A 70,162-nucleotide genomic window follows, 5' to 3' on the forward strand; every position below is an offset into this window, starting at 1 on the left:
GATGATGGCATCCTTAATAAAACTACTAAATCTCCACTTGATCTTGTAATACTTAACCATTCCTTTTCTCACTTTTGTAACTGGTCCAAATCTTGACAAATGATTATTAACTTCTCCAAGAGTGTCTTTACGTCATTTTTCAGACGTTCATACCCGTTGACATTTCACTACAGTTCCAATAATGTCATTTAGTGCAGGGTATCCGAATTCAAGTACCTTGGTATCTTTATAACACATAATTTATCGTGGTTCAAACATTTATTTCACATGCAATAAAGACTTTAAGAGTTTAGGTTATTTACAACGTCCGCTCCAGCTTGATCCTCAGGAAACCAATCTGCTTACCTAAAAAGCACCCATTTGACCCATTCCCGAATATGGTAGTGTGGTTTGGAAACCCCATATAAATTGTGACATCAGGAAACTAGAAGCCCTTCAAAAAAAAAGATGTGCGCTTTGTATGCAAGAAAAATGACAGGCATTTTTTTCCAACAAATTTCGTTCCCCAGCTAGGTCTCACTCGGCTTGCAAAACGTCATGTTGAATGCCGAAAATTTCTGCACATTTTTAGCAATTATTTTTGCTTCAGCACCCTATATTCATATCCGAAATTTTCCAAATATTCGTATACGACAAGTGACTATGCCCTTCACATTGAAACTTTTTTCACCCACACTGACATGCTCAAATACAGTTTTTTCCCCTTCAACTATAGTAGTCTGGGATTCACTGCCCGGCAGTGTTCATTCTCTACCCCTTTCAGAATTTCTGAAAGCCGGTGGATGAATGTTAAAATGCTTTTGTATGTTTTTTCACCCACTCCTGCAATAGCCTCACTGAGGCTGCAGTAATACAAATAAAAATAAATAAATAAATAAAATAAAAAATAAAACCTCGTCTTCATCATCTTCCTCTTGTGCTTTGCTTCTCGATGGTGTGTGTCAACTTGTCCGATGAGCGATTCAGTATTATGATGGGCGAGAGAACAAGGGCAAACAGAAAATAATAATTTGTCGGTTAATGTAATTTTTTCACGAGGTAACTTTCGAAACTAATAATTGGTTGGTGAAAGTAATTTTTTGACTAGGTGATTTTCGAAATCTCGTTTTTAAGATTGGAAGGCGATCATGCTGACCACTCGGCTATGAAGGCCCACTGAAGGCAGAGCGTAGCTTCGTGTAGTGCAGTACAGCAAGGAGGGACAAAGGGTAAGTAAGAGTGAAAAGGTGTGCTATTACAAATGTGTGCCAAAAACAGCCACATAAGCCCTTGTAGTGGCCCATTATACAATACTTGGCCATTTTGTGCCGTGCTAGAGTTTAGTACATTGGATTTGGCTCCCCTGAATATCTGTATCTGAGTTGTCGTCACGTCACCGCATATGGAATGGTGCGTGGGTGAAACAGTGGTATCGTTCGGTGTTGCCGTAAATCACCCGTGACAGTGACCACCACTATCGCTAGTAAATTAGTAAATGAGTGACAAAATGGTGTAGAGTAATGTACAATATTTATTCATTACACGTAGTATGTCATGTAGACTGGTGAATTTCGTTTTTTCTTCATCATTATTTATTCGTGGTCAGGATCTACCATGAATTAGGCGAAGACAAGGTGTCGGCACTTTCCCCTGGCGCTTCTAGGTTGTTTTCCGTCATACGAAATGCATTGTAGAGCACAGCGAGATGCCATCTACTGCACAAGCCAGTTGTTGTCCGTGATAATCACCGCCATCGCCATGGCGTATAGTGGGTACCTTGCAAGTGCAGCGGCATAATAGTAGAATGGTAATGAGTGTTCTGGAAAACTTTGGTCCTTCATCGCCGTTAGTGTCATTGTCATTGTCAGCAACAGCTGACAAGTTGGCCCGTATTCACAAAACCGACAGCGTATACGCAAGTTTGGGATGAAATGGGAGTGGAAGAGGTTACGAGGAGAAAGCTCACGGAGACCGAATGGTCTCACCGGATTTGGCCACCTGGGTGAGCAACACCACACAACCTCTCAAGTACATTACGCTATGATGGCCGGTGTAAAAGGCTCACCACGGGTGCAAAAACGCTCTTCCGAATCTACAGATGCTCGTGTCAACGTAAAACTGAATTGTGCACCGCAGGTGGTACATGAACGTGAGAGTAAGTTACAACTGTCCCTCTGGTGCGCAGAAGTAGTAAAACCAGGTATTAAGCAATTTGCGGTACGACCTCACTGAACTTGTGTACTGGGTTCACGAGCACCTAGTACGCCAGTTTCATTTCATCGTTTTCATTTCTTTTGTCTGCCTCTATTCGTAGGAGTGTTATATTACCGAGTAAATGCGTCCTTCACGCAAGCCATGTGACTCAATTTGGCGAGTAACCGGATTGCAATGCCGTATTCATGTAGATTGGTGAGGCTTCTCGTCACATAAGCTACCGACTGGTAATGATACTGCGGCAGAAAATGAAGGAGTGGAAAAAGCGTCTAAACTTACTTTAGCGCTCTAATAGTTGGGTATAAGTACCTTGCCCACTGAAGCAAGAGAAGAATGAACACGTGACGACCATAGGACCACGTGCTCACCTACGTCATCAAGGAACATCTTCAAAAGCAATGAATATCGAGCGCAATACCACAAAGGTTCAGCGGCAGTGGCACTGAATGGCCTTTCGGCGATATCCCTTACGTGACCGTCTTCCAACCTGCAGGTTGGTGCCCGGCCATATTCTTTTACACTGTTTCAAACGTTAACTTAGTTGCCGCTTTTGCTGAGTGAAATGGCAAAAAAACTGCGTTGCTTATCACAAGTCCGTCCCATCTGACAGTGTGTATTTATCACGTTCGGGGTGCAAATATGAGTATCGTCTTGGTCCATGCTCAGGTGTTGCAGAAAGCGCATACAAAAAAATCGTCTACGGCCAGAACTTCTTATAAATGTCCGACTTGCGGAACCTCAAATGCTTGAGGTGGCCCGAGCATTGCAAAAGAAACAGTTGATCAAGAAATAGACCTTGCTAATGAAATTCCTGAAATACGTGGTAAACTCAACATACTGCTCACAAATAAAGAGAAAAAAGACTCGCATGAAGGCATCATTGCCGCCGTTGGTACCATTGAAAAATCTGTACAAGCAATGTCCGACAAGTGCGATGAAGTAATTGCACAAATGAAAAAAATCAAGGTGCAGATTTGAACTGCCTAAAGAGACGAGTGAAAAAGTTTGAAGAACGTATGGAAAAGCAGTAAATTGACACACACAAGAAAGAAATGAATGATCTGGACCAACGCGGCTGACGACTGTACCTTGAAAGTCACGGGCTTCCGCAACAAATGAACGAAATTGTTCTTGAAAAATTGAACATACTGGCAAACGACTCCAAGTTGCCTATGCTGTCAGGAGCTGCCTAGGCCTCTGTGTTAAGGACGCTTGCAAATCACTTTCTTTTACGCACTGAAGCTGTGATTGAACATATTCCAAGGACGGCGTGCTATAGGTTAGCATTGGGAGCGCTACTTGTTAGTGAAGATGAAAGCGAGATATAGCTTACAACTCCCTCCCCCCGTTTATTCTCGCTGTCGTTTAACCGATGCTGGCATAGCTGCACTGGAAACGATTGCGGCTAGTCTTCCAGGGCGTAGGCGAATTAACGAGGACCTTGCTAAGCAATTCCGCACAATAACGCTGCCAGCCAAATCTCAGGTGTGACACACTACACACTACAAACACGCTCTCGAATCGGTAGAAACATGTACTGCAAGCCCACCCCCGAGGCACTGCTTAGATAGTGCAATGAAACTGCAGCCCCTAACCCACATTGTTGAGGCTAGTCGTCTCTCTCTCTGACTCAAGTGAGGATATCTGAAGAGGGCCTAGTGTCAGCTTTTAGAGTAGGCCATCTCTATATGCAAGACATACAGTTTCTACTTGACTTTTATCGAAAAAAGCACTCTCCTTCCAAACAGCACCCTGCTAGACCAACCACCAACCTGCCTTATCTCGAAAGGCTTGACTCAAAGCACTTTGAGCACCAGCGTCTTTACAGCCTTGGCCCAGTGGCCCTCAGCGACTTTTTTTCGGGGGGGGGGGGGGGTCACCTGCAGGGTGTTTGCTTGAAGACCTTCACGAGATGTACGATCCCGTTTTTGGGTAACCTTCCACTGCTGGGCAAGAGGGTTTCAATGGTTCGGCCAGAGCTGAAGTATTTTAATGTCTGTTTATTGAAAGTGATGTAGCAAGGGCGTTGTACTCCTTCCCGGCCAAATTCACTGCTGGGCCTGACAATCTTACCCTTCCGACCTTAGGAAAATACCCGCGTGAGTACTGCTCCACATTTTTCATAATTGATCAGCCTTTCGGTCTATTCCAATCAAGAAGAAGCTAGCGAGAGCTGTTTTTATACCCAAGTGTGCATATCCCTCTGTACCGGGCGACTTGCTTCATATCACAGTCTTTCCCACTCAGAGTCGCGTTTACGCGAAAATGCTTTTAAACCATCTCACTATACACAACGTCTTTCACAAATATCAGGCAGGTTTCCAAGATGACAAGTCCACATCATCTAACGTCCTGGTTTTGCAGGCACTCATGAGACCCTAAAGAAGAGACGTAGACCATTCTATGCCCTAAGATTTGATGTTTAGAAGGCGTTTGATTAGGTCTCGCGTTACACACTTATTATGGCTTTAACTGAACGGTGGATTCGAGATTGAATTTGGCACATTTTAAAAGACATGAACCGCCACTGCATCCCAACGTTTTGGTGCAGTGGGCACACCGATGACCAGAGAGTGCCCGTAACCTGCTCTTTCCATGCCTGCTCAAATATGTATCGAACCCGTTGCTTGGGAGAATTGTTGCGGAACAGACACCTCCGTTCCAATTCTATTCCGGGGAATGGCAACTTGCCGTAATTCCATTCTGTTCAATTTTTCGGAATGAAAAAAAAACTAGGCGCATTCCCACTCAGCGAATGACCAGGCAGGTTCATTCTATTCCTACACTTTCTCAACGTGGGAAATGCATATCTTCATAGCTTTATGAGCTATGAATGGCTGTAACAACAGAAATCTGATATTATCAGATGCATACAAGCTTCATAACTACGATGAACACGTTACCACGGTCGAGTTATAGCAGCTTGGTCACTTATGTCGTGCAGCACAACCACACTATAGTAGTTCCCAGAGGGGAATTTCTGTCGCTACCTTTGATATTTACATATTCAGCACAATCTTCGAAAAATTTAGTAGACAGTTGACTATACATGTATTTACTTGTTTTAAGGGTATTTTATTACCTTTGCGGCATCTATTTATTATATCCAGCAGCCAGTAAAGCTTGGAACGTTCTGCCGTTACTATCCAGGAATGTGTTCTTGGTCTTTTCAACTAGGTAACTACTAAGCCACATACGTTGCCAAATCTCTCATAGACATTATCGTATATCTTGCAGTAATCGTGACAAACTTAAAAAAAAAAACTATACACCAATATTAATTTTGTCGTTTACCTTGGAATAAATATTTTGTGCTAAGTGACGACTCACATATATAGAATAGCAGACGACTATATGTACAAAACGTCCATTATTTTTCTAAAATATGAGGGTGCTAACCAGTACACGATGTGCAATTTGAAAGTAGGAGCATAAGTAGCCTTCAAACCGCTGCTACAGTTTGCGATACCGGCTAAGTCTTGATATTCTATGTGTGAAATTGCACGTATGTCCTCGTCTGTGATTCCTTCATGCCTCCATGTAAGTTGCTGTGATGCGTACTTGGCATGGTAATAACATGAAGTAACTAGTAGTGATGGTGGGTAATCAAGTCAATACTGTTGACTTCGCTGTGACCTGGGACACCAATAAAGACATCGTGATACAGATGTGTACCTATAACAGGGCTAAGTACGCCAGCTTGAAGCACCTGTACCCTGGCAAGAACGTCTTCATCTTTGATGTGGCGTTTGTAGCCAGGTCTATGCTCTGCCGGGAGGCCATCAAGGCTGGGGAATGCCTTGGCCTAACCAAGCAAAACGTGGGGTGACTCTCCGTTCGGACACTGCTGGGGAGTATTATTCTATTAGAATTGTTTGGGCGGCTGCCTAACTAACCCCCCCCCCCTTTTTTTTTATTCATTTGTGATCTTTAACATTTCATGTGTTCCTTCCCACTACAAGACTAGCACTGTCGACTTGGTGTTACTCCAATGTTCATCATTTTTTTCATATTCTCTTTCAGATGCTTGTGCAGCTCATAGCCAACAAACTGTGACCCGTCAACGGGCTGAAGTGTTTCTTGATTTTGGCCGCAGGCATACGCTAGTCACCCTGATGTACACTTTTATACAGTAGTCGTAGACGTGTCTGTAATTCTGAAGGGAGCCGCATTAAACTGTGCGTCCCGAAGCACTACAGATCGAGCAAACAACAGCGTTACTGCACGCTGCGGTGCCACTCGTACACATATCCAGAAACGATTAAGAACAGCACTCTTAGTTTGGAAAATTGCTGCCACGCCACTAAACTTGAACGCAACTCTGTTCTTGTGGTCACTAAAGACATTTGTACTCACTCTTCTATACGAATCATTATTGTTAACTCAGCCATTTTCCTTTATCACAACCTGCGACTCTTAATAGACTATGCGCAAAGGGTTAAACATCAACTCAGACGGAAGCCACAGACGGCAAGTTCCTGCAACGCAAAGTGTGCCTATTGAAAAGGTTTCACAGGTGGATGGAGGGAACAGGTGTCTCTAAGCACCCTTTATATATGTTTGAGCACGTGTGTATATATGCGGAATGCTAAACATGAGTGTGGGTGTAGTTTTAAACTGAAAACCTCACCCCCTCCCCCCCGTCTTTCTACGGCTACGTCAGTTCTCGATAGTCTACAACAGTCGTCTAGGCGTAGAATGAGTCGAGACAGCAGAAACATCTCGTCATAGTCAACGACGGCAATTTCACAATGCTGTGCATCAACACTTTAAAAAAAACAGTGTGGTCGCACTCGCGGAGAGGTTTTGCATAGGACAAGTCGATGAGCCCGTGCATCAGCTGAAATGTGAAACTTTTCAAACATCGGTTTTGTTTTGTTAGGACACTACAAAAAGGTCTAGCTATAATTATGGCACATGCAGCGTGGTACATACGCAGTCAGACTTCCATTCTGTTTTAGAAAATTCAACAGATGCTAAAGCCCTCTGTTATGTAACATATTTTCACGTTCGTACATTGAAGGCACAATTTTGAGGTCTGTGCATGTAGATGAAGTCGAGATTGTGGTCGTGCAACCGCACCATATCTATGAAAGTAAATTATTCAAGATCTACTGCGAATAATTGAATGGAAACGGCTTTAGCATTACGAATAAGTGACTTAGCCAAGGGGTAACACACAGGGCCCATGACCCCCCCCCCCCCCCAAGAAATTATTTTTTTTCCTTGGCATGCGATGCGCAAAACGACCGATTGTCTGCCCATCCGCCACTTGAGATCAAGATGGCGTCCACAACACCGAATAAAATTTGGTTACGCACTCGACTCCAGTAGAAAGCTGCTCCATTGCTTCCTTAAAAATGAAACGCTCGGTCTCCTTTTCTTAAAATACACTAGAAAAAATAACGCTTAAAATTGAACAAACAGGTTAAGTAGGGCATCACATCTTCTGGTAATGCATGCACACGAATAAAGTGGACATTTCACTATTTCTGCTTACAAATAAAGGCAGTATGAATTTATTACTTATGATGTAAGTCAAAGGCGTAAGGATGGGCTATATACGAACGTCATTCAACTTAGTTCATTTTTCACAACGAACAATCGAAAAAATAGACAATACAAAATTTCACATACATGTAAACAGTTTGAAAGTAGTTATCTTAGCATACCAGTCGATACCAGCGATATCTACTTGATGTTCGTCCAAAGCAACGACGGACGATTTGAGGTGCTTATGAAGTGCCCATCGAAAGACTGGTGGGGAAGTCGACTTTATCTGCTTATAAACGTTATTTGCGGACAAGCACAGACTACATACCATGCTCGTACAGTGTGACCAACGGCGCTGCGAGCTCTAACCGATCTTTCACCAGAACTTTGGCAGCGTTGACGCTGTCTTCGTGAACGACTCAGACGACAGTCTGAGTCGTCCAACACGTGCACCACGATAGGCGAACTGTTAATACATGTGGTGCCCCATGGCTGGCTCACCTACAATGATGTCAACATGGTTCAGCGTGGACTCAGTTTCAATCGATGGACCTGTGCTACCGACGCCGAAACCTCAACACCATGTTCTTCAAAAAAAAAATGACTGACGAAACTCTTGCCCGTCTATGAAGTCATCACAGACCCTCGGTAGTCTTCGTATAACGCGTTCGATGCTCTAACCACTCAGCTATCCCAGCGGCCTATATGAAGTCATCACAGAATCTTCGGTAAACCGTATATCGCTTGAGCGATATACTGTTTCCGTATATCTTTCCGTATATCTTTTGTGAATCTTCAGTTAACCGCATATCGCTTAAGCGATGTACGGTTTACCGAGGATTCACAAGAGCGGAACGCCTCTAAGACCCATTGTAGATTTCAATAGGTCACCCATGTACAGCCTCTCAAAGTATCTTCACGGCATCCTGGCTCCCCTTGCAGGCAAGACTGAAACTAACCTCCGGAACACCAATGACTTCATAAGCAAAATGAAGAGTATCACTGTGGATGTCGACGAAATACTGGTTTCATTTAATGTCTGCTCCCTCTTCACAAGTGTTCCCGTCGACCTTGCTGTAGACACTTCCAGACAATCGCTTCACAAGGACACGACATTGGCCGATCGCACACCGTTCGACGTCACCGAGCTGTGCACCTTGTTACGGTTTTGCCTATCCAACACTTGCTTCTCGTACAAGGGTGAATTCTACAGGCAAGTTTTCGGTACCGCAATGGGAGCGTCGATTTCGGTCACAACTGCGAATATCACAATGGAAGCAATTGAGCAGAAAGCATTGGGAACATTTCAGCCGAGACCCAAGGTTTTTCGAAGATACGTCGACGACTGCTTCTGCGTGATAAAGAAGAAAGACGTACAAGCTTTCCTTGACTGCCTAAATGGCGTCGAGAGTTCCATCAAGTTTACTGTGGAAGAAGAAAAAGACGGTTGCCTCCCTTTCTTAGATACAGTTGTAAAACGTACTCCCACAGGCCTCGCCTTCGCTGTGTACCGAAAGCCAACACACTCCGGTATATACCTCGACTATGAGTCAGTCCACCCGGTAGCCCACAAACGTTCAGTGATTCGGTCTTTAGTTGAACGAGCGATTCGCACTTGTTCCGATGAAGGAAGCCTGCAGGAGGAGCTCCGGACCATTGAAGATTACCTGATCAGGAATGGATACCCCAAGATTTTTATTTGGAAAACAACTAAATCGGTCATGCATAAACTGCAGTCAACTAGTCAAGCCATGCATAACACATCGTCTACGCAAAAGCGTGCATCGATTCCCTATATTCGAAATGTAAGCGAAGCCCTAGCCCGTCTATTCAGAAAACGTGGTGTACAGATCGCGCATGTTCCAGCAAGCAAGCTTAAAGCTGAGTTGCTAAATCTGAAGAATCCTCTCCCTCGGCAACACTTTCCTGGTGTGATCTACAAGATACCATGCGCCGATTGCAAATCAGTGTACATTGGCACGAGTGGAAATTACTGCAGACGTCTGATGCAACACAAGAATGACGTCGCCAAGGGCCACACAGTGACAAATGCACTCGCAGAGCATGCCGAGAAGACGGGCCACAAGATAAGCTGGGACAACGCACGCATCTTGGCCACGGAGAAGAATTTTACAACCAGACTGAACCTCGAATTACTAATCATTCAGACGACAAATAACACAATCAATAGATCATCTGGCACACTAAACCACGTGTACTTCCGGACTCTGCGTCATGCGCTCAACGTTACATAAGAACCTGTTGCTCAGCCGTCATTCCATTGTGAACAAGGAACCCGTACGGGTCCCAAAACGTCATTTTATTGTTTGACATTGGTCAGTGACCTATTTTATTCAACAGTTAAACCATTGTAGCCACACTGTAATTGCTTCTCTAGCAAACCAAAAAAAATCTACCGTGTATGCGCCACAGGAGTTGGGAAGCCTTACTAATGCGTAAAAAAGCATTCAAGTCTCTTCGCACGAGGAAACTAGGCTGGTCGTGTAAAAAAAGCCATCATCAACGTGGGCTCAGTAACTTGGCCGGCACGCTTTCCGTCTTATGTTGGCCTCTTATAGAGTGTGCCAATTTGTCCGGCTTGGCATGCGATAAATCGTTCAGGCCAGATAACTAGAAGAAAGATGAAGAAAGGAGACAACCAATGCTTTCGGAGCGTGGGTCACTCATCCCGACTTTCATCCAGGCTGAATGGGGTGTCACAACCTAACCTTCAAGATTAAATGCCGGCCATCCAGTGCATCCGCGATGGGGCCTACCGGCTAGAGCCGCCGCTCTTTCCATGGGAGTAAATGAATGGCGAGAGGCAACCACAGCGTTTGCAATGGACTCCAATAAAGTTGTACTCTCTTTCACGTGGCATGTTCCAGCACAAAAGAACTACAGATCTGCGGAAATCTTACTTAGCAACCGTAACGATTATTGTGTATTTTTTTCATCATGGCGTTACTGCTAAGATCGAGTCGAGTTGAAAGACAACTTCAACAAAGTTACAGCCAAGTTAAACCTCGCTACAAAAAAAAATCTAGCTAAATGCAACCATGTTGCAGAAGTTCTGTCTAAATACAGTAATAAATAAGTATGAGGACGATCCACGTCCTTGTGTATCAAGTTTGTCACGTATTCACGCAAGCTTTGAGTCTTTTAGGCACTGTCAATTCAGACTGGGTCTCTTTGCCGTGAAAAGACTGAGAATTCCAACGGGCGCCGCTTCTTATGAGGTCCCCCCAAGCACTGTGGCTTGAGTGCAGAGTAAGTAAGAAATGTGGTCTACACAACTGTGTCCTAGGGTGCCTCAGTACTGGGCGCACGAAGGACCAGCATTATTTCAGGAAACCCCCATTTGTTACTGAAACTAAGGTCTCTAACTACCAGGTAAATCGACATCTCGTTTTCGACACTGGCATCGAAGACCGCTTTTGTTTACCAAAAACACAAACTTACTTTCGTTTCGACACAGTTGTGTGGTTTTTGAACAATTCTGGTCTTCTTACTTTCATACAAACAATGATAATAATGTAATATAAACCTAACTTGTAGGGCTGTCCAATTATAATGAGGTACTAAGGACAAGCAGTTTTTGTAAGGAACTATCAGGGAATGTTTCCACTGCTACACAGACATCATGAAAATATTAATAAGGCATATATTAGAGGCACTAGCAATGCTCACTAACGCGCCGCCTCAACGACCACATCAAGTTAATCTCAGAGGTCGCACCTGAAAATACGCACAATATGTATGGTCACAATGCGAAAAAATAGCACACTTGATTTGTGACCCGAGTGCCGAAATAGTGGCACTGATAGTGATCAAATCAGTTCTGCGATTCATCTCCTATGAGAATTAGCTTATATAAAAGTCACTTGCATAACGTGAAACGCATTCACGGCGTGGACAACGTGTCTTGAAACTGATAGGGCAACTTCCATAGAAGCTCATGTATTCAGCAGTTGGCGGCTCGCGGCCACTGTCGCCATCTGCCTATGTAGGGAACAGCAACAGCTAGCAAAAAATATATATACGACATCATAACCAGCAGCAGTGGTGACGTTACGAATTTGCCCTAGTTGATTGGAAGTCTGAGGTTTTTTTTAATTTACGTGCCGTTATAAATGTGCCATTTTAGGTGACTTGTGGCTCAATAACTGCGGGCGCTAGAGAGAAAAAAATCAACAAGTAAGATTTCAAAAGCAAAGTTGTGTTAATAAGCAAATGGTATTCCTCTAGTATAGACCGAAAACAATGCAGATGAAAATGTAATAACTGTTCACAAGCTTGTTAGTATAATAATTTAAAAACCCACGTTGCCCAATCATAGAAAATCACTGCAGCAATTCAGTAGCCATCAGAGCATCGCTTTGGAAACAATAGAGTACAGCGTCTCGTAGATCAGCATGTCGCATTTATTCACCATCACCAAAGGCGAAGGCATACCGGCCGTGTGCCAGCAAAGGCAGTCTGCAATCACAGGAAGTGGCTATCTACACGCTCTGGGAGCTAAATCAGCTCTACAATATCATCCCAGTGAACAGCACATAGGCAAATAAATGAACTATGGAAGGTCCGCCCGAAACCACCATGCAAAAGTGAGCTATGCTTCGATGACCTGGCAATGCGCCGGACTAAATGCAAGCCCCGATAGCATATTGCCTGCATACGCCCGTACCCCCTTCCCCATTTATGGTATTTAACCAAAACTGAGGCAATTAACCATTTAGCCAGGTGTCAGGTAACCCGTATAATAAATTCATAGTTTTGACATATATAAAATTGCGACTAATTAATAAGAAGTTTTATCGAGTTGTTTAGTTTTGGTTATTTTCACTCCTCACCTAGTCTCAATTTAATCGTCGGCGGGCGTTGACGCCTTTGGCAATAAGTTTCCGATCCTTTTCGTTCAAGTTTCACGACCCATGCAACTTGACCATGGCGCGGAGCCTTGGACATCGATTTTGTGTCAACCTCCGTCCAGACACCGAGAAAATGTTCCGGATAAACGACCTTGGCTGTAGTCTTAAGTATCTTAAGTAGTCTTAAGTATTCGCCTAAAACTGTAGGCAAAATGGCTTTAACCTGTCACCGCAGTCAAGAAAGTTTTTGCATAACGTTGTTCATCGACAGTGAAAAGGCAGAACGGCCAACGCTGTGTAGAGGCACTTTCACGTAACCACATCGATGAACCCCTCCATCAGTTGTGTCATTTATTCTTTGAACTGTCACTTTTCCATCCACTTATCGTCAAACTGTATGAACGAGCGAAAACACGTCTGGTATTTATGTCACATGCTGGAGCACGCGAATACTGTGACTCCGTCCACGTGTTGTACAACGCCGGAAATATGCTAACCACCACTTACCTTCGACCCCTTCTCGTCTTCTACCACAGTGCGGAGAAAGTACGGCAACGTGGGTCATGGTCCCTCCTCGGACACGCCAAGTCTTTCAGCATGGTCTCGAGCGGAACAAGTTCGGGGCCCACCTCTTCAAGGAGAGAGCACACAGCTTCAACTATACCTCTATTTTAGGTGTTCCAACGTGTCCTAACGGCAAATGCAAGGGCGTCGGCCACCGCTGCCGCACCGTGTGGTTCTAGCTATCGCGAATGTTCGGGTTGCATCCTTCTCACCCTCAAACTACATGATGTTGATAAGGCTCAGCGCTGGACTCGAACGCTGACCATGACGGCCACATTTTGGGTGGAGACGAAAGCGCTCTGGGCTCGTGTGCTCATATTTAGGAACACGTAAAGAACCACAGGTGGTCGAAATTTTCGTTGTCTTGCACTACGACGTATGTCCGAATCACATACTGGTTTTAAGACGTTAATTTCCCATTAATATTATTTTTCAAGGTCCAGCACAGCTTTCGATGCGTTTGACAACCGCGAAGCTATGATCATAGGCACTCGTCAGCGGTGCCTTTTCGTCTTTCATGTAAATAATCAATGTTCATAGTTTGCGCGTCGGGCTCGTTATGCAGACTTGTTTGTGTTGCTAGGCATGAAGTGTTGTTTGAATTTGTAGTAATGTGTAAGCCTTATTAAGGACATTCAAGCAGTATCGGATTATGTGGGATAAAACCCCCATCCCAACACCCGCTATGACAAACCGATTGCTATGACAAACCGGCTTGACACCGCTATGACAAACCAGCTTGCACAGACAAATGAGCCGACATGGAAATCTCTACCTGGTGAAGCTTCCATAGCACATAACCTAAATGATGTCCAGCGCAAGTTTCAGAATCGCATCCACTGGAAGGCTAGCAACCCGCTTACTAAGATAGAAAATGATCAAGATTCAACACCAGAGAAGAATCTTCATTGGGAGATATCAAATCACTTTCTGACCAAAACACGAGTATTGTTGTTGCACTCATGACCAAATCAGACGAATCACGTGGCCGAACACGCCAGTCAAACCTTGCACTCTTATTTGGAAGAACGTGTGCGTCGACCAGGTACCGAATCTAGAATATATGTACTTCAGTTGCGCAGCGAATAGTTTGCAATGAAACTTAACCAACTTATTTCAAAGCCGCTGATCGGTTAGACAAATACAAAGGAAAACTAAATCCAGCCAATTATTCCACGCTGAGGTTATTTTAGAAAAAGCTATCAGCTTTATAGAAATATTGCAACAGAATCAGAAACTATGGGGACAGCATGACTGAACACTCCGGTCAAACTTCACACTCTAACCCCTTCAGTCCCAAATTAAGATGGACAGTCAGAAACGCGTGAAATTCACGTTGCGTGATTTTGAGGGACTTATTATAGCAATCCAAGAAATAAAACTGCAGAAATGTGTGGTTTTGTAAGTTTCAGTAACGATGTTCATTAATGTGTAACTAATTGCCTAGTTATTCTGCCATGAGTCCGCTTCAGTACTTGCATAAAAGAGATCAACTATCAGGCCGAAAATGCGTGATTTCATGCAAGGACCGCGTGCCGGCACTTGACTCATCACGTCTGCGCGAAGCTCTTCGAGCCGATGTACGCAACGAATACGTCATAAGTTGTCTATGAAGGTCGCGTTCTTGTGAGTGCACCCCGAAAGGCGTCTTCAGCTAAGGACGCCATGCCGAAGAAGTTAAAAGTCTGCCTTGCTCCCCAAGCAAAAAAGGAAAGTGCCTGCGGATGGTTCGCGCCCACCAACCATCAAACGCGCTGTGTCCAACCGGAAAACACAACCATTTTTCAGAAACTCATGCTAACGGAGGCCTAGCAGGCATGCCACGTGGTCTGCGAGATGCAATGCCAATCATCGGTATCACCCACAAGTTTCATCGAGGCAGTTTTTGAGAACGAAAGTGGGGTAGTCTTTCCCAACAACAGCCTGACCTTAACACAAGGTTGGCGTTGTTAAGTTGACAACGATCATGTTTTCTGAAGTTTTCATTACTAGTAAGGCAGTTGACCCAGCCAGATGATTTCGCAACTATTTAGAGTTCATTCTGCTACGCTACAACTGAACGAAATTTTAGCTCGGTAAAACAAACGTATACAACTGTTAAATACATCCAACTCCCTTGCAAATTCAATAGCAGCAAAGATATTTTGAAATGCTCGATCGTCAGGCAAAAGAGCGCAATTCGTTTGTGTGCAGGTGGGCCGTATCTACAACGCTACAATAAAATGAATATTTGTGTCCCTGTAACAAAATGTGTCATTTTGTGTTTTTCTTTAGTTCATCTTTGCTGTGAGTTGGTGATCTTTTTATAATCATACTTGTATGTGCGTGCAACTTCCTTCCCAGAAAGAAATACGCTTGTTAATGATAATGTATGGAGTTTTATGAGCAGGATTCACGATATGATGAGTTGGGTAGGAAGGCTCCAGTGATTACGCGAATGTGGTGTTCCTTAACGTCTGCAGTGCATGCGCCTCCAGCATGCAGCCTCAACCAAAATGCGACCGCTGCAACAGAAATCTACCGTACGTTTTGCTGCTGGGTCATTCCACGCGAAACGTCCCAGCCATCTTGGCGATAATCTCTAATGTGTTCACAAAAGAATTTGTTCTGATTTACTGCATTAAAAACAGTGAACTGCTAGAATATTTCGGAGAGAAAAAATATCGGCCACGTGGCTGCCTTCTGAACTTACTGTAGTAACTTTCCCGCTTTGGTGCGACACTGTTATGCCACCTTTGGTTGGGTGTTGCATTCACAAAGGTGTACTCTTTTCGCATCGGTATGGCAGACACCTCCACATGCGACTCTTGTGGAGCTGAAGAGACCATCGAACACGTCCTGTGCAGCTGCGCTTGCTACGACAGGCAGCGATGCCAGCTCCGGATGGTTTTCAGCCAACTGGACTCCAGACCATTCTCTGTGCAGAAGATTCTGGGACCTTGGGCGTGTGGTGCTATTTCACAGAAAGCGACTAAAGCTCTACAACATTACCTGAAGACAACAAACCTGAGCGACCGCCTGTAGACTGCGTGAGCTCCCTCAAGTGTGCTCGTGATTGTGTGCCCCTTTCTTTCCTCTCTCCTATCTTTTTCCCCCCTTCATCCCTTCCTCAGTGCAGGGTAGCAAACCGGACATGCGTCTGGTTAACTTCTCTACCTTTCCTTGCATCTTTATCTCTCTCCTGAAATGTCGTTTGTTTGTGCAAAAATTTATTTTGAAAGTGCCGCTCCTCCTATCTACACCAAATTTAGTCAATGTGTTAAATAAAAAAGTTCGTGTAACGTGTTTGAAGCCCAGTAATATTAGAACAATTTTACTGGCGCATACACCTCCAAGTATTTAGCCAAAATGTGTTAAGTTTGTATTTTTACTATTGAAATACTGCACTTTGTATGAATATCTGAGTAATGAATGCTTATTTTAAAAAAGTATATTTTGAGGGGAAAATAGTTATAAGCCTTGCACACTGCTGAAATTACCGAGGAAAATTCACAAATCTCGCAAAATCGTCATTTTTGTCCATATTGAGACGCAATTTGCACTTTGTAGTGGTACTATTAAAAACCGCCTTCATACGTAAATCGAAAGCAGTTAAGCAGTTCTTTTTATTAGGGAACTTTCATCATTATATTTTTTGTTGCAAGCAAGAAAAGAATTTTTTTAAGTTTTCAATTGGTGGCTATCTTCCCATTTGTTCATACGACAGCTGCTCCCTAGAAATTCTCCTTTGCTGTCAATGATGAAAATATTTTCTTCCTTAAAGCTTCCTTAAAACACTTCCTTAAAAACTTCCTTAAAAATTTTCTTTCTTAAAATAATTTATGATAAGATTTGCCATGTGGGAGGAACTGTTTATTTGCTTTCGATTTAAGTATAAAAGTGATTTTTAATTTGGATGAGCATATGGTGCGAATTCCTTTTCAATATGGACACAACTGACAATTTTGTTAAATTTGTGAATTTTATTGTAAATTTCAGCAGTGTGAAAGGCTTATAATAACTTTTCCGCAAAGTATACCTTTTTTAAATAAGTATATCATTACTCAGATTTTCATAAAAAGTGCAGTAATGCAATGGTAAAAATACAAACTTTACATATTTGGGCTAAATTCTTGGAGACGTATGTGCCAGAAAATTACGCTAATATTACTGAGCTTCAAACAGCTTACACAAGATTCTTTACTTAACATGTAGACCAAATTTGATATCGAAAGAAGGAGCGGCACTTTTAAAATAATTTCTTCCACAAACAACACCTGAACGACAATTCGGGAAGTTCAGAAGTCAGCCACGTGAGCAAAAATTTTTTTTTCTGTCATAAGTATCTACCGTTTCACTGTTTTCAATCCGGTAAATTATCACAATTTTGTTTTTCAAACACATTTGTGATCGTCGCCAAAGTGTTTGGGACGTTTGGCATGAAATGACCCTGCTGTAATACTACGGCCAATAGGTTATTTTTGTTTCTGCAAAGAATACTTCAAGAAACAACACTATATTTTCTTAAAATCGAACGTGACTTGAGGGATGTATATATAAATGCACCATTTCACGTGTCCAGATGCGGAAGCATCCGCTTACTGCGGACTATCAGGATGGTGCATTGAACATTCTCCCCTTGATATCTGCGGCTGTATCGTCAAAATTTCCCATTTGTTCACCGCATTTGATAAGACAAATGCTTGGGCTAAGTGGCAACTGGAAACCATTTTTGCACGCGCTCTTTCTGTCCTTGTCTCTTCTTCTGGAGTTGCGTCGTAACTACACGTAGTATTGCGCTGTGCAAATATGTTGATTAACCGCATTTGTACTTATTTATTTTTGCGCTTGTTATAGATTGGAAACAGTGTTTTTTGTTTGTTTGTTTGTTTTTATCTATTTCGATGAGCACCTACGGCGCCGAAACGACCATCAATGATAGCTCGCCTCGCTCACGGTTACTGTGGTGCCATCTCGGGCCTTCTTCACAAAACAAGGACAGCAGTTCTTCATTTGCGGGAGCGCCGTTTACACTTAAATACTTCTAACACCATGGGAAATACACATGCACGGTTCTTGATACGTTTCTTATTGATTTTTTTTTTCATTTTCTCATACGTCACTCTTCTTGACATCAAGCTCAGGCAATTTTAAAAATTTAGAACACTTCTGTAGTAATCGTCCACTTGGACACAGCAAGAAATTTTCAACGGGAGTGTTCCTGCACGACTGATCCCATAGTCGCTCGAGGAAATATCGGTACAGTGGCTACTTCCTCGCTACCTTTTTCGCTACCTTCCACAGCTGTGGCGGTACATTCTGCCCAGCCTTTCGAAGCAACTAAATCAGCTCTTTGGCACGCGCAGTTTCGTCCGGAGCTAGGAACGTGCACGTAACACCCTTTCCATCGGGCCGAGCCGCATACTTCAAGCGGCGCAAGTATTCATCCTCGCTGCTCGGGTAGTCGTAGTTCACGACGAAATGCACTTTGAAAGCTGTTAAAGCAGCAACCGCCACGTCGGTTGCCACCAGTACGGACGCATTGCTGAACCGCAGGTCGTTCAACGCGGACTCGCTTTCTTGTTCACTTTTCATACCGTGGATGCCGACCGCGAACCAACCTTGAAGACGTAGACTGGACACGATGTGTTCCACCGTTTGCTTCCTTTCGACAAAGACGATGCCCTTGTCACCGCCCTCAGTAAGGACGTCATTCAAAAGTGCCACCAATTTTCTCTCCTTCTCCTCCATCTCGCAAACGCAAACAATGTGCTCAACCCGCCGGGTGTGATCCTCGTGGGTCGCCGCTCCGATGCTTACCATGACGCAGTCAATTGTCAACTCCTCTACGAGTTGGTGCGCATCCATCGTGCGCGATGAAAGCCACGCCAGCGTCTGGGGCTTATGACGGGTGTTATTCGCAATGACGCGAAGCTGCTTCCCGAAGCCCATCGTCACCATGTGGTCAGCTCCGTCCAGCACCAAGTAACTACAGCGCCGCAGGTTTATCTTACGCTCTTTCATCAAAGACACCAGCCGGCTGGGCGTGGCGAAGCAAATTTCGGCACCTTCCTCTAGCTGGTTGAGCTGCGGTTCTCAGGGTGCTCCAGACAGGAGGTACATCGTCCGAATTCCCGTCTTCACTTTGAGCTCGTCGGCAACATTCCGAGCTTGTAAGCCTTCTTCCCGAGTCGCCGTAAGCACCAGCACTAAAGGTCCATAAGCGCGCAACTCGGCCGGCTGGTGGAGTATGTGTATAATGGCCGGGATGAGGTAGGCGATGTGCTTGCCTTCTGATCTGTCGTAGATGAAGGCGGCAAGGTCTTTACCTCCAAGCGCTACGGGCCAGCATTGCGCTTGAATCGCGCTGAGGCCTCGACCATTGTTGCACGCCTCGACGACATCCGATATGTGCCCAGGAAACCCAGCTTCGTCGATGTGCAGGATGGGCTTCGGAACGTGGCGCCCCGTGACAACGATATCGTTGGCCCTCCGATATGCTTCCACTTCTTCCGCCGGTCGCTGTGCCGTCGTGATGTGTTTGTGGTAGATGTACTTCACGATTGGATGCACCGTAGATTGTTTCTAGCGCTACAGGCCCGGCCAGTGGGTACCTCTCCGAAGTATCGTTTACTCTAGTACAAAACGTGACCTTCATCTCCCTGCGGTATTACCGGTCTCATGCCCTCTTTTCCGTGGAAGACGGACAGCCAAAACATGTGTTTGGCATTTTGCCCTGGAACTCCCTCGATTATTTCTTCCATTAACGCGTCGATATGCCACACTCCAAAGCCGTAGATACGAAATGATTGGTGTTGAAAAGCGGTGTTGCGCTGGTGCCGAACAGCATTCGAGAGGGCCTCTATTGTGGCTCCGCTTAGCAAGTTCACTTGTGGAAACACATCGATCAGCCCATTCGGTCCAGTGGTAGAAATTTGCAGCTCAAGTGGCGCCACCCGTTCACATAGAGATTGGAAGGATGGGGACGGCCCAGGTGTATGGCTCACACCCACTCTTAGGAACTGGCACAGAAACAAGCTACTTGTAGATAAAATTCAAATCGTACGAATATTAGAGTATAGAATGGTTAGAATTCATTATTGATTCTAATTTAGAAACTCGAGACTCATTTTTTTTCAAGTTTTTCTACAGTCGGGCAGGTGACAAACACCCCATGAGGGGGATGTCAAAGATAAATAATGATAAGTAGCAAAATCTACTGTAACTGGATTAAAAACACTTTCTGAATGTTTTCAATCCACAAATTGGAGTGGTTGCAAGGCAAAAAGTAGTGCTCGATAGTTTAGTCCTTCTCCCAGAACGACGAAAGAGGAGAAGGAGCCAGTTATTTAATTTCCGATTGCGACAGCGTAATTTTGTAAGAATAACTCACTCTTCGCGTGTTGTACAGAAATTCGTACGCAATGATAACAAGGGGTGTCGATATTCGTTTAGACGAGTGTTTAATGTTTTACCAGAGTCTCGAATTATGGCACGCTTTCTAAGTCTCTCACGAATCATGAGTGCTGAAGTGGAAATAATTTGGTGTTATGCCACAAATAGCGGCCTTCACCAGAGTGTACACCACTTCATCAGTTTTTGTCCATTTGTGTCCTTGATGCTCATATTATTTTAATGAAAATTAAGTAGGAACTAGAAAATGAAAAAAAAACGTACGTGATAATTCGGGATCTCTATGACCACACTTGACGTTGATGGGCTGACATTTTCTAATGCTGTAATCGCCGCTTGAAATTCCACCGAAAATACCGATAAGTAATGGGGAGTTTTGGCTAGAATGACCAGTATATGGTCAAGGAAAAAGTACTAAAGCCAGAATTTTCTTCGAATTTAGAGTCATCTATGCAGTTTGTTACATTTACCCCTCTAATAATTTGAGTAAAATCAAATAAAATTTAATAATTAACAGATATCAAGTTCGAAACTGTCTCGTTAGACGATTTGCGAATCGATCTACAACGTCTTCATTGAAAATTTTCATCAATGTTTGTTCTTTCAAAATTTACTTAATTAAACAGATCTAATTAAAAATATTTTAGAACACAAAAAATTGTCTGAATACCTCCAGGCAACGATCACCAAAATGCACTTGATCGGATCGTAATTGTGTGGGTCAACATATTTTTTAACTCTGGCTAAAAATAGCTGGGGCACCTTGCATAGTATTCGAAATGAACGAACAGGATTTAAAATACACAACTTACTTGAAAATCTTCACGAAACGTTTCACGGCCCTTTTAAAAAAATAGGAGAAGTGACTGCTCGCTGAGGAATTCCTCGTGACTAGGAATCTATATTTGAGGATTGACCTTTTAGGGAACGAAACCTTCTTGCAAGTAAAAACTAGCTAAACTACCCCACCATATATTTAAGGATGCTATGAAATTTTAATTCATAGAGTACGATTTTGTACGTTCTACGCTATTCTGAGCTTTTGAGATATCCAATGTTACCAGAACTTCTATTAGTAATGACCCTCAATACATGGTTCCAACCAGCAAGGGACGCCCATTGGCTGATCTCGCATACGTAGTCCGTGTCATGCAAGATCGTGGAAGGCTCAATGTCAGATGCTGTTCGATGTTGCTAGAGGGATGGCATTCTGCTCTAACACAGTAGAGCACTATGTACTCTAAGTTGTTATACGCTTTTACCAAACACACAGAACGTCGCCCGCGTCCCACAAGAACGCGGGATCTTTCCAAGTGCGCTGCAAGGACAGCGCACCGGCGGGCTACGTTGAGTGTCGCGCACGAACGTTTAATGACGAAGCGCGGGCAGAGACCAGGAGTGTAAAGGACGTACACGAAATTATGTATGCCAAAATAGAGGCTTTTCGTGATAACTTTTGTTCGCGAGTTAAGCAGACTACAAGTTGTAGAGAAATGCGGAGAAGTTGTAGGGTCTTTATATTTAGATGTAACACAGTTTCGATTAACCATGGAACAATACGTTCCCAGCAATCCATCTTTGTTCAGAAGGCACGGCTCATATAGCCCCTCCTGAAAAACTCTATTTCCAACAGTGTATTAGCGTTTAGTACAAGCTTTACCAACCACCTTACCTGTTTTGCTACTCAACCAAGTTCGTCAGCTCACAAGGCAGTCAAAGCCTTTTTGCGCTTTTTGGGGATATGGTCCTATGGAACGCTTTTGACTTCAGCATAGTACTACCGCTGCATACGCGTCGGCGCATGTACTCAGAGTTTTCTCAACTCTTTCCTTTTTTATTTCCCCTATTCTATCTCTATACTGCTTTTTTTTTCAATTACCCCAGCGGAGAGTAGCAAGCCGGGAATGTGTCAGGTTAGCCTCCCTGCCTCCTCTCTATTTGATATACCTTCCTTGAAAGAGTTGATTTGCCGATCTTTTTTGTGTGTGTGTGTGTGTATCCACTCGGTGACGTGCTTTGTCTCTTTGTAAGAGAAAAAGAAAAAAAATGTCAAGCTATATTTAGTGAGTATTGCACGTGAGTAATAAATCACTTGCTACTCGGCTGCTGACAGCAAAGCTGGGCACGATTTTGCTACTATTATAATCTCTCGAATTTGCATAAGCCCGGGGTATTCACCAGTTTTCGAACATTTCCTAGATTTCTGAATGTTCAACGTGCATCGGAAATTCCTTTACGTCGCCTTCTGACAATTCCATTTTGAAACGGTGCAGAAGACGTAAGGCGCAGAACACGGCCACTGACCGACAACCGAGTGCCGAGATTGCGCGCAATTGTTCGGTTTTTCCTTATTCCACTCAGTTTTCTGCTTGATTTCAATAATATACTCAGTTGTCAGCCGGTGTTTGTGTATTTTTGTCTTATTTGGCGTCTCTCTTCTTTTGCGCAGTTTCAATTTGAACCCAAACCGAAAAGGCCAACTCTCTTTATTTCTCTCGTGACATGGCGCGCACTCACGTTGCCTTCCCACAACTTTGCAATAAAGAGGCGATTTAATCTGACATTCAAAAATATTACACCAATTCTCTACGCATTCCCAGAAGAGATGACCAGCTCTCGCAATCTGGCGTAGGTCCAGGTACAAAGATCTGAAGATCCGAGCAGATACTCCGCTAATATTGCCCCACGTAGAAATATTTAGCGTTCAACCCAGGTCTTTTTGGGTTCGCGCATACGAAAAAAAATTGACGAGATCGAATGTTCCCAACAAATATTTATCCTACGATCGATTGTCCAGTCTACTCAATAAACCGAACGGGTATGTTCTCCATCTCTACGGGTGCCTTGAGCACGCAAGCCCTCACTGCCGAAAGGAAGAGGATCTTGAGAGGGCTCACCACAAACTCGCCTAAGAGGACATTCACCAAGTTGCAACGAACCCACGAGAGGCTTCGACGGTACCCGTAGGTAAGTCCATAAAGTACGACAAGAGCCGACGCCACCGTCGATGCAGACAAGCAAAGTATCCAGGCGAACGCGGAGACCCACGTGGGGAACAGCGGTTGCTGCGCGTTCTCGTTCAAGCGTTCACGAGGCACTCGTCCCATCTTGCTCGAGTCTACAGAACTGTCCGTGTCGCGCACCCAGTCTTCCACCACGTCATCGGCGTACACCTTTGGAACGGCGGGCTTTCGGCGGTATGCCGGTGGTCGGGACTTCTCGAAGAGAAATACTACGAGGAATGCGAACGGCGTCACCAGGATCGTGGATTGCAAAGCAATGATCACTTCCCGCCTCGCTGGAATCTCCAGTAACGTGTACAGGAAGAACCAATTGAAAGACTCGTCCTCGTCGGCGTCTAGGCCGTAGAACATGAGGCTTACCATCATGCCCGTCGTGACAAGAAGGAGCGCGATCGAGGCGCGCTGCCTGCGAGTCAAGTTGCTGGTCGGCAAGCGGCTGAATATGCTGAAGATGAGGTGCTCCTCGCGAAAGTAGCGAATTATTCTCGCGCTGAAGATTCGCCACGGGTTTCGAAGAAGTGATTCGTCCGCCGCTTGGAACGTGAACACGGAAACGCCCGTGCGTGGATCCGGCACCAACGGCTTGTCGACAATGAAAACGGTCCGCGAGGTAGTCTGGAGGTCCCTTACGACGACCGTACTCAGGTGCCAGGAGCCTTCGTCACCCTTCAGCTCGACGGTCAGCACAATCGCTTCGATGTCTCCGAGGCTCGATGGATGGCTGAGGAAGAACCAGTCTCGGCCGCCGGCCTGCAAAGCGAGCGGGTTTCGCGCGCCATCGCGAAGCACAACTTGCCGGGACTCTTCTTCGGATCCTTGCACGACGAGAAGGACCCGACTCGTCGTGCCCGATCCCTTGAGGAACCAGGTGTAGACGGATATCAGGTAGCCGAACTCGTCTTCCTGCTGGTTCTCTGCGAGGTACTCGATACCCGCAGCGCCTTCGTCTTTCGCGTCTTGCTTCCACGCCCAAGCCATGACCAGCAAGTAGACGACCCACACTGTGCAAACAATCACGCTCATTACATTGTTCGTAGACATGGTCAACAAGAGGTAACCCAGGTCGGTGAAGTCGATCGGGTGTGGGGCGATGAAAAGTCCACCCGCAAAGATGGAGTTGTGCTCACACGTACAGTGAACAAACTGGTCGTCGGAATCCATGAGGACACGGCATCCTTCACTCGCATAAGCGTGTTCGGTATCGTTCCAGAAGAGGCAGCTGTAGATGGACGAGCGCAGCATGTACGTCACGCTGTTTTTGTCCTCGCCCCTTGCGCGATAGGGATCAAGAAGCCTGGTTTTTGAATAATTAGCGAGCGGCAGAACAGCCAGTGTGACCACCGTTGGTTTCTCAACGAATTCCATTCGGTTCTCGTTGGGCACGTTCGCGGTCAGATGAAACCGGTTTTGCTCGAGGAAGTCGAGCCTAGATGGCGATCGATCGTGCGCAACCGCAGTTATTACTCTTCTCTCCTTCAAAGGGAAGACGTCTATCTTTAAGAAGACGCCCGCTTCGGTCACGTTAATCACGTGCATTGAAACGTTCGAGAACGATGTGTTGTACCTTTCCGAGTCAAAGTGCAGTGGTGTTGGCCTTCTCAGATAGCTCTCCGTGGGCGAGTTTACCCTGATTTCTGCGGTGCCTCGAACCACCTGTATTCCCACAGCCTGAGTGTTGGCCAGTTTTGCGGTTTCGTGGCATCTAAACGGATTGGAGGGAAACACTATAGCCGTCTGTGCGTCGGCGTTACTTTCGGTGCGAATCCTCGTGCCATCGGTCGTGCCAAGGAAGCCCTGGCGCTGCGCCTCGCGAATCCACACTTCGTAGTCATTGGCGTTAATGCTGACGTCATTCTCATCCGTGTCCACTAGGCGTGCCACACCAGCGGCGACTCGAGACGTGCTGTGGACCAACTTCTCCGTCGTCGAGCAGTCGGAATCGATCTGCAAATCGAAACCACGTGCGGAGGTTGCTGTCAATTTCTTTAGTGCCCGTTTTTACGCTAGTTCGTTCGCGAGCATTATGACGGAAAAACCCGGTGCCAGAAAACTTTTCTAACATATACCCATGCACTAGCCGCAATAATTGCTTTAAACACTCATTTTTGCGCTCAGGGTCGTAAATAAAGGAAGTCAACTGTCAAACGATCGATGTGGTATCACAGCCATTCCTAAATTTGTGTAATATCTCATATAAGTTTTTCGTTGTGTTAACAGTTGCACTAGCACGTGATGCGTTAAGATGTACGTGAAGCACATTTTATTTTACATCTACGTCACCTTTCTACCAGTGCACTAGTGTGTTTTTTTTTTTCATTTTCATTGCTTACGTTTGTCCTGCCAGTTGCATCATGAATGTTTATATCCGTCGAGCGAAAGTCTGGTTACGGAATAGCAGCATTTCTAAATTAATAAAGAAACCAAATAGGGGATCCAGTGGCTACTTGCTCCACACAGTACTGCCTATGCTTTGTAAAATGCCCAAACAATGTGCTTTATCCTCAATTGTTTTCGTGTGTTCATGCGTATAATGGGCAGATTGGAAGGATGAGTCCGCTCTGAACACTCAAGATATGTCGAGACAGCAAGGTCAGGAGTCATTCTTCACGTTTCTGTAAAACGTGCGCGCCAACCAAGATGCCAAGTTGCATCACGTAGTGGAAAAAACAATCGGTGGGGGAAGCTCCTTTATTTGAGTTTCCCGTTCCGCTTATAATAAGCGTATGAGGGCTTCTTTTTCCACAGAGTCACTAGAAGAATTTTCAAGTCGCTTGTCATTTTTTCTTTTTCTAGAGGAGGAGGCGGATGTTTTCATTTACAGCAAATATATTTCTCACCACGCTCTTGAACTGCACGTTTGTTATTTATTAATAGTGTGAGTTTCGTCGAGTGAGCGTGAGTGTCTCACGTTTGCTCGTCCATGGTCACAGCATAGCACGATAAATCTTCCTCGTCGAAGAAGGGCCTTGCCCTATTGTGCAGTACTGCTTTTTGTGCAGACACGTATACAGTGGGGGTGACGTTAGCTTTGAGTGCACAGATTCTAAACTTTGTAACCACACCTGTAGCAGTGCCCAAAACTCCGTTGTCAGCTATCACGTTTGCCCACCACAGTGATCTAGTGATTAAGGTGCTCGCTCACTGACCACTGTATCCATCACTGGTCACTGTATTACATCTCGACCCGGGCAGTCGCATTTTCGAATAAGGCGAGAACGCTTGATGCCCGTGTACTTGAGACTTCATCAGGCTGGTTACACCCACTGTCGGCGCAAGGCCTCCTCCACATTCCGCCAAAAAACCCGGTCCTGTGCTTTCTGCTGCCACGCTATACCTGCCAACTTCTTAATCTCGTCCACCCACCTAATTTTCTCGCTCCCTCGGGGACGGATCGCAGGTTTAAATAGTGTGTCTCTCGCAAACCGGAAGTTCAGGCTAACTTCCGGTTTGCAAGAGACAAAATATACCAAGTTCATTCACACGTAGTATACATTTCACCCAGCAGGTATATTTGTTCCTAATGGGCATTCAATCTGTTCTTTATAGCGCATACACAAGGGACACAACTGAAAGTTAACCCCTCTTTCCAGGAATTTCATATCTACCATTGCTTAGGTGGTGATACTTGTGATGACCGTGATTTAGCGACACGTATAAACCTCCTCCTATTCCTTTACATCTTTTTTTCTATTTTTTTTCTGACTACCTCTGCTGTTTTATTCATACATTATCTTAAAGCGGCCCCTATAGCACCTACAATTGCTCTTTCGCCATCTTTTGTTCAGATTGGAGGAGAGCGTACGAAGCCAGTCCAAGCTAGTGCTAATGAAACCACTTGATAGTCATGAAGGAGACATGTTTCCTGTTCGAAAAGTCATCTCGTGCACGCAACCAATGTTTAACAAATTTTTCGTGGCCACTGTTGTGTGATACAAGAGTTACTCACGTGAAAATTGCTTGGTACTTCTGCTGGCGTTTCCCGCGGCGTTGGAGCTTTGAGATCCAGCAACGTGGTCAGGCCTTGAATGAGATCTTCCCCGATGGTTGCGGTTAAGTCCGCGATCCTCCACTTGCTCTGGTCGGAAGTCAGCTCCACGAAGGTGCTCGCATAGCTGTCCATCAACTCGATCACCGCGTTAGTCGTGTTTTCCGTCGCGGAGCTCACGTTGTCTGGCACGAGCTCCTGGATCACGCTGACCGCATTGAACAGCTCGCTCTCTGTACTCACGTTGCTGCTCTTCAGGTAGTCGACGTAGTCATCCAAGAAGGCGCGGTTCACATCGCTCCCGTTACGCTCGCACTCCTTGTAAAAGTTGGAATTGAGCAACAGGGAAGCACTTTTGATGTACGACAGGATGGCGTCCGAGCTGTTCTGCTGGCTTTTCTTCGCGTACTCTTCCACAGTCTCCGGGGTCACGTCGCTGCAAGAGCCAGTTTCTACGACGACCGGTATCGCGTCGTACACAGACTGGCCGACGTCGTCGTTGACGAACACAACCACCGAGCAATTGGATACGTTGCTGGGTGGCAGGACGCCCGTAAATGTGCTGTCGTCGATGCTGGACTTGATGTGCGTGCAAAACAGCCAGGGCTTTGGACGCTCCAGGCCCACGAACATGTCGGATGCATGGCTGCAGAAGTAGAAGCCGTAACTGAGCGTCCCTCCCTCCGGATCTGCGAAGCCCACGCAGTCGACGTGAAAGACGGTCTTGACGGGGATGCCTTTATGTGGACTCAGCTGACAACGGCCTTTGACGGGTGGGAAGTTGCTCTGCTCTCTCAAGCCCTGCCTCTCGAAAAGTTCGGTCGTGACGTCATAGCGGATGTCTCCGAAGGGTCTCTTGTTCCAAGCACTTGCCGAGATCCTGCAGTCGCATTTTAACAGCATGCACAGCTCTGGAACAGCTTCTACACTCAACGTCACCAGGATTTGGGGGCATGATCAAGTAGTGACATCTCTCATCGGTGACAGGCATGGGGAGTCGTAACTCAAAAATAAATCGGCAAAGTCTTATCTTATGAAAAAAGCTAGTTATCAAAAATGACTCGTAGTGTGATACAGCGAAGCCTTATTTGAACATTGTATTGATTTAACAATGTAGTAGGGCAGTACGAACCACGTGGCTTCCGAGATGGTTTTATGTTTTACAATGAGGCCTCTTTTATTTGTAACGGGCGATATTGAAATGCCCTGAGAAGACACCCGCTCGGTAGTGAGATACTGCGATTTTACCAAAATCTTCGAGAAGGTCTCTGCTCTATAGAACCCAAAGTTTTTTTTTGATAACTAGCTCTTTTTATTAAATATGCATTTTTTGCCCGTTTTCCATTCAATTAAGGCAAGACGCCATCTACCGCCGAGAAATGGCACCACGTTCAGATGCCCTCATTTCCTTGGCATAACGCCTACCGCCTTCCAAACATGCACATTCAGCTAATATTATAAGGCTAGGCATAAATACTGTGAAATTCTATCATGATACGATACAAAATTCTACCGCAAGAGTTGAATCCCATGTGATACTTTCCAATTGAATTCTAAGACGCCTCGATAAATTTGAATAGATCAATATTTTTGTACTGGACTGTGACTAGTACCCAACGTTTCGACTAGTGACCTTGTCTGATGTATCGTAAGCTCACATGCTAAAGTAAGACAACAAACTAAGTTCACTGGCTATTGAAAAATGCAATTTGTAACGTTATAATATGAGCATGCCCAGGGTAGTTCAAATATTTCCTCAACATCAACTAGACATAACACTAAAGTCAAGTGGATTATAGTTATGGAAATAGTAGGAGTTACACAAATAGTTATAACATTGCCACGCGGCGGTGGAATTGATGAAAGCGTTAGTCGACGTCGTCAAGAAGTAACGCCTCATTTCGGTTAACCGGCGCTCATAAAATAAGCCTGCATACAATCAATTTGCGCTGTTTCCTATACGAGCGAAAGAGCGTCGACCATTGCTAATCTGGTCATCGCAAAGCACGTCGTCTTTGAAAAAAATTGTCAGCCAACCTTCCAGCGTGCTCGCATAAGCTCTAAAATAAACTTTACTATTCACGCCCTGCGCGTAATCTTAGCGCATTGATATCAAATAGAAGTAGTTAACGTTAAAGCCAGCAAGGACGTACTCCGCAATACAAACTTCTTTTAACACGAAAATGTTTTTATGCCGGGATTCATTACGGCTTCGCTGACGTACTTTCGTCACGGAAGTGACGTTGAGAAAATATATACTAAGAGATTGCAAAGAAAGAATCAGAAGGCAAAAATCGCACACGCGGAATCGAACCAATACCTTCTCGATTCTTAGCGCGCGGAGTTAACCACTACGCCACAAACATTAAGTTGCCTGATGTGCTAAAGGCAAACCATTTATATACACCCCACACAGTTCGGCAGTCCACAGAGCTTCGATACTTAAGCGTGTTTTTGTTATCAGTGGCGAGATGGCGCGACGGTCTCGTGCTGGACGTGCTCTCAATGTTGCCGCCTCCACGAAGCGCCGCCTTCACGGAGCAAGGTTTCTCCTGCGCGCGCTTATCAGACTAGTAGTTTGGAAGAGTATGGACGTCCTTTCTCTTGCTACCCAGTATAGAATACCACCAGCACTCATGGTCGTGCCCAGTGTTGCCAGTCGTATTTAAATAAGCGTATTCAGGCTTGCTTTTTCGGCGTGCCAAGTGTGGAATTTTTCATTCGTTCTTGGGCTTCATCGTGAAACAGCGCAACACCGGAAAAAATACAGGACAGGCAAGGAGTAAAAGCGAAAAAAAACACGGCGCTGACTCACAACTGTTGTTTATTCCCTGTCCTGTATTTTTTCTGGTGTTGCGCTGTAAGTAAGTTCACGATAGATCCTAACGAACTCGCCCAACTTACCGTCTTAATACAATATATTTTGGGGCTTATTTGACAATTCATAGCATGTATAAATATTTCACGGATCATTACGGTCTCCAATATTACGTTCGTCCTTCTCTAATAGCCCGTTTTTCAATACGTTCTAGTATGTGAGTGCCGAAATCAGATATGCGTTGGTGGAATGAACTAATGAGTGGTGCCCATTGACAGAAGGCTAAAGCATTGTTTCAAATATGCGCAAATTAGCTAAAGCATGCGTGATGATTCAAGAAGAAAAGCCCCCGACTTGCAACAAATGTCCCGCCAAAGCGTTCGCGCAACGTACATCAGGTGTGGTATCTTAAATACCCGTACCCATCGAATAATGCAAGGTCATAGCTTGGCGGGATGAACTGACACCGGGGGAGGGGGCATTAGCACTTTGATTGCAAGCGTTGCAGAAGCACAGCAAGCTTCAAATACAGTTTTTGTTTTGTGTAAATCAAGTAAGAAGTTCCAAGGGGGAAGTAGTTTAAGCCTATTCTATTAACGAGAAATCTGGCCATTCCGCAAGCATGTCTTCTTTTACTTTGCTATAAAAAAAAGCTTTAATGTTTAGACAGCTTTGCCTGAACGACACATAGTGTCTTGATTTTTACTTGTAACTTTTAGTTTTCTCGGCCTGGTGGTTCTGCCAATTCTTTGGTAGCAAAGCTTCCTTTTACCATATCATGAAAGATAGCCACAACGGGAGTGAATTTTCCAGTCTGTCATGATGGGGCGTAAAAGAGAGCGTGTTATTAGATTTGTTTATTTAAAGATTTGCTTTAGCGTGCCATAATAAAGTTGGTAGTTTGCGACCGTCGTAATAGTCTCATCGTTGCCTGTTTTTTTTAGCGCAGCCATGAATCAAGTTACAACAGCACGTGACTTTTACGCAGCGATCATTCGTCGACCATGGGAACGACGAGTGATCACATTGCACATTATTCGTGCTGGCCGACTTTGAACGTATTTGTGGCTTTGTTTATTGCTGCGTTTTGGTTTGGTTTCAAATCAAAGAACAAATATCTCTGAACTTTATAACGTGATTTGAACTGGTGAGCCTAAAAGGTCAAGTGTGGTGAAGAGCCACTGCTGAAGAGTTGCCGATGGTCGGTTCGAGAGAAAGCAACTCCGAACCATGCGAAGCCAAGCGAAGCAGGAAGTGCGAAGAGTGGACATGTGGAAATGTGTGGAAATGTGTCTACTACCCATCATTCCAATGCCGACTGGAGCACTGCGTGTTGCAGCTCCCATAGGCACAAGCATGAGAGTTTCCTCCAGTGTAGCTATAGGAAACTATGCGCCGTCGACCGCTGTCCTGTCTGTGCCACGGCTGCCGCATCTAGAAACTTGCGAGTGGGCCCTGCGCATCGCCTTGGCGTAGCACGTGTAAAGCCCCTAGAAACAACTAAAGTAGCGCCGTTTTTGTCACCGTCCAGGCTCCTCCTTTCCCTGTGCTTAGTTGCGCTGGATACTATCATGGAAGCGCCATCTTGTCTGTACTCTGTCGCTTGTTTTCTTTAGTTTCCACGATGATAGAGTTTCCAACAATACTTCATAGAGGGAACTCTGGCGCTAGTGTCTATGGGAGTTGCAACACACGGCGCTTCAGCGAGCATGGGAATGATGGGTAGTACACACATTTGTCTAATTTTCGTACTTCTGGCCTGCTTCTGGCTCCGTGTGTGTACGTGTGGCTTGGAGCTGTTTTTTTACGAAAACATGAATCAGCAAATGTTCACTGTTTGCGCTTCACAACCTAATCTTTTTAAGCTTACCATTTTGAATCAAGTCCCTAAGTTCAAAAGGGTTTGTTCTTTCTTTCAAAACAAAACCGTAACCAGTAATAAACGAACCCGCAAGTACGATCCGCCACCCGCAAGTACGAAGACTAGACAAATGTGTGTACTACCCATCATTCCCATGGTCGCTGAACGATCGCAGAGCCTGAGTGCCCTCTAGTTAATTTTGGGAAACTCTATGTCCACGACAACACCGCTTAGAAGGAGGCGCCGCAACGGCATACCCTCTTCCGTGTGCTAGGAAAGGGTATGTCTGTGTCCATAGTTTCTCGATAAACACTCTAGGGGCACTGCTGCAGCTGCTGAGAGAGGAGGCAGAAACGAAGGGGCCTGGTTCGTGCTGCTCATTTTTTTAAGCACGTGGTGCTATTACGGTTGTCTGGCGGTGGACGTGGCTCCCAAAAAGTGTAAGTGTATTATGGACTACCGAATGCAGTCTGTGAGTGGCCTCGCCTTCCAAGCACGATCTGTTAACAACGTTTGCTCGAATTTATCACTATGACAAGCATGAACTTGGTTTGTTTGAGAATACCGGCTAAAACGAATGACAGCCTGCACGGTACCTGTACAGCCCGGACCTGAAGATGTTTCCGGCTGGCAGAAGGAGCACGGCCCCCCGCTGCTCGGTGAGCCAGCCACCGGGGCCGCTTATCATCCACGTGACCAGCGGGTAACGGGTGTCCCACACCTTGGTGCGCTGCGGCCGCGCCTCTATCACCAAATCCTCGCTGCTCAAGACGCCGAACTCGCAGCAAGGACATGACAGCACCATCTGCGTGCGTCACATCGGAGGCAGGCTAAGCTTTCCTCGCATAATACAGCAAAATACCGCATGAACGAACGCCAGTTAAGCCTGTACTCCTACGTGGCTGACACATCAATGCTCGGACAGGAAGAGTGTTGGTCTGTACACTGTGCGTATACTGCGCTTCATCATGCTCGATGCTTTATGCAGCAGCGTAAATGATTGATTGATATGTGGGGTTTAACGTCCCAAAACCACTATATGGTTATGAGAGACGCCGTAGTGGAGGACTCCGGAAATTTTGGCCACCTGGGGTTCTTTAACGTGCACCCAAATCTGAGCACACGGGCCTACAACATTTCCGCCTCCATCGGAAATGCAGCCGCCGCAGCCGCGATTCGAACCCGCGACGTGCGGGTCAGCAGCCGAGTACCGTAGCCACTAGACCACCGCGGGGGGGGGGGGGTGCAGCAGCGTAAAGGTAACTTGTAAAACGCCACATCTCGTGCTTGGGTCATTTTACGTAGCAATACTATTTAGTGCACGTTCGGGGGGGAAAAAAGAGCGCGAAAGAGACACCTCACAGAGGCATGAAGCATACAGAAATATACTATATAAAGAGTGGCCACTGGTGCTTTTTCGTGGCCCAGCGAGAGAGAGTCTGACCAACTGCAAGATGGCGTGCTCCTCTATTAAGAAATGTAATAGGCTCCTCAGGAGGACAACAATACCCCAGTTTGACGTCAATTTTTTGTAAGGAAGAAGTTTTATTAATTTGTGCAATTTTCCATATTGGCTCTGCATCATGTTACGCTTAGGACTTTTAATGCTTTACAACAGAAAACAGTGACGTATTACTAGAAAGTGTTGTCTTTTTGCATTTGTTTTGCACAAAGAGGCACAATATAGTTTAGATGTACTGTACGTGTATTCCCTTAGTGGACGCATGGGCGTGTAGCCCAGTGGTAAAGACCCTCTCCTTCGATGCATGAGGGTACGGGTTCAAATCACAGCACCGGAAAGAAAAAAAATGGTTATTTTCTTTATGCTGATAACATTACCGGGTCTGACCAACCACTCGTGGTGCTGAAAGCAGCGCAGTAGCTGGGCCGCAGGGCCCTACGGGAGGGTCCACTCTTTATGTATGTTTCTCTATGCATGAAGGAGATAGGATGATGCACTACCAGAAACTGAAGTTTCTATCAAAAGCGTAAAGCTATAGACGCACACATCCCAAATAAAAAAGATTAATACCCAGGCATCCGCCAAACACGTATGCTTATCAAAAAGCCTGAGGCGCGTGATGTTCGCGAGAACCTTATCGTATGGTTAAAATGAGGGCGCCTTACAGTGCCTCACAGTGAAAAGGCGCAAAAGGCAACGATCGCAGTTATGCCTTACATGCAAAAGACTTCGCACCATTGTGAAAAAAAAAATCCGGCAGATCCCACACACTCAGAGAATCAAGTGAGGAGCAGCGTACAAGTAACTCCTGGCACACGTCTTATGCGTGTCAATATTTTCATGTTATACCGTCTGCCATACAGGCTCCTCATACTGCACGCATCACGCAGTACCACTTTTTGTGCACATATCAATCTAGCGAAGTGGCCGTGGGCTCATCGCAAACGTGGCGTGATGACCAAACCATGAATGACTTGAGATCCATCATTTTCATACTACCGCTTTTCGCGTGTATTCCCCGTACAGTCCGTCACGTCACTCAACACCAATATTGGTGTATATCGGGCGAGAAAAACGACATCGAGCTCACCGTAAGTGTGGTATCTGAGTCATGCTCTTCATTCCATGCGGGGCATCATGTTTTCATTGCCACCTGTCTGGTGTGTTCACCTTACAGTCGCATCGCGCAACCCCAACTTTCGTGTGTATCAAGCGAATGAGATGGCCACGAGCTCTCCATGAGCGTACCATCAATTAATGCCCAAAACACGCTCACCGATTTGTCCGGAGTGGAATACAGTAACATTGATGAGTGAAAGAGCAACACAAGAGATAAAAATAGATAATCAAGGAAAGAGGGAAAGAATTGGGGAGAAAGAAAAAAAGAAAGATGAAGCGAGGAATTGAGAGGGAGAGAGAGAGAGTGGTAGATAACTCGAGAAAGAAAATTAGAAGCAGGAACAAAGAATAGAAATAAGCAGAGACATAAAAAGAGAGACAGGAAAGAATGGCGAAAAAAAATTAGCTGCCTAGCTCTTCGCTTCCTGCAGGCTTAGTACACATAGTGCATAGCTGCGATACTTTTTCTCCAGTAGATAGTGTCCTGAGACTAAAGAATGAAGCTAAAACCAAATTTACGTTTATTTGTGCTGTGCACAACTTTTATCAAAATTACTCGCTTTTCGATGGGTGGCTAATGTACAGACTTGTTGTTCTTCATTCTGACTAAGCAAAACGTGAGTGATATCCTGAGATTCACTAAGTTATCTAGGTTTTAATGTTCTCGTACACCCTTTGTAGTAGATTTCACCCATTTATAGCACATTTCTTCCTACCAGGAACTCTCGTCTTGCTTTTCATGCATGATGACTTCATATAGTGACTCAATGAAGCTTTACTGGCCGTTATGCTCACACCTTACACTGCGTAGCAGATGGGACGCACGCCAAGGCTTTGCGCGAAGACCTCTGCGTACCTTATCGTCCTCGTCCGCGGGAACCCACACGGTTATTGTGGCCCTGTCGCTGTGGCCATCAGCGCTGACGTGCAGCACGAAGCGGTACTCTTGACTCACGCCGTAGCGCAGCTCGTCCGGTATCTCGATAACCTGTGTACATACGAAGACACTCGTGTTTATGCCGTTTGCCTACATCGCTTCAGTGCGCAACGCGTATATACGTCGGCAAAGATATCACATTGAATTATGATAGCGGAGTCGGAAAAAACTTTAATATCTGTTTTAGATTGATTGATATGGAGGGCTTCACGTCCTAAAAGCATGATTAAGAGACAAGCCGTAGTGGAGGGCTCCGGGAATTGGCACACCTAGTGGTTATTTGGCACCCCAGGCCAGTCGACCTAGTGGACTATTCGTGGTTCTTTAACTTGCACCCAAATCTGAGCACACAAGTCTACAGCGTTTCCGCTTTCATCGAAAGAAAATGCAGCCGCCGCAGCCAGGTTTCGATCCCGCGACCTGCGAGTCAGCAGCCGAGTACCTTGTCCACTAGACCACTGCGACGGGGCAATGTTTTTTTTTTTTTTTTAGAGAAAGTATGTTCCAATGTTGTAAGGAGAGCAGGATTTGACCTTTCCACCGAAAGGTTCGGAGTGTATCCAGGGTGGCTGTCTTTCCTTGAAGCAGGACAGATTGCTCCGACAAGATTGGCCGAATGGACAGGAACTCGGTTTGATTACATTTTAGCGGGATCTCTGTCTGTCTGGAAGCGCCGCCGGGTCGCGTGTTTTGGCAGTGTTGGCGCACAACATGGTGACTGGACAAATCGTGCAGCATTCATTGCTTCCGCTGCTCGATATCATGGGCTGTCAGAAAGTTCCAGTTCTTACACAAACAAACTGCCGCGTAGGCGCGGGAAAATTCAACTGTGAAATTAGCAGAATGAAACAACGGACCGCTAGGTATTCGGGGCAATTCTCAAGCATTTCCACTTCTTTGATGCTTCCATGCTTGCTCCAGCTACCAGTGGCACATACTGTATTCCTTTGGCTGATTTGTAAGCTGTCCTATGTAGAGTCGAGTGCTCGCTTGCTGATTTCATAGCCTACTCCGTCTCTGCCACTGAAATTCAAGATCCGTGTGGCAGACTTTATGACAGTCCATATGGGCTCTGTTATCGAATACCTGCTGATCCAGCCGCTTCTTGGCGAATGCTTGGTACAAGGATCCATTTTTGTCGCACTGTTCGCAGCTCCAGTTGAAGAACAGGGGTGCGCCTTCGAGGTGCACCGAACCGCTGCCATCTGCAACAGCCGCGATTCGATTAGTTTTTCATAGGAGCATTTATTACGGAAAGCTTATTCGGTCCGTGAAAAAAAAGACAAAAAATGATTTCTCATTGAAGCTGTTGGATGGTCTGATGGCAATCATATGCAGCGAGAATGGGCCTTTACCGGATACGAATTGCATCCCCAAATGAGGCCGTAAAATACCAAATTCATGCGCTTTCGCTTCCGAAACTGTGTTCTGCCTTCTAAGAGGAAAGTAACGAAGACTTTTATGCACGTACTTTTTTGGCGGGATCACTGGCAATTTTCTGCCATCAGGCGTCCATTGGTCCCGACCTGTCGTCGCTGTAAAGCTTGTTCACTTTTTGCTATGCGTACAGCATCGTATCGTCGCTTGCCTGCTTTATGTCAGAGTGTAGTGTATTTGTCGCCTACGTCGTTTCGGAAACACAATCGCTATTGGGACGTAATTAAAGAAGGCTTACTAAGTACTAGCGTCTCGGCGTCTGAGAGGAAGGCCATTGGCGCCCCGTCGATTGAGGCGTAGACGACGCCGTCAGTGGCCGTCAGGTAGCCAACGGCCAGGGACTCGATCAGAACATCTGTCTTGCCGCGCCACATCTGACGAAGCACAACCTTAGCCATCTCACCCTTGCGAAGGCAGCTGCGTCATAAGAAAAAAATTGCAAATCCTTAGACTCCCTAAAACTCACCTGTGACGCAGTGGACGACGGAGCTGTGGTGCGCCGCGGAGCATCCTACAATTGCTGTCACTCTATAGTCTTCCCTATAGAATGCTACTCTAGTATGGTAGTTTACCCCTATCGCCCAGTCGGAAAATAAATAGCTGCTGCATCTGACAGCCACTTATGTCCAGAACAGAAACGTGCAAGCTTACAAAGAAGGCTAACTCTTAAACTGGCGACGATGCAGCGAGCAATGCAAAGAAAAACACGTGGAACCATAATAAAAGAGATGAAGAGAGCAGAGTGGGTCAGGGAATAAACGGGTGCTAAGTATATCGCAGTTCAAATCAAGAAGAATAAACTGACATGGGCTAGGCCCGTATCGTGTAGGCGGGATAACTGCTGCTTATTGATCGGGCCCTGTAAATCTTTCTGAACATGATCGGAAAACATTGCCGATCGGTGTACTGAAAGCACTTGAGCCAAATATTGTAGCGCTGCACGCGGCCTGTAATTCGCGACAAATTCTCAAAGTTAGCTGAATTTTTTTTTTCTCTTCCCTCGACGAATGGCGCTAAGAGCTCAAAGATCACTGCTCACACTCATTGCATTAGCTGATTTTAACATGGCGCGCTCTGTCATTACTGGGGCCGACGTGGAATACCGCAACTTCTCGACGCATGCGCGCGAAATAACACTTTGTGCAAAGCTGCATACTCGAAGAAAAAAAAGAAAAAGTACTCTACGTCCCGAAACACGCATGACTTATTTTTCCTTCCATGTCATTCCTCCCTGCTTAACTTCCAGCGCTTTCGTCAACACTATAAAAGAAACAATGCAAAGTGCAGTGCGCGACGAATCTTTGTAACTCCGCTCGTACTGGGGAGATCATAAACATTTTCGCGGTGGTGAATTCATGGGGCATAAGCTCCTTTCGCGAATCCAGTGCATGGCTACTCGTTATGGCTGACGCCTCACCAGCCATGTGTGACAAAAGCGCTATCAAGGTAAGAGGTTGCTTCATCGCATAAGAACGGGATCAGTGCGTACACCAGCATGGCTCCACAAGATGAGACTCTCCGCGACGCCTTTGTGCCCGATGTGCAAGGAAAACGGTGATATAGAACACTATTTGCTTAAGTGTCGTGAGCTTAAGAAGGAACGGCGAGGTTCACTTGAGGTTTACTTCAGGCTCGCCATGTGATGGTGTGACTGATATTGTGTTTCCGTATGGTCCCTCGATCTTCAGGAAACAGGTGTCGCGATTTTTTTCAAAATTTTTGACTGCTAAAGGCCTTGTGTTTGACTGGCGATGAGGGGCACTTATGGTTGGGGTATGGTGCAGCGAGGTAGAGTATACCGGCACAATACTGCATGTGGAATAGCACAGAGTCCGCCGGCTTATGCAGGCTTACGTAGAGCTATGCGCGATTTTTTTAAGAACTTGCTTGTGCTTGCTTAAAAAACAAACAAAAAAAGGACATTAGATGTATACAGTTAGCGAAGAAAAAACCGCTGTTTTTTCTTCGCTAATTTGAGGGCAATTGCCCGCGGGCGGGCAATTGCCTTCAAATTATGTAAGGCTAGATCCGCCGGCTACTTACAATATCCTAATCCTACTGGACTCAAAGAGAAGAAAAACACCTGGGAGGGAGACAGAAAGTTGCATGGGCAGCCGATATTAAGAAATTTGCGGGTATAAAGGGGTAACAACGAGCACAGTGTTGGCTTGAATGGCAGAACATGGAATAGGCATTTGCCACGCAGTGGGCGTAGTCAGGCTGATGATGATGGTGATAACTTTAGACCACCTTAACTGCAATATAAGCAGGTGTACAGTTTGCGCTGCCATTTTAGACGAACTCTAGAGAAACAACGGTAGAAGCTCTCTCAGTTAAACATCGCAAACCCTCCGCGTCTTGCGCTATTGTAGTTTGTAGAATTCGTTCTCCTGCGCAAAAGCCTTCGTAGGTATGGGTAAAATACTTAGTCAGCTCATTTTTTACATTCTTGTCAAGCCAGCTCAATCTTGACATTCATGACATCGTCGTCCCGCGTTAATTGCTGTCACGCTATGATTTTCGGTGTAGTCTGAACAATCGAAACGCCCAAACGTCATTCGTTCTTATTCGTAAATAGGGGAAACATTCTTCGTCAAAACGGCGATGTGGTGACTGCACATTTTAACGCTCTGTTTTTGCGCTAGATTGCCAGAAACGCACTCTTAGTGATTTCTTTCACGTGACCTCAGTATTCTTGCGCAGTCACCACGTTGGTTTTTTCGAGTATTCAGTTCAGTTTTGTTTCAACACACTTGATGGCACTCGTCATGTGCCCTTTTCGTTTTGCGTGCATGTTGTGTGCGCGCTGGTTTGCAAGTATACGTCTTTTTGTTATTGAATCGTACAACATACCGGAATATTTGCTCACAGTGCTCGCGTCAGCTCTATAGATCAAAACTCATCTATACCCGCCTAACGCGTGATATATTATTGCGATAGCAATTATATAGATACACTCGGCTGGATTTTGCCGCCGGCGTCAATGTCGGCGTCGGTGTCATGCACCATATATGTATAAGTATCTATATATAAGAAAACGTAAAAAAGAAAAATCTAGAAAAAAAACCTCCCGCGTGCGGATTCGAACGCGGGACCTCTGCGTCGTGAAAGCGAGCCGTTAGCCACTGAGCCAACTCGGATATTTTTTTCCTTTATTACCGGTTTTGCACAAGGTACAGACATCAATATAAGTCGCTGTAAACAGTAACATACAAACAGAAGTGATGACAAAACAGTCGCGGAACTATTAGTGATTACAGTGCTAAAATTCCTTGAGGTTCACCAGGGGTTCGACCCTGGAGAGCCATTCCAGAACAAAATCTTGTTGTTTGAGTATATCAATGTACTGAGCAATGCTTTCGCGGAACAGCATACGGGCCGGACGCCTGTCAGGGTCACGGTAGTAACCGGCCATTCTTGCCCGCCATAGACAATGGAGGCCAAGCAGCATTATAAGATCAAAAGGCAGTCTCTCCTCTTTTTCCACTGTTAAAAAACCTGATACCCAGTGAATGTAAGGGAAGTTCCTTTTTAGAGTTTTCTGTAAAACATCCCAGAAGTAAACCCCTTCCCAACAATGCAGAAAAACGTGATCTATTGTCTCCGGCTTTCGGCAGATCAAACAGTTTGTACCCCATGGCACATAAACTCCTCTATCTTTAAAGAAGTCTGAACTGGTAGTGTTCCGGAGTGTAATTTAAAGAAAAATCTTTTTGCACTAGGCTGAATTTGCATTTTCTTAACACGCTTAAGAACAATATTGCCTTCACCCCCGCTATTAATTAACCTATGCGTAGGAACTGGAAAAATCATGTCGCATATGTCTTTATGCAATTTGTTTCGCCCGACCGAAAAAAGGTATTCATTGGAAAACCGAACTGACAAGAACCAGACATTGTCCGCAACTTCCTTAAAGAAACCTCGCGTAGCTCCCGGCATGCTTACGGTGCTAACCACAAAGTTAGGCAGAACACGACAAAGGCGGAACTGGCATACCGTTCTTAAAAAGGGGTGTTGAACATCTCGAAAGAAAATAAAACGATTAACTAGTTGTCGCACGAACAGATGCGACAGGCTTAGTCCCCCCTGTTTTATACTTCGGAACAGATTTGTCCTACTACATTTTTCCCAAGTAGACCCCCATATAAACACAGCAAATATCCTATGCGGCTTTTGCACATGCACCCGTGAGAAACACAAAATCTGCATCACATACAATAATTTGCTCATTAAAAATATGTTGCATACAGTGGCTCTGGCAAACATTGAGAGACAGTTGCCATTCCACTGCGCTGTCCTTTCGCGCGTTTCTTTTATTTGTTCAGTCCAGTAATCATTGGTGTCTTTGTAGTGCTGGAAAGGCACGCCTAGATATTTTACTGGAGTATTAAACCAGTGAACGTTAGCAAAGGTATCTGGGGTTGATGTCCAGTCTCCGTGCCACAACCCCAGACACTTTCCCCAATTAACCCGACTTCCTGTAATTTCTCCAAAATTTTTAACAACGGCAACTGTCTCTTCTACACTCTCTTTGGTGGTGCAACACACTGCTACATCATCAGCGTATGCCAAAACCTTTACCTCGGCGTCAGACAGTCTGAAACCACGGATGGTCTCGTTTTCTATTATGGCCAAGCATAAGCTCTCTATGTACAATGCAAACAAGAGTGGACTTGCCGGACAGCCCTGGCGTACAGAACGTTCCAGCCTAATGGGAGACCCCGGGATGTTGTTAATAATTAGTCGTGTAGTAGAGTTCTTATACGCCAAAACTATGCCCTCTGTAATCACCGATCCGACATTGACATGTTCAAGTATGGAGAATAACACATCTTGCGGGACGCAGTCAAAAGCCTTTTCTAAATCAAGCTGGAGGATCGCAACATGAGAATTAAAAGCATCGAAACTTTCAAGGACACATCGCATTGTGAGTGTGTTCATCAATATTGAGCGCCCCTTGATGCCACACGTTTGGTGCTCCCCAACTATTCCGGTGATTACGGACAGCAATCTACCTGCCAATACTTTTATGAGTGTTTTGTAGTCAGTGTTGGTTAGCGAAATGGGCCTATATGCCGAAACAAGTTTTAATTTTGCTTTGTCATCTGTCTTAGGTATTATAATAGTATGCGTGTCGGCAAATGAAGGTGGTAACGCTTTGATGGCGTAGGCTTCCTTGAACACAGCTTGTAACACTGGTGAAACTTCTGTATTAAAAGCTTTATACCACATCGCACCGAGACCGTCAGGCCCCGGCGACTTCTTAGTGGCGAGACTATCTATTGCATATTGAATTTCAGAAATGGTTATAGCACTCTCTAACGCTTCTTTCGTTTCGAGGGATAATTGCGGCATCCGCCTCAAGAAAGTGTCCTTGAACTTCGTAACATCTACTAATGCGGCTGCGAAGAGACCCTTGTAATACCGAAAGAAAGCTTCAGCGACAGTGCTGTTATAGTATTTAGCAGAATTCCATTTCCCTCTATTTCGTCGATGTGATTACGACGCACTCGTGATTTCTCGATTCCAAGTGCGCGCTTGGTAGGAGTTTCCCCCATAGCCCACGCCTCTGCTCTCGCTCGAATAAGGGCTCCTCTGTAGCGTTCCTGCTTTACTAGCTCAATTTGTTGTTTCACCGTTCGAATATCTTCCTTATATGCACCGGGCTTCTTGCTTTCCAATGCTATCAATTTCTTAAGCGTTGTTCTGAGTTCATTTTCTTTCATTCTTTCTTGATATTTTAAAGTACTAGATCTTTATATGGCTTTCATTTTAACGCTTTGCTTCAAAAGCTCCCCTTCCTCGCCAAAATTGCAGGCTCCGATCACTTTATTGTTCTTAATTCCCTCAATCACAAAATAATTAAAAATGTCGTCCCGAAGTAGTTTAGCGTTAAACTTCCATAAATCCCAACTAAATTTGTTCTCTTTTTGTTTAAGTCCCACGTTGCATTGTACAAGACAATGGTCAGAGAAAGAGACAGGTAAGACTGTGTAACTATTGCTTTTAGCTAGCGTCTCCCCTGCCATGTATATCCTATCAAGACATGCGTGACTGGTTCCCTGAAAATGCGTAAATCGAACTTCGCGACCTGCTTCGAGGCACTCCGCAACATCATCCAGGTCGGATTCATTCAGCAAGTCATACAGCACTTCAACACTTCTGTCTCGCACATGGCGGTTATTAATTCTATCCTTCGCGATCAGTACACAATTGAAATCCCCCAATAAAACAAGTTGTTTTGGTGTCCGTAAATGTTGCTTAATTAACGAAAAGAAAGTTTCTCACTCTGCCTCCACGTTCGGCGCATAGACACAAATGACGCGCCATTCAATATCGCTAGTACTAAAATCACAAGTCACTGTTCTATTAGAGTCACAAGAAAAGTGACTTTCAACAATCAATCCCGGAATCTTTTTAACAACAAGCACACAACCGGCCGAAGTTCCATTTGCGTGACTAACTATGGCATAATATTTAGACGTAAACCGCAGCATCATGCTCCGGGTCTCCTCCTCACCTTCCACTTTTGTCTCCTGCACGGCTAACACGTCAATATCTTGGTCAATTAACAAGCGATACACTTGAGCCTGCTTTTTCCTGGAGGCCAAACCTCGGACATTTAAGGGCCAAACCTCATAAGCGCGAAAATGCACGCGACAGCGACGAGCGACGCTATGAGCGACGAAGCAGGGCGTTCGCGCGACGTGTCGCGTGCCCGTTTTCGCGTGATCGCTCGGTTCTCTAGATTTGGAAACCGTCGCTCATCGCCCGGAAGTGCTGGGCTCAAGCAGCCAATAGCGAAATACCGGAAAAGACAAAGACTACATAGGTGCACGTGACCCTGCCCGAGTCACGTATGCGCAACAAGAAATAACGCAATGTTTATTACGCATGTGCATATAAAAAGTGCTGCAAGGCAATAATAAACACTTTCCGTTTCATTACACAACAATATATCCTATTTTTAAATTGCATACCGCTCGCTACGCGGTTTTCTCGGTGCGAGTAGACGGCCTCATGCCAGCAACAGTGCAATTTGCTCGCCGAAGCCGTCGCGTGAATGAGGTTTGCCTGCACTAGCGACTGATCGCGCGAAGCCAATCTACGTCGCGTCGCTTGTCGCTGTCGCGTGCATTTTCGCGCTTATGAGGTTTGGCCTTAAGGTTGCAAAGCTCAATGCCCAGTGACTAGCCATCGTTACTCACTAAAAAAAAGGAGGTGGTAGGCCCGGAGCATGGTGCTTACCGTGTACGTCTAGCTCCCTGCTAGACGTCTCCGGGGCCATCCGGTGGTCCGGCATCAGTTGGCTGCTGGTCCCTTGGAGTGCCAACCGGTCGGTCCACAGGTAGATTGGACCTCGCTCTGAGGCCCAAGCGCCGCCCCGGTGTCGCCTTCGCTGGTGGTTCCTCAACTTTGCTCTCGTGAGCAGTGCCCACAGATTGCTCCAGCGAACGCTTGACCACCGAGCTCGTGTTGATCCCGCGGGTCATTCCGTGCGCTGGCATGTCGCGTCCTCTCGCCGCTTGCGTCGACATGTCCACCAATTGGCTTTGTGCGTCTTCAGTGGAATTCTCTTGGCTGGTGTCCGCCTTAGCCGTTTCTTTCTCTTCGGGTTCCGACGCTGTATCATAATCTTCAGGCGAAACCGGCCCACGTTCAACCAGAGAACTAGCCGCGTCTCCTGCCCCCTTAGCCGCGTCTTCCGCCTCAGCGGCGTCCATTGTCTGCTCTTCGATCTCATCGCACGTTGCAGCGCTCGTAACTGCTGCATATGACCGGACGCACTGAGCGATGTCCAAATCGCCGACAAATTGAACACCGTGACACCCTGCAGTCTCACCATACATGACCAGTCCCTTTGCAACGCAAGCATTGCATAGGCCTGCCCGGCGCCACAACTAGGGCCATTTCCCCTGCAACGCGCACTTGGTGCGGAAGGTCCTCCACCGTAACTCCACTGTTTAACTTGAGTAGCACGGTTCTCGTCGTCGACGCTTTGTCGCTGACGCCGTTAACTCTCCAGCGCCCTCGATTCACTTCGACAACATTGCCGAAGGCCGCAAACGCCGTCCGCACATCCTCATCGGCGACTCTGTAAAGCAGCCAATGAAGCCGCCGTTTTATCTGCCGGTCCTGGGGATCAACGATGAGACACCGGTGTCCCTTCACCTGAAGTTCCTTGAAGGCCAGCAGTTTCTTCGTCGCGTCTTCTCCGTTCAGTGTAACCGCCCAGACGTGATTAATCTGGTACGCTCCGAGTGCTATGACGTCCGTTAGCACTCCAGTAGGGCCCAACGCGTCTTTGAAGTCTTCAATCCTGTAGGGTCTCTCTCGAACATCTCCGTGCAAAAACACAGTATTTAAGGCAACGCGTCTTTTTGGCAGATGAGGCAGAATCACTTGGTCTTCAGTTGACCCGTTACCGCGGCCCTCAAGGGCCGCTGAAGCCGCTCCGACGCAGCCCTGCATCCTGCGTCCGTTCACTACCATGGCCGAAAGCAGAATCGCCAACTCGGATAACATCCTTCACTTGGCAAACAGCAAGCTACTTATACCTCCCTCTTACCGCTGCTCACAACGTCTATGCTCAGCGATAACTCATTCTTACATTGGTGCGAAAGCTATGGAGGCGGGCTTCCGCACGTTCATGTTGCTGAGCAAGTTATACGGCAGCTTTCGGCTGATTGCGGCTTCGCTTGCTGGCATCGTTAAGCCGTTTATAAAACTATGTACAGGCAAATGTTAAATGAAAAAAAAATATTTCGATAGTTCGGTCTACATTTTAGTGTCATATTACACAAGTATGTTTTTTCTGGATCACCAAATTGTGCGTTTGCGGCCGCACACCGACCCACTACGTCATAGGCGTAAGGCTTATTTTGGAAAACTATGCCGGTGCCGTCAGAGAAATGCAAAAAAAAAACAGCAAAGGAATTTTCGCAAAGTGAACAATCGTCTTCAGCATATCACTTGCCACAACTGTTTAGGTATCATTATAAATAAGGTAGCATTTCTTTCAGTGAAGCTAATGAGAAAATTTTTGATAAACTTAGGTACTATTTTGTGACGAGGTAGCAGGCATGCGTTTTATAGCTTTCACATCACTGTCAAGAAAAGCTCTCGCCGAGAATAGTCCACGTGTGTGCCACTTCCTCGCTCCTTTGTCGTTAGTACTTTTTACTGGCTCATTCTTTCAGCGTTTTGTACCATCATCATCATCATCAGCCTGACTACGTTCACTGCGGGACAAAGGCCTCTCCCATGTTCCGCCAGTTAACACGGTCCTGTGCTTGCTGCTGCCAATTTATACCCGCAAACTTCCTAATCTCATCTGCCCACTTAACCTTCTGCCTCCCCCTACCCCGCTTCTCTTCTCTGGGAATCCAGTTAGTTTTGTACTAACGTCCAATCAAATAAACTGAATGTGATAGACATGCGCCGCCACATGCACACGAATTCGTTTTGTTTTTTTTCTGTGCTTTGCGCACTCACTCCTTGCTAATGGTGACCCTGTAGATGCAGTCCCCTCGCAAGCACGATTCGGGTGGGTTCGTGCTACCGCTGCATTGGACCAGCGGGGGTTGACTCGTCTCGCCAGCATAGAGGACCACGAACTGCACGTTGGTGCTCGCCTGCAGGGGTTGGCTGCAGCGTTCGGGCACCCGCGAGCGCACCCACACCAACGCGGGACGTTTTGCGCTCACAGCTACCGGACGTCCGCACGGGCCCAGGCCGTCCACCTGCCAGAAAGGTCCATCCAGATCACCATGGAAAGGTCAGTGTTTGCTTAACACGCCACAAATTTATTTAAATGTACCAGTTCGGAAACTGCCTCCGAAAAACCGGCAATTCTGTGGTCGATTTTACGGAGGCCTGCATGCCATTTGTCGAGCCATGTGAGAGCAATTCTACAATGCACGGGAGCGCCCCCTTTCTGCGTAAAATTTTCGGAAGCTGCGCGCAGCGCTGTTTTCGTGTCGAGCGTTTGGTATTTCAATGAGCACACCTCCGATATTTCAGCCAATCATTTTTTTTTTAGAATTTCGATGCATGGGCTTGTGGGGAGTGTCGCGAATTGTACGATATAAAAGCTGAACACGTAGGTGTTTTGAAGAAGAAGAAGAAAAAGAAGAAAAGGATGAAAAAGAAGAAAAGGAGAAAAAGGAGAAAAAGGAGAAAAAGGAGAAAAAGAAGAAGAAGAAGAAGAAGAAGAAGAAGAAGAAGAAGAAGAAGAAGAAGAAGAAGAAGAAGAAGAAGAAGAAGAAGAAGAAGAAGAAGAAGAAGAAGAAGAAGAAGAAGAAGAAGAAGAAGAAGAAGAAGAAGAAGAAGAAGAAAAAGAAGAAAAAGAAGAAAAAGAAGAAAAAGAAGAAAAAGAAGAAGAGTTCGGTTCAACATTCGAAAACCCTGACGCAATTACCAGGGACGCCTCGGTAGAGAAGAAGAAGAAGAATTCGCTTCAACATTCGAAAACCCTGATACAGTTACCAGGGACGCCTCGGTAGAGGACCCCGGAAATTTCGACCACCTGGGTGTTTTAACGTGAACTTTAGTACTCCGTCCTCAGCTATTTTCGCCTCCATCGAAAATGCGGCCGCGATTCGACCGTGTGACCTGCGGGTCAGCAGACGAGCTCAGTGATAACCACTGGAACACCACACAATCGTCGCTCGCGGTTACAAGCGCTTTCCCAACACTAGGGAGTTTTGCAATAAAGTTTGCAGGCGCTGCGGGCATAGCGGGCGCCATATCAGTTTTAGAATAGCATTTGCTGCCCCTAGGGAAATGTCTAGGGACTTTCGCCCTGACCGCCAACCTAAATGCACGGAAGCTACAGCACTTCGCGGGCCTCGCGGGCCGCGATCGCCACGCGCTATTTCGGATTTTCTGTGAGCGGGCCGCGAACGGTGACTCGCGTTACGATGCATGCGCAGTGGCAGCGACCGCACCGCAAGGGCTCGTGGTGCGCTATTCTAAAACACCCTATTCTTTTTTTTAAGGGTGAAAGCGTTCACCTGAAGCCGAGGTCTGCAGACATGCGGCTCGTCGACGACTGTGATCTTCGTGATGCTGAAGAGCTGCACGTCTCGGCCCACTCGAGGCCGGAGAGACGCCGTCAGGTAGTACTCGCCCGCAAAGGCGTACGTGTGGTTCAGTGTCGGACTGCGGTAGCGTGTGACAGAGCCGTCGGTCACTGTCTTGACCTGCATTTGCGTGCGTTCTTTTCTCATACCACATCGAATCTTCTTCTCGTGTATCTTACACCCTGGCGTAAATTTGAAAAAAAAATCAGAAGGGGGACGCACATCTTGCCGTAGCGGACAGTTTGTTTATAGAGTGCTTCCTTTATTTCGAATGAGTTATTTAAGTCGAATCTTGAAATCACATTAAAACAAACGTGAAAGTATCGTAATTGCAGTATTCTATGGGGTCATCTCAGAAACCAATTGAGCGGCATGCAGTTGCGATTTCAGTAATCGCACGCACAGCTGAGAAATAATCAGCACCGCTACACGCTCAATAAAAAACGGCATTAAAGATCTTGAACGCGCGATTCATAACTATCGAGCCACTCAGATATGTGATGATTGAAATATAAACTTGGGACAGCCTCGTTCATTGCATAGTAGGGAAGGTGAGGCTGCGACTTCGGGAGTGGGCAAGACCAGCCCCCATACATTGGCATAATAGGAATGGCATCCCCCCCCCTCCTCTTGACGGCAAATTCTGCGCATGCCTAGGGATACAGCTCACTTCTAAGCCGTCTTTTACAAGTGTTGAACGGACATTCAATCACCAAACTGGGGTGGCCTACAGTGAAACTTTTGCCAGGTACATGGTCGTAGGCAGACGGCCCAGGAAGCGCCAGGATGTCGCCCCAGGTGTAGTAGGCATCGTAGAGAGATACGTTGACGTGCTGAGGGTGGGCCAGCAAGATTGCCTGGAACTCGTCGATTCGGGCTCGAATTTTAGTATGCTCGTACCTGCGCAGAAGTTGGTTTTTACTGCAGCATATTCATACCGAACACGAGGTACAGATGTGGTGTAATCCAACAGCAAGCACATGTTAAGAAGGCAGAATGTTATAGCACAAGAGACTGTTGCCTTGAGCCGCGCAAAATCGCGACGCGTTGTGCTGTTATTTCACGAGCATCGACAATTCCATCTTCCAAAGCAAAGGTGTTTGGCCGACCGGCGATGAGCAGCCCATCTGAAAGCGCATATCTTGAAGAAACACTTTATCATTACTTATCACCAGACGTAGCTTCTAGTAAGACTTCAATTTTTTTTTCTTTTTACGATGATGTTGTGGGCCACCATATCCTTATCGCGGTTTCCTGGAAAACGTGGTATGTCTGGGTGTTTTCTGCCGGCCGCCCATACTTTGGAAAATCAATTGTGCTTGGCACTCTAAGGCCGCGTTCACACTGAGCATTCCGGCGATTCGCTCGCAGGGTTTCAAGCTGGGCGGTTGTGCCCTCGCGATCTCCGACATCAGCGTAGCTCCCGCCGACTGGTTCGCCCTCCGCAGTCTCCTGACACCGTGCAGCTCTCGCATTGTGGCACCCCGCCCTTGGACTGCTTCGACCGGATCCCCACTTTCCTATCTCCTTCTTTTTCTCTCGTTGGCTGTCTTCTTCTCCGTCTATTTTCCTTCTATTCTTTTTATCCCTCCTTCCCCCCACCCCTATAAGGCACTGCGCCGTGTCGCCTGAAGGCAGACAGAAATTAGGTGCCTTTTTCCTCTTCATTCTAACCACTACCACCACCACCATTCCGGCCGCCGAAAGTGCTCCGAATCCGGTTCGGCGGTGGCGAGATCCGCCGAAAGGGCCCTCTCCGCGCCGATCGCTCTCGGACCAATTTTTGCGGCGTCTGCCGTCAAATCAGTCACCGCGGACCAATAGGAGCGCTAGTCAAAGAATTTTGAAAAACGGCGGCCAAGCCCTACTCACTTGTTATGCCGCAGTGTACGTAACTGAATGTTGAAACCAACGGGAGTTTAACCTACTCTTTGCCTACTTCGTGTCCGTATTTTGTGGAAGAGGTGACCGAGCTTGCTGTTGTCGTGACCGAGCTTGTTGCGGTCTTGCAGAGCGAAACGAACCCACCGACGCCGGCGTCGGTGGTGTTTCTGCTCTCCGTGCATTACAAGACAGCCACTTGCCAGCAAAGTAAGCAGTACTGTCTTTTCTTACTTCTTGGGTACGAGAATCGTCGAAGTATACACCACCGGATAGCGTAGTAGCGTTTGCGAGCCGCGACAACAACCGGGTGACAGCGCATCCATCCCGCGTTCGCCCCGTAGTAGATGGCATATTCGGCGGCGCGGGGCGCGTCCAGTGCGAACGACGCTGCGTTTCGGCGGCAGGGGAATTTCGGTCGCTGTAGAAAGCGGATGTTTCAGTGTGAACTAGGCTTTAATGCTGGCGTCTCGTTAAAAACGGCGCGGCGTGTCCCTTCATTGCTTCTCGGGCAACCGGTAAGTCGTGCCAACTTTTTTAGTTGCGATTGCGAGTTCATGTAAACGCTGCCCATCAAGCATGCCGCAAGTAAGACTGATAGTGGGGCTAGTTGCGATACATTATGGGCGGTAACTGCGCAGAACCTTACGGTACAAAGAGAAGGGACACAAACAAGTGCTTACTATCAACTGAAGATTTATTGAAATATACAAATTATCTTCACACATAAGGTAAACACACAGAACATGCGCAGAGGGGCCAGCGAGGGACCGTGTTGACGTCATTAATATTTCGCGGTACGGGTAACTACGCACCCGCCCCGAAAATCAATGCAAACAAACATGCTACTAATTTGGATTTCTTCATTTTCATGTGAAGATATCGATGTTTGACTAACGCAGGACTCCTTATTTTTATATGTATAGAATGTTTCCACAAGTTCTCTTGTCACCTGATCGCTCTGTTTGAAGATCACTGTCGTTTGTCGAGCACTGTCGAAGAGCTCTTCGTCCCGTGAGTTTGTGCGCTGTAACCGCCGTAATGCCGCAAGTGTTACATGATGCACGTTCCTGTGCCAAGTGCATTTATTGTGATTTCTCAATATTGTTACGGTGCATCATCAACAGGAGCAAGCGTGGCACTTAGCGAAAATGAAGAAGACGCCTGTGGGAAAGGCGCTTGCGCGAGAGGCAACTCGGACATCTTGTTCGGCTGCCGATTCTCGGTGGACGCTACCCTGTAAATTAAGACCTCGCCCCATCACAATTGGTGGAAGTGCTGGGCAACCGCCTCGCAACGGAACTTCACAGCGGCCGACGTTTTAAGGGTCATTCCACAACGATGACGGAGAGTACGGCGTCTGCATCCGCTCCTGGTGTTCCTGCGGCCGGAGATGATGCGGTAACTACATCTCCTTCTGCGACCACAACCTTCCTGCTCGAACCCCCGCGGGGTCCTGGCACGTTCAGCGGTTCTGGCAATCCCGATGAAGTTGACGTTGAAGATTGGCTGGCAGAGTACGAACGTGTGAGTACTCGATACCGATGGGGCCCCGACTCTTATGCTGGCAAACCTGTTATTCTATCTTAGGGGAACCGCCAAATCGTGGTATGAGAACCATGAAACAGAACTTGTGAGTTGGGCAGTGTGCAGGGAGAAAATGTTGGACTTGTTCGGAAAGCCGATTGGAAGAAAATTGGCCGCGAACAAAATGCTCGCGTCTCGGGCGCAGACCTCGACTGAGTCTTACGTCTCCTATATAGAAGATGTGCTGTCGTTGTGTCGCAAAGCAAATGCCGAGATGCCGGAGGCTGACAAGGTTGGGCATATTCTTAAGGGGATTCGGATGACGCATTCAACCTCCTCATCTGCAAAAATATTTCGACAGTGGACGCCATTATAAAAGAATGTCGGCGCTTTGAGCAAGCGAAGAGCCGGTGGATTAACAGCGTGTTTACCCGCCTTCCGAATACGGCTGCAACATCATCTTGCGAAGACCGTGCAAGAACACAGCCACCATCTCTAGATTCATCGGATCAGGTGACCCGAATTGTACGGCGCGAACTTGAAGCAATTGCCTCTGCTCCGGCTCATACCGCTGCAAGTGACACGACCCCACTCACTGCTAACATGGTTCAAGCCATCGTCCGCCAAGAACTCGCCAGCATAGGTATTCCCTCGGTGTGCGCTTTGCCCAGCCCGCAGTGAGCTTCATGGCGTCCACGCTCGTCCTATCACGAGCAGCAGTTTACGGCCCGATCTTGTGACCCTGCTGCGTGGAGAACTGTCGACAATCGACCAATTTGTTTTCATTGCCACCGTATCGGTCATGTCGTCCGTTACTGCAATTACCGCTGGTCATCGCCACCTCGGACTTCATCTCAACTTCACTACCGACAGGACAGCACCTGCTTCGCGTCAGCCGCGCAGCCTTCTCCGCAAAACAACTACAGAAGGTTCAACAGCCGATCTCCGTCACCGCATGGTCATCAGTCGCGTTCGCCTCCAGGACGTCGCCAGTCATCTCGCTCACCGCAGACTCACAGGCCGTCGTCTCCATTCAACCCCGCTCCTGCCTACCCGAAAAACTAAACGGTGCAGCGCCCGGAGGTGACGCTGCATTTTCGACTCCCTCCACAAATCCTCTCTTGACGCTTCCGACGAGACAAAATTTCTTAGACGTTGGCGTTGACGGTGTGGCTATTTCTGCCCTTATAGATACTGGAGCGCACATTTCTGTAATGAGCGCGAACCTTCGCCGACACCTACATAAAGTGCTCACGCCTGCCGCTTCCCACAAACTTCGTGTCACTGATGGGAGGACCCCTGATGTTCAAGGGATGTGCACGGCCCGTGTGTCCATTGCCAGTCATCCTACATTAGTTCAGTTTGCCGTCATTGAAATGTGTCCTCATGACCTAATACTTGGTTTGGACTTCCTGTCACCTCATTCTGCGCTCATTGATTGTGCCACTGGTGCTCTTCAGCTTGAACTGCCGCAGTTTGCCGATTTTGCAGCTGACTATTTTCCCCGTTTATGCTTTCGTCACCATGTTCGCTTGCCTCCGCAAGCTGCTACATATGTCACTTTGTCATGCTCACGCCATGTGCCCGATGGTGACTACCTCGTAACTCCTATAGTCGACGTACTGATTACCCGAGACGTCGTCCTTGCTCACACTGTTGTCACCGTCGCTAATAACACAGTGGTTATACAACTACTCAACGTGAGTCTCTTGGCTCAAGTTATTCCGCAAGACATGTCTTTGGCCACCCTATCTCCACTTGACAGCAGCAGCGTTACTGGTTTAGACACCGATACTACATCCCCTTGCCTTGGCCGCAATTACACTCTGCCTGCCGATGACATTAACAAGATGATTGCTCCCGACCTCACTGCGGTGCAAGCTGCCAGCCTCCGTAGTCTTCTAACATCATATAGAGACGTTTTCGACTTTGACCACCGCCCTCTCAGCCAAACAACTGCAGTGACTCACTGGATCAACACTGGTGAAGCCAGTCCTATACGGCGGCGTCCATATCGCGTATCTCACAAGGAACGCCAAGGAATTCAAAATGAAGTGGACAAAATGATTACTAAAGACGTAATAGAACCCTCATCCAACCTCTGGGCCTCCCCAGTCATGCTCGTTGAGAAGAAGGATGGCAGCTGGCGCTTTTGCGTGGACTATCGCCATTTAAACAAAGTGACCCACAAAGATGTCTACCCTTTGCCTCGGATTGATGAAGCTCTCGATTGCCTCCATGGTGCCAAATACTTTTCGTCTATCGACCTTCAGTCCGGCTATTGGCGAATTTCCGTCGTCCCCATGGATCGTAAAAAAACCGCTTTCGTTACGCCCGACGGCCTCTACCAGTTTAAAGTCATGCCGTTTGGACTGTATAATGCGCCGGCAATTTTCGAGCGCATGATGGACTCCCTTCTCAGAGGATATAAGTGGTCCACCTGCTTATGTTACTTGGACGATGTCATCGTCTTTTCAGCTACCTTTGACAGCCATATAACACGTCTGTCAGCCGTTCTGGATGTTTTTCGAAGAGCTGCTCTCCAGCTCAATTCTGCAAAATGTCATTTCGGACGTCGCCAAATCACCATACCCGGCCATCTTGTCAGTGCCGATGGTGTTCAACCAGATCACGAAAAGGTGCGAGCAGTACAATAATTTACTGAACCACGCTCAATCAAAGACGTCCGAAGTTTTGTAGGGCTATGTTCCTATTTTCGTCGATTTGTCTGCAACTTCGCTGACATCGCTCGACCGCTTACTGATCTCTTAAAGAAGGACGTTCTCTTCGCATGGGGTATAAAGCAAGCGGACGCCTTTTCGGCTCTTATCCATCTGCTGACTACGCCACCAATACTGGCCCATTTCGACCCAGCATCACCTACAGAGCTTCGGACTGAGGCCAGTGACCATGGAATTGGAGCGGTCCTTGGCCAGCGACAGCACGGGAAGGACCGCGTGATTGCTTACGCCAGTCGTCTTCTTTCACCTGCCGAACGGAAGTTCTCCATCACTGAGCGTGAATGCCTAGCTTTAGTGTAGGCCGTGGCGAAATTCAGGCCTTACCTGTATGGCCGAACTTTTTCCGTTGTTACGGACCATCACGCTCTTTGCTGGCTGTCATCGCTAAAGGACCCATCTGGACGTCTTGGTCGCTGGGCGCTCCGTCTGCAAGAATACTGATTCGTGGTCCACTACAAGTCGGGACGCCTGCACACAGACGCAGACTGTTTGTCACGTTATCCGGTTGAAACGCCCGACTTGACAAACCTTGATTCAGACCCCTGCGTTCTCTCTATCCACGCTTTGGGTGACATCATCACCGAACAACGACGTGACCCGTCGTTACTCTCCATCATCGAGCGTCTGACCTCTGCTCCAACAGACCCTTCCGTTCGCCTGTTCGAACTGCACGACAACATTCTGTACCATCGCAGCTTCAACGCTGGTGGCCCGGAATTACTACTCGTGCTTCCCCATGACCTGCGTACCAGCGTTCTCGAACAACTACATGACGTACCTAAAGCCGGTCACCTAGGCGTCTCTCGTACCTACGATCGTGTGTGACGTCGCTTTTTCTGGCCCGGACTGTATCGTTCTGTGGTTCGCTACGTCACTGCTTGCGACCGCTGCCAACGCCGCAAGCGCCCCTTTGTGCTACCGTCCGGCCTCCTACAGCCCATTGACATACCGACGGAACCATTCTTCCGTGTTGACCATGACCTGTTGGGCCTGTTTCCTACGTCCACCTCCGGAAATAAATGGGTTGCAGTCGCCACAGACTGCGCCACACGCTTTGCCATCACTAAAGCACTGCCGACAAGCTGTTCCACTGGCGTGGCTGACTTTCTCTTGTATGAAGTCATTCTTCATCACGGCGCTCCACGGCAGCTGCTTACTGATCGAGGAAGGTACTTTCTTTCACGCGTTGTGAATGACATTCTCCGCGCCTGCTCCACTGAGCACAATTGTACCACCGCTTATCATTCACAGACAAATGGATTGACCAAGCGTCTGAACCGAACGCTGACGCAGATGCTGTCAATGTACGTTTCGCCAGATCACCGTGACTGGGACAAAACACTCCCCTTTGTCACGTTCGCGTACAATTCTTCACGGCAAGACACAGCTAGTTATTCGCCGTTTTATTTGCTATTTTACCGACATCCAGCATTCCCGTTGGACACGCTCCTTCCTTCGGCTGCCCCCTTGTCTACTGAGTACGCCAGCGATGTCGTTTCTCGAGCCCATGCAGCCCGTCAGCTTGCCCATGATCGGCTGCACTTGTCGCAAGCGCACCAAAAAGACCGCTATGAAAGTCGCCACCAAAGCGTGCACTTCTCGCCGGGGTGTCTGGTACGTCTCTAGACACCAAACCGCCAAATCGGCTTATCAGAGAAGCTACTATCACACTACCATGGCCCCTACAAGGTGTTACGACAACTTAGTGACGTGAGCTACGAGATCGCACTCATAAACAATGCCTCTTCGACCACCTAACTCCAGACAGACGTTGTACACGTTTCCAGACTCAAACCGTATCACCCTCCTCGTTCGTCGCCGCCGTACTAAGCGCCGTGACCGCGCTTCCGCCGCGGGGGAGTGATGTTACGGTGCATCATCGACAGGAGCAAGCGTGGCACTTAGCGAAGATGAAGAAGACGCCTGTGCGTTAGGCGCTTGCGCGAGAGGCAACTCAGACATCTTGTTCGGCTGCCGATTCTCGGTGGACGCTATCCTGTAAGACAAGACCTCGCACCGTCACAATAATAATAGTCAATAATCATTGGGGTTTAGCGTCCCAAAACCAGCACATGATTGTGGAAGACGCCGTATTGGAGGGCTCCGGAAATTTCGACCTTGGGGCTTTTTACCGTGCACCCAAATCGAAGCACATGTGGGCCTCAAACATTTTCCACCTCCATAGAAAATGTGGACGGCACAGCCGGGATTCGGTCCCGCGACTGGCGGGTCAGCAGCTGAGTGCCTTAGAGCCACTAGACCGCCGTGGGGGTTTATTGTATATTTCTCACCAACAACACACCAGTGCAGTTCTGTCAGGGTAGAAAAAACACTATTGAGCGTAGTCGTGAGTTGGGAGCAGTGTCACATAACGATGGTGCGATTAAACTACTTTCTGGTGGTAAATCCCGTTGTTATGAAATATTTACGACGGCATATCTGGACAAGAAAACCTCAAGGAATGGAACGGATTGCCCGTCTCGGTGAAACAGTGATTATGGTGCTCTGCTGCTGACTTGAAGGTCGCAGGTTCAACCTCGGTAGTGGTTGTCATTAAAAGAGACCAGTTGGTCGAAATTTTTGAAGCCGTTCATTGCGGCATGCGTCATAATTATATCGTGGTGCAGGCATCCAAAATCCGCCCAGTATTTAAAAAAAAGACCAAGAACAGCTTCTCTGGTCAAATTGTGATTGCAAAGCTTAGTTGAATGCCCCGCCACGGTGGTCTAGTGGCTAACGTACTCGGCTGCTCATCCGCAGGTCGCGGGTTCAAATCCTGGCTGCATTTTCGATGGAGGCGAAAACGCTGTAGGCCCGTGTGTAATCGAAATTTCTGGAGTCTTCCACTACGGCGTCTCTCTTAATCATATGGTGGTTTTGGGACGTCAGACCCCACTTAAATATCAACTCAATCAAGCTGAGTTGAATCATTTGTGATCACTTTTTGTGTACAGTGTTCTGTGCTGGTTGGAAGTAAATGCACTGATTTCGCTTTTGATAACATCTTGAAGACATGAAAACATGACGCTTCAAAGTTTTGGCCTCGTGTGTTGAATGAGGACAAAAGCTACCAGATGCTAGAGCAAACATGAAAAAAAAAACATTGTAAAAGAAGTCCAACAAAAGAGCGTGGTGACTTTCATGAAGGAGCTAAAAAGACGTAGAAATTAAGGCAATTTTTCATTTCCGAAAAACATTTGTAGTTATGCTAAAGAAATGTCACTAAACTTTAAAGGAGATTGCAAAAACGTCACAAATTATTTTTTTTTTCAGTGAGAACATGCGCAGCTATGTAGGAAAGCATATGTTTATTTTACTCGGTTGACGGAACGTTATCAGCACATGTCTAAAGTTACTCTTTGATTCCTCCTACGTATGTTTGAGTTCAGCACTCAATTACACAGTGATCGACAATCGCGCAACTAGCTGTCGACAAACGCACTATTACTGAACGTGATGATCTAATTGCTGAGAAAAATAGAATATTGCGAAAAAGGATAAACCCGACAAGCGACTGTAAACAAATACAAGCACAAGCGCGCAGATCCCCCCCCCCCCTTGTCGCCTGAGATAGGAGAGATGTCAAGGGGGGCGCACGCAGTGACAAAGTGACAAACCTTCACACCCCTCCCCCCCCCCCCTCTTTGAAAGGGAACCCTGCGCACGCCTACAGAGGTTTCTAGCTTGTCGGGCACACATGCCTAGTGTGTACAGGAATTCCATGTGCCGACCGCGCGTCCGCGCGTGCCCTGAAAACATGGCCACACCGCCGGAAAGAAGCTATCGCTTTCCATTTATAATCTACTAAGTGGCTGTTGGTGCGCGCTACAGCAGCTCCCTACAGCTCCGAACAGTATTTGTTTGCTTCAGAGTAGTACCCTGGAGACTCGACACGAAAGTGTATGTCGTTTCGGCACCGCCCCGCCACGGCAATCTTGTGGCTAAGGTACTCGGCTGCTGACCCGCAGGGCGCGGGTTCGAATCCCGGCTGCGGCGGCTGCATTTCCGATGGAGGCAGAAATGTTGTAGGCCCGTGTACTCAGATTTGGGTGCACGTTAAAGAACCCCAGGTGGTCTAAATTTCCGGAGCCCTCCACTACGGCGTCTCTTATAATCATATAGTGGTTTTGGGACGTTAAACCCCACATATCAATCAATCAATCGTTTCGGCACCGTTTTCGAGACACATACCCAAATAACCGACGCCGTAGGCTTAATTGATTGGCGATCCTGTGATCTCGGCGGATGTAGATTACGTCAGAAACGTAATAGCGCGGAAGTAATCTGATCGTCCAGTATTAACGAGCCCGATACGCCAACCTTCTGGGGTAATTACGTATTTGCTCATTGTTTTTTTATCCTCAGTGGATGACGCCGCTTCACCAGGTAGCAGCTACGGCACATGCCATTCGTTATTACGCTAAGCCTTTGCGTTACCGGAATACTGAACAGATTACAGCTCCTCTTGATTGATTGATAAGTGGGGTTTAACGTGCCAAAACTGCCATATGATTATGAGAGACACCGTAGTGGAGGGCTCCGGAAGTTTTGACCACCTGGGGTTCTTTAACGTGCACCTGAATCTGAGCAAACGGGCCTGCAACATTTCCGCCTCCATCGAAAGTGCAGCCGCCGCAGCCAGGATTCGATCCCGCGACCTGCGGGTCAGCAGCCGAGTACCTTAGCCACTAGACCACCACGGCGGGGCACAGCTCCTCTTCGAGGATGCCGTCGAACCAGAGAATATTATGCCTTTCCATCAGGCTGAACTGGTCTTTTATTCTTTTCATGCGATCTGTTCATTGGCTCTTATCTTAGACCCCTCTTGCGTGAATATTGCATTTCTCTCGGCGAAGACATGCCCGATCTCGCGTCAGTTCTGGCTGACGATCACATCGGGCAGTTGGTTCATCGGGAGAATGAGACTCGTTCGCTATCTTGAAAGTGCAAGCTTCTGAACCCTGACATGCTATTCTACACTCCACTGAGCCTCACTGCCCTGTACCTTTGCGCGTTTTTCGAAGGTTCACCCCTGGACATCCTCCACCCTAGCCCTCGCCCTTACCTCTTGCAGCGCGTCCTCGACACCTTCCAGCCCTCACCTCTCGCAGCACTCACCGCTCACCAGTTCCTTCTTGGCCTCACGTCGCTACAATACAAGGCCACGCGACAAGCGCTACCACAACCCCGCGACATGAAAAGCTCGACTAAGATATTTGCTGTGGAATTTCTTGTGTTCACGAGTGATTCGCCGAAATAGGAGAGCCGAAATCCACTCAACATAAGCCGAACTGACTACTGTCAATCGAGCACCGACCTCTGAGTGGGCACCACTAGGAAGATGTCGCTGTCATCACTCCATCGAACGCCGTCGTAGACGCAGATGTAGGCGTACTCGAACTTTGCCCCGTCACATGCCTGCTTCAGCACCAGGGCGGGCCGGAAGCGCGTCGCCCTGACGTGGCTCCCGCGAAGCGGGTGGGGCACGAATTGAGTGTCCAGGGACCATCCCGTCGGCAGCCACAGCCACACGAGCCAGAGGAACATTGCGTATGCGACTCTTGACTAATACCCACTACGGAAGAAGTGAACGGAGGTGCCATGACACTCGATTTTCGGTCGTAGTCGAAAGAGGAATTGCTCTTCGAGTCACTGTAGTCCAGCCGTAGAAAATTGCTCTTGAAGCAGTTTTTTTTTTTCAGATGTTTCATAAAAAAGAATTGAAAGATACTATATAACTTCTTTAAGCAGCCATATTATGTATCTGACGTATACAGATTACAGATGAAATATAAGACTATGCCAAGCCAGGACGAACCTGTACGCAAAGTCAATTTTTTCAGGGGCAAAGGTCTCTGTTGGGGAGGCTTGTCTGTTGGCTTTGACATCGTGCGCCGTAGCCGCCGCCGCCGCCGATAGTGATGATGATGATGATGATGATGATGATGATGATGATGATTAACAAGCGCGTTTCCCACCACACATTTTCTTTCTGCCATCAGGGCACAGCGCATGCAAGGTACCCACTAGATACGTCATGACGATGATGCTGATGACGATGGTGATCACAGACGACAGGCTTGTGCAGTAGATAACGTCTCAATATGCTCTACGATGACTTTCGTATGACTGGAAACAACGAGCCAGCAGGAGGAGAACGTGCCCAGACCTCGTCTTTGCCAACTTCAGGTTAGATCCGATACCAAAAAGGAGTAACAATTAGGGAAAAACGAAATTCATATGTCAACACAACATAGCAGTATTGTTCATTGTGTATGACTGTAAGCCGCTTGGCACTCGTTTACATGCGTGAATGGCTGATGTCTCGGGTCAATATTGCTAACGCCGAATGATCTCTTTGGTTCACTCACTCACCATCATTCACTTTGTGGATATGTCATGTTTCTTTTGGCTAACCTCCCTGTTCTTTCTCTTTCAATCCTCTTCCTCCATGTTTCTTTTTATTATTTTTTTTTAAATAATAGGCAGTGGAATAGTCTGAGCAACTGTACAGTGTGAATGAAGATGTTCTTTTTTTTTCTACTGGGTAACCCCCCCCCCCCCCCCACTAGCTGTAACGCCTCAGGGTAAAGCGGGGACATGTATGAATAAACAACGAAAGATAACCTGCGTCAAGACTCCTTCGAACAACAAAACAGGCGCTCGCCTTTCCCAAAGAAAAACAAACATACACTGACGATTATAATACAATTTTGTGATTTACCTTCTCAAAAAACTGGGGGATCCTTCAGCATTGTCTTTATTTATTCAGAATACTGTCAATCTTGTGCTGGGATTATTACAGGAGTGGTGTCACATTGTACATTGTAAAAACAAGCAATACACAGACTAAAAATAAAAGTTGAACACGATAGCGGAATCCAGCCCTTAATGCAAAATCCAACCACAACGTGCATACTTATTAATATGTTTTATTACATACACACGCACGTACACAAACACGCACACATAGATAGGACCAGCACACGCTATTATCGTCGAATGGGCTCGTCTTCGTCGTGACACCTGTCGAACGAAATGCGTTAAAGGGGCCCTGAAACACTTTTTCAAGTAACCATGGAATGATTTCACTAGAAGAGCTTATTGCCTCACGAATTCAACGCCGCAAAAACTTTCAAGAATCCGTCCAGGGCGAGTGGAGTTACAAAGGTTTGTCGCATGCTGCAATTGCATTATCTCTTCTCTCGTCCCGACGAAAGCGCTGGAATCTAAGCATGGAGGGATGGCAGGGCAAAGAAACTACCGCACCTTGTGACCTTGAGCACTTCTTTAAAGACGATAGTCTTTCTCGGGGACCTTCAACGGAAAAATTTTGGTCTGTTTGTACATTTGTCTGTTTGTTCACTTCTAACGGTTTAGGATACTCTGAACGGCACCAGCCGATAGGCTCAAACGGCCGACCAGATCCGCAGCGCCCACCAATGATGCTCAAGGTTCAGCATTCGTACATGTGCGATTGTCAATTAAAAAGCAATTATTGCGAATATCTGAGGCGTCATAACAACACGTATATATTCTGTATGTGCGTATTTTACTATAAAAGGCATACATAATTATTTCTAAAGACTGCAGCGTTTATCACGCTTAGCTGATTATGCAACACTTACACGAAAAGGCGAGTGTTTCCAACGCTTTGCTCAGACTAAAGTCCCTTAATGGGACTTTAGCTAAGACAACACAGTGGTGACACCAGCCCGTCGCCTTTCGTTCTACACCTCATCACCTCTGAGACGGGCTCAGAGCCGTGTGCTTCGTTTTCCAAGAAAACTGCCAGATAGCACTCTTGTCTCACGTGTGACATGACTTGATACGCTCGTTCGCCTCCGCTGCACGCTCGGGCCACTCTAACGCAGCGCCTCCAGAATGTCATTCACCGATTGATTTTCTTGCGCAGAACACCAAATAAATGTTTTGTTCACTCTCTAAGCACGCGAGACTATCGTATTTCGCCGACATTTGCGGATTAACAAGCAGATACGGAGCCAATTGTTTTCTTCGAACGAGCGGCTTTCTCAGTGTGATCACACGCGCACGCGTGGACAAGTAGCGGCCTCTCGTGGCTATCTCGGTAACTTGATTTTTCGGTAACAGATGCACAGACGATTTTTCGCTCACAACCAACGAGGCTAACGCCGGCGGCGTATTTTCCGCGACACGTGGTCTCTAACGCTATCGCTTTAAATCCATGATATGATTATGAGAGACGCCGTAGTGTAGGACTCCGGAAATTATGACCACTTGGAGTTCTTTAATGTGCACCTAAATATAAGAACACGGACCTCAAGCATTTTCGCCTCCATCGAAAATGCGGCCGCCGCGGGCCGTATTCGATTCCGTGACCTGCAGGGCCACTACGGGTTCCTTAGAAGAGACCCGTAGCTGCCCCAAGCAGAGAAGTAGAACTTGCATGGCACACACTCACGCTGGGAAACCGGCAAAGGACCAGATACTGGTTACGGACACCGGTGGCGGCGGCGCAAAACTACTGCACACGCGACCATTGCTGTGATAACAGCTTTTGCTGTAAAAGCACCAGTACCTCATGGTAGTCTGAGCTGCAACACAGTTTTCTGTCGAGTTAAGTGAACCGAGAACACCCTTCCCTAATGCCCGGTTTCGGGCTAGGTACACTTATTAGTGGCTCATTAAAAAATCTGTCTCAAAACACTACATGCTTAGTCCATCCCATGGTTTGTGTTAGTGCAGCTGTAATGCTTTTGCCTACGTGCTTCGCTCCTGTTTTTCTTTTTCTCACTACCGAAATATCGTGAAGGGCGAGCCTTTTAAAGGGCCCTCTAACACTTTTCACGACTTCACAGTTTTACATGTTCTTCTAGCTGGTTGCGTCCACTGACGGCTTAAGAGATAAGTGCTGCAAGAACGTCAGCGAAATGGGCACGCTGCGCAAAGTTATTCAGTGAAGAGAAATCAAAATACAATAAAATGAGTGCTTACCCTCAACTTGGTTTTCGCGGGCTCACCTTACCGTGTTTCCCTCACCCTCTTACGTTGGAAGGCTGCCCAATAAGATGAACTGAAAGCCCTACCGTACAGGAAGCTCACATTACATATGGCCTGTTACGTGCAGCGTATTAAGGGGACTTGGTCACTGGATTTCGTGCCGACCGGTTGTGCCCCCGCGATCTCCAACGACAGCGCAGCTCTGGCCGTTTGGGCTCGCCCTACGCCATCTTCTGACGCTGGCAAGAGCTGTCGTCGAGTGGTGCCCCGTCCTCCGACTCCTGTGACCGTGTCCATATTTCCTATCTCCTCCTTACTTCCGTCGTTCACTGTCCCTGCGCCTCGCTCTCTCCTTCCTCTCTCTCTCTCTATTTCTTTACCATTCAATCCTATCCTTTTAATTCCTTCTTTACCCTCATCCCTCGTGAGCTACTGTTCAGGTGTTCTTCCCCTGAGAGACAGTTACGGGGCTCACTTTTCTCTTCTTTTCTGTTAAAAATCCTTCACACAGCGTATTAAGAACGCCGTTGCGATGGTAACAAACAATGTGGTACTTGAAGAGGGAACAACATGTGTGAAACTAGCCAGCTCGCTAACGCTTGGGGTCTGCCGCTAGGGGGCTGAGCTACTCGGACGCCTCTCGAATGGGCTCTGCCAGTTTTTCACTTTCGCGGCTGAATAAGGACAACCACGGGATTCAAGACCATCACAGCTGTCGCCAGACGATCACCCGATTCGTCCGATGCCAGGATATACCAGGTGGGCTTTTTTTTAGCCGTGACACTTCTTTTAGGTTCCCACAACGGCGTCGCGCTAGCTACGCCATCGCAGTGCCGACGCAGTGCCATCGACGCGCTGGTAACTAGGTGACAAGCCAGGCCCCCGGCTTGTTCGAAGCCTGCGAAATAGATGTTGTGGAAATTGAGGGGGAGACGCTGTCTCCCGAAGAGTACATCGACGCTCAAGGATGGGTTGTGGCCCATGAACGACGCAAGAAGGCGAAAGACAAGAGAAACGCGGAACCAGCCACGAACGCGGAAGGTGCGTCCATGGAGGCGTCTCGGATACTGAAGGATTTTTTGCATCGCCGGCCAGTGCCAAAATAACCGCAACTACCAGAAGACGATTACAAGGTTGTAATACGCCCAGGAGGAGGTCTGGACTTGACGCGACAGAGTCTAGCGCTCATAAGAGACTGTGTTCTACGAGCGGCAAAAGTACAGCCTGACATTGCTGGGGAAGATACTCTCAGAATCAACATGCGACAAAATACCATGATTATGAGCACACCTAGTCTGGCCAATGCGAAGGAATACAGCAACATCAAGGAAATTATGATCAGTGACAAGAGCTGTGCTACAGCCACTTATGTAACAGCACGAGAAAACACATCCAAAGGGGTTATCCACGGAATACCGAAGTATGATAATCAAGAAGACATAGAAAAAAGCTTGGTCAATCAGAGGAACCCGACGATTCTACATGCACGATGTATGGGACTTACGGACTCAGCGGTCATTGTTTTGGAAGGGTTGTTTGGTTGTTTGTGCCGTATTTTGTATACTACCGTGGTGCCGAATATAGGTGCTTCCTATACAAGAAGCTATATGAAATATGCAGTACTTGTGGTCAAATTGGACATCGGGCGGATGTCTGCCCACAGCCTGACAGCAAGAAATGCCGTGGTTGTGGGGTGCTCAATCCAACTGAAAACCACCAGTGCATCCCTAGGTGTGCAGCCTTTGCGGGAAAGGTCATCTTACAGGGGAAAAATGCAAAGAACGGTTTAGGACCCCGTACCTTTTGAAGAAAAGATGGTGCGAAAAGGAACAACAACAAGGCGATGAACGAAGAGAAATGAAGATTTTGTCGAACACTAGAGCAACACAGGCATGGAGGGAAGGCTATCCACCAGAAAATCCAACGGAGGAGATTGGCAACGCCACCCAGGACAGAGAGGACGACGCAGAGATCGTTCCAGCTCCTTCCCGCGACTCGCCGAAGGGGAAAGAGAAAAGACTCAACATGAACCCAGATCCACATCCAGATCAAGGTCCACTCGTCAACACAGATCCAGGTCACGGGCCAAATCCAAGACAAGGGAAACGACATCACCTCAAGGACAGTCCCACGAGGGTGCTGGCGGCGGTCGGGGCAGTCAACAAATGGTGAGCTGGGTGGGTGAGGTATCAGGGGAGTCTCTCCGGTCTGGGAGTTTGCCTGAGGTTGAGGCAGAAGGGTCCACCCTAGGTCAAGAGCTAAACCATATTAAGAAAATGCTAGAGCAACTCACCCGTGAAAACGCGAAACAGAGGGACGAAATAAAACAACTAAAAGAAGAGAACGCTAAACTCAGGCAAAATCAGCTGCGCGAGTCAACTAGCTCCATAGCATCGTGTAGTCGAATTTTAACTCCAGTGCCTGCACAGGAGTCAGGAGTGCATGCAACGAAACGAAGAGCAGAGGAAATATGTCCTGTAGAAAACGAAGACCTCTCAAAACCCCTGGAAAAGAAAGTCGAGAATATGCTCGGAGAACTTACTAAGGTAATGCAACAACAATTCGCAGGATTGCAGCTGCAGCTCGTAGAAATAAAACAAAGAATAGATAGCATAAAAAATCGACTAACGCTGGTGGAGACACGCAAACAGATTTGAGGTTTATAGGAGCCGGCCCGGTTAAAACTACTACTAAACCCTACAACCGGCCGACTATGACCGAAGTAATCTAAATTGCAGGGGAAAGGACCGTTCCTAGACATGGCACGACGTAATTAGTATAAAATTTCGCAGTGGAACTGTCGTGGGTATCGCCGGAAACGGGGTAACTTACAACAGTTGCTAAACGGAGAGGAGGCACCAGACGTCATCGCCTTACAGGAAACTGGAGGAATGGCTAAATTGTCGAATTACAAATCCTATGGTACCCCTGATGAAAAAACGTCCGTAACAAACCTCATGCGAAGAAATCTCATGGGGATAGAACATGATACAGAAATCTACAATGTCGATCATGTTCTAATTAAGTTAGTTCCATCGCAGAAGAGTGGTGAAAGTAAATTCATATTAAATGTCTATAGCAGCCCTAGACAAAAAACCAAATTTAGGTCATTTTTTTAGAAAAACCATCAGCATTACTAAAATGCAAGCATTGGTTATAGTAGGAGATTTCAACGCGTTGCATGCGGCATGGGGTTATGACAAAGAAAACATCAAAGGTAGAAATCTCTGGATCGACGCCCAACAAGAGGGCCTTACGTTAATAACTGACCCCCTTTTCCCAACTAGGATTGGAAACAGCGTATCCAAAGACACGTCTCCTGACCTCACGTTTACTAAGAATATCATCGAACCTTATTGGCTTAATACACAAGAAAATATGGGCAAGGACCACTATATAATTGAGACCACGTTTAAAGCAGGTCCACGTAAAAGAGGAGGCAAAGAATAAAGGATGGTTGAATGGGTAGCTTTAGAAAAATCAGAGAGAAGGAAGCATGCGATGTCATCGAAGACTTAGATGAATGGCTAGGGAACCTTAAGCAAAATATTGAAATAGCAACTAAGACCATACCAAAAACAGAAGGACTAGAAAGCACAGACATTAAGCTCCTACATATGTGGGAGTCAAAAAATAGCCTAGAAAAATGATGGAAAACACAAAAACACAACAAACGCCTTAGAAAAAGGATAGCCACCCTCAGTAAAGATAATGAGAAGTACGCGGAGAAACTATGCAGACAACAATGGGAGGAAGAGTGTGATGCGATGGAAAAACAAATCAGTCTCTCTAAAACATGGAACCTGTTAAGATGTCTGATAGACTCGGAAGCGAGCAAGACAACACAACAACAAAACTTTATTAGACTTGTCCGTAAATACAAAGGCACGGAGGAAGAACTGATTGAAGAAATCAGACAGAGATACATTGGTGATACAACCAAAGAGCAATTAAGCTCGTACAAAGGTAAAGAAAATGATTCCCTAGACCGACCAATATTAGAGGCCGAGGTATGATCAGAACTAATGAAACTGAGCACAACATCAGCCCTGGGCCCCGATAGGATCACGAATAAAACGCTCAGAAACTTAGACGACAAATCTATCACAGCCCTCACCGAATATATGAACAAGTGTTGGGAAAAAGGTAAGATACCCAAGCAATTGAAAACGGCAACAATCATAATGATTCCCAAGCCAGGCAAGAAACTAGATCTTCATAATCTTAGGCCTATTTCCCTGACATCCTGCATAGGAAAGTTATTAGAGCATGTCATCCTAACTTGCCTGTCAAATTATATGGAAGACAATGAGCTTTTTCCTCATATGATGGTAGGCTTCAGAGCGAAACTGTCTACACAGGACATTATGCTTAAGATTAAACACCAAATAATTGATTCGGGTCTCAATACACACGACACAAATGTAATAGTTGGCCTAGATCTTAAAAAGGCATTCGATAATACATCACATAAAGCTATACTTGCCAATCTTCAAGCGTTAGGGGTGGGAAAAAGAGTATACGATTATATAAGACTTTTTAACTGACCGGACTGCAAGAATAATACTAGGCGAAGCGGAATCCCAAGAGTTTAGTCTGGGCAGCAGAGGTACGCCGCAAGGCTCAGTCCTATCCCCCTTTCTTTTTAACGTGGCCATGATAGGTCTCCCTACCAGAGTGACAGAAATTCCAGGACTCCACCATAGCCTCTATGCAGATGACATTACCTTATGAATAGCAGAGGGTAGTGACGGATACATAGAGGAAATTTTACAAACAGCAGTGAATGTTGTAGAAGAATATGCCATTCATACAGGCTTACAATGTTCACCAGAAAAATCGGAACTTCTCTTCAATAACCCGACATGTAGGGGTCAGAAAAGCATCCAGGAAAAACCTAACATTAAAGTCTTTGTTGGAAAAACGCAAATACCTACGGTCAAAAGCATAAGAATTCTGGGACTCCGAATCAGCTCAAACGGGCACAACGGGGAGGCGATTAGAATACTTGAAACCAGTGCGCAGCAAACTATGCGTCTACTTAAACTAATTGCAAACCGGCACTATGGTATGAAGGAAAATAATATGATAAGACTGGTACAGGCTTTCGTCATCAGTCGTATTGTATATGTGATTCCGTGCCTCAGACTGCAACTGGCCGAGAGAGAAAAGATTGACAGAATCATTAGACGAGTTTTCGAACAGATGATCAGACTTCCAATTACTACCTCTAATGATAAATTACTTCAATTAGGGCTTCACAACACATCAGAAGAGCTTATAGAAGCTCAAAGGGTCGCACAATATGAAAGACTAACGCAGAGTAAAGCAGGTAGAGCCATACTAGAGGAACTGGGTATAAACTACGCAAATCAATTTGGCGCCAAAAAGGATATCCCGTATGAAATCAAGAAATGTTTAGTAATATTACCGATTCCAAAAAACATGCACCCCGAACATCACAAAGCAAGGAGAGCTGAAAGAGCGAAAAATGTACATAACAACGTAAAAGATTTACCGGAAACAACATACGTAGACGCGGCCAAATACAAAAGAAATGACAACATGACTATAGCAGTAGTGGGCTACAAAGGAAATCATAAGGTCAGCGGCTCAGTGAGAACGAGCTTTGCAGAAGAGGCGGAGGAAGCAGCTATTGCAATGGCCATAGCGTCCACCTCGACTTCATTCATCGTTAGCGACTCGCAGATGGCTGTGAGAAACTTTGCACGAGGGCGAATATCCCGAATAGCTTTAAGAATATTGGTTGGATGCAAAGACCAACGAACAATAAAAATAGTCTGGGCACCCGCTCACTCCTCCTTATCCGGCAATGAGGCTGCACACCAGACAGCTCGAGGATTTACAGACCGAGCTTCTGGATTGCCCTGGTCGAACGGGGAGGACGATGAGAGATTTGAGCGGATGACCACTTACAGAGATATTACGCAGTATTACAGGCTAAGCAGGAAAATTTATCCTCCCGCACACTCGTCATTGAACAAAGGACAGGCGGTGGCGTGGCGCCTACTCCAGACCCACACGTTTCCTAGTCCGGTAACAATGAACCGCTGCGTGCCGAAACTTCATTCGGACAAGTGTAAATTTTGCCACAACAGGGCGGACTTGAGCCACATTTTATGGGCATGCCCACAGGCCCCCATGAGAGGCGAATTTTCAGACGGGAGTGGATGGGATGCCGCGCTCCTCAGCTCTGACTCTCACTTACAAGCCCGCTTAATACGGCAGGCCGAAGACGCCGCCATGGCCCATGAGATCATGGCCGTCGTCTAGGTTTGGCCCTCTCCTCTCGCACCTGAAAGGGGAAGAGGACCTTTCTGCTAATTAAATAAAGTTTGTTCATCATCATCATCATCATCTATAACGCTTCTTTAATGTTATGTAGCTTTACTTATCTTTCTTTTTGCAATGACGTATGTGTACCACCGCTCCTACATTTTTTTTTCTTTTAGTTTCGTCCAACAACGGCGCCTGGAGCGTCACCGGTGCGTTTCCTCCAGAACGTGGCGTTCCGCGCATTCTTTGACCAGCCTTGCAGTTTTCAAGCTGGAAAAGTCGGAGAGCTTTATTCTCTGTCACTCTGAGTGAAATATCACGCTACTGGAAAACAGAAATCCAATAGTAATCCCTATTTCGATGCAATGCCGCGATCACATGTACCGTTACATTCTTCCAATCATATGGCGGTACCCTTCCGGCGTCATTTCCGCTCTCAGTAGCTCTGTCGAGCACCACTACGAGTTATGCAGTCGTTACCGATGTGTTCAAGCG

The 70,162-nt window shown here is 46.6% G+C and overlaps 1 protein-coding gene and 1 pseudogene across 1 annotated transcript; both read right to left on the reverse strand.

Annotated features, from left to right (window-relative positions):
- Positions 1-18,440: 18,440 nt before the first annotated feature.
- Positions 18,441-19,052, reverse strand: LOC142774240 (putative ATP-dependent RNA helicase DDX5 pseudogene; annotated as a pseudogene).
- A 3,931-nt stretch (positions 19,053-22,983) lies between these two features.
- LOC142774241 (polycystin-1-like) lies at positions 22,984-59,935 on the reverse strand. Its single transcript, XM_075874630.1, has 10 exons — positions 59,706-59,935; positions 48,971-49,160; positions 48,171-48,359; positions 46,651-46,898; positions 37,394-37,572; positions 36,805-36,923; positions 35,638-35,769; positions 32,797-33,005; positions 27,483-28,401; positions 22,984-25,480 (listed from the first exon to the last, which is right to left on the reverse strand). Exons 1-10 carry the CDS (start codon positions 59,933-59,935, stop codon positions 23,312-23,314), a joined length of 4,584 nt encoding a protein of 1,527 aa, XP_075730745.1. The 3' UTR covers positions 22,984-23,311.
- Between the last annotated feature and the right edge of the window lie 10,227 nt (positions 59,936-70,162).

Source organism: Rhipicephalus microplus, chromosome 10, assembly GCF_043290135.1.
Source record: "Rhipicephalus microplus isolate Deutch F79 chromosome 10, USDA_Rmic, whole genome shotgun sequence".
NCBI classification, from domain to species: Eukaryota; Metazoa; Arthropoda; class Arachnida; order Ixodida; family Ixodidae; genus Rhipicephalus; species Rhipicephalus microplus.

Bases quoted from the DNA above. Each gene is read 5' to 3' on its own strand.
- LOC142774241 (XM_075874630.1), bottom strand. From the start codon at position 59,935: ATGTTCCTCTGGCTCGTGTGGCTGTGGCTGCCGACGGGATGGTCCCTG. The intron at 48,360-48,970 runs GTAGGCCACCCC...ACGCAAATGCAG, and splicing joins TACCTGGCAAAAGTTTCACT to GTCAAGACAGTGACCGACGG. The intron at 25,481-27,482 runs GTGAGTAACTCT...TTCGATTTGCAG, and splicing joins AAGTACCAAGCAATTTTCAC to ATCGATTCCGACTGCTCGAC.